At 40.4% G+C, this 71774-nt stretch overlaps 4 protein-coding genes across 4 annotated transcripts; 2 read left to right on the forward strand and 2 right to left on the reverse strand.

Annotated features, from left to right (window-relative positions):
- Positions 1–3514: 3514 nt before the first annotated feature.
- LOC103716328 (phosphatidylglycerophosphate phosphatase PTPMT1) lies at positions 3515–31290 on the reverse strand. The gene is made up of 6 exons (XM_008804285.4): positions 30669–31290; positions 28817–28939; positions 26821–26914; positions 25181–25263; positions 25009–25098; positions 3515–4161 (listed from the first exon to the last, which is right to left on the reverse strand). Exons 1-6 carry the CDS (start codon positions 30915–30917, stop codon positions 3757–3759), a joined length of 1044 nt encoding a protein of 347 aa, XP_008802507.2. The 5' UTR covers positions 30918–31290; the 3' UTR covers positions 3515–3756.
- A 1909-nt stretch (positions 31291–33199) lies between these two features.
- Positions 33200–35260, reverse strand: LOC103716329. Its single transcript, XM_039116028.1, has 3 exons — positions 34564–35260; positions 34319–34517; positions 33200–33971 (listed from the first exon to the last, which is right to left on the reverse strand). The coding sequence occupies exons 1-3, from the start codon at positions 35059–35061 to the stop codon at positions 33532–33534; spliced, it is 1137 nt and encodes a 378-aa protein (XP_038971956.1). The 5' UTR covers positions 35062–35260; the 3' UTR covers positions 33200–33531.
- A 10204-nt stretch (positions 35261–45464) lies between these two features.
- LOC103717290 (actin-related protein 2/3 complex subunit 5A) lies at positions 45465–50137 on the forward strand. Its single transcript, XM_008805613.4, has 4 exons — positions 45465–45702; positions 45770–45842; positions 45935–46035; positions 49822–50137. The coding sequence occupies exons 1-4, from the start codon at positions 45608–45610 to the stop codon at positions 49955–49957; spliced, it is 405 nt and encodes a 134-aa protein (XP_008803835.1). The 5' UTR covers positions 45465–45607; the 3' UTR covers positions 49958–50137.
- A 2288-nt stretch (positions 50138–52425) lies between these two features.
- Positions 52426–64428, forward strand: LOC103717289 (uncharacterized Rho GTPase-activating protein At5g61530). Its single transcript, XM_008805611.3, has 10 exons — positions 52426–52558; positions 52920–53011; positions 53117–53400; positions 55598–55660; positions 55745–55763; positions 58444–58542; positions 58624–58701; positions 58781–59025; positions 63107–63266; positions 63959–64428. Exons 2-10 carry the CDS (start codon positions 52951–52953, stop codon positions 64105–64107), a joined length of 1158 nt encoding a protein of 385 aa, XP_008803833.2. The 5' UTR covers positions 52426–52558; positions 52920–52950; the 3' UTR covers positions 64108–64428.
- The last annotated feature ends 7346 nt before the right edge of the window (positions 64429–71774 follow it).

Genomic DNA, 71774 nt, shown 5'->3' on the forward strand with positions numbered 1-71774 from the left:
AGATGTCATTAAATAATGAAACTTTATAAATTCACTAAATAATAAAATTTTACTTTTTACCTTGAGACCGAGTATCAATTTGGAGACTCCTTTTTTGTTTAATGACATGACATATCTCTTGGTGCATTAGAGTGATCACAACGGCGCAGAAAATCTCAAAAAACTAGCCCTGTTAACTTAGTTTTATAATGGGAATAAAGCTTCCATGGGACCGAAACCATGGCTCGCGGGAAATGAAGAAGTGTGTGCATTAGTAGAACCGCCGAAAATACTGCAATGAAAAGAGTCTACATCAAGGCATCATGTGCACTTTCGCATGCTCATGGCTAATGGGTTGCACACGAGGAGCAAGCTTGATCACGGAGGAAAGTATGGTTAATACAAAAACGAACAAAGCTTCTTATTTGGTTGGAGTTTTCAAAAAAAAAATGATGAAAAAATAGCATTCCTATGAAAATAAAATTTCTATATTTCATGAAAAAAAATTTATGACGGATATGAAAAAGCTACTTTCTCACTGGTTGAGAATTGGATTTTTTTTTTTTTCTAAACATACCCATAAGTTATTAAAATCCATAGATAAGATCTTCCACTTTATTAAGAATATAATATATATTTCGCAAAAATTTTTCAAAAAATTAAATTTCCACCAAACATAAACCACTCTAAAATAATCTCTTTTTATGGTCAATCAAACATGCAAAATCATTTTTTCAGACATCATATTTTTAAGAATTAACTTTTTAAAAAAATACATTTTGCTAATCCAAAAATTCTTCTTGTGAACTAAACGAGCCCAAAGAATAACATTTATGCACTAATTTCTTGGTAATATAGTAACTTTGTGGCTTTTTTTTAATTAGTAGATTTTAACATTATTCTCATTTACCACTTCAAGGTCTAATAGAGCAATGTGTGGGCATTGTTTTGGCCGAGATAAAATCGGTGTTAAGAAGGTATAAGGAGCTACAATTGCTGGCTCCTATTATCAGTAGCTCCCTTTCCTGACCAGACATGAACCCAAATTGGCCCCACTAAAATACTCAGGTCGTAGGATGCTTGCCATCACTGGAATTCTTCTTTTTGGACCAACCTGAGCCTGCCGAGTACATGGTCAGTCCTGGGCCCACATGTATTTGGCTGGGTCAGATCGTCCTGGACCTCTGAGACAAACTATTTGCACCCATATATTTGGCTGAGTTCGCAGGAAGGGCTCATCATATTATATATCACCAATCGCTCTCATATCATTCCACGGAAGCTTTTAGAAACGGTGACAACATAAGCATGTCGCATGCGCACACGGTAAAGTATAATAATGTTAATTATTTTTGGTTGTTAATTAATGAAGTTTGTTGAGAAGGAAAATCTAAGAAAGAAATCATACTTGGAGATCCATGAAAGGAATCCAAAAGGATTGGTCTGAACTAGGGCAACCACAATTGTGGAGAAATTGCTCTCTCATAAAGTGGTTGCCGGAGTAAATACCTTAGGAGAGTCTGAAGTGGAAATTAAGGAGCATTCTATATTCACTAGCCCACAGGCTTTGGAGGTAGGGTTTTGCATGTAACCACACATAGCTTGGTTACCAAGTTCGAGGCACCTATTTATTGGTAACATATACTATTGTTAGGGGTGATTTTTTTTTTGCTACCGTTTGTTATTTTTACCTTTCTTATGTAAAAAAAAATAAAATAAATATTTTAGATTCTTATGTATTTTTTTAATTTTATTAATTTTATTATTTTCTGTCTGAATTCTTTCCAAACTCTTAATGAATTTTTCGAATTTCCAATTATTATATCCAGCCGAATTGATTTCAAACACCAAATTTGTAACTATGGCACGTAAAAATTGGACACGTTAGATGGGTCTTGTTTTTCCAATTAGTGAAATAACAGATCTTGGATAGACTATAAAAGTGAGATTGAGCAAAGCCCTTCACCAGCTTTCTGCAATTATATTCTCCGAGTCTTTGCACTATAATTCAATGGAAAACTTTCCCTTTGAGATTCTGGCAACATGAGCATTATTTCTTATCCACCACGCGTACATACTCTATGTAATCTAATATTAAATGTAAACTAAGGACATTATTGCTGCCGATCATAAGAGATTGTTAGTTGAGGAGTCCCAAGGGTTGAGAAGAAAACAAAATATTGCAAGAGGATGTTGAGAAAGGACTCAAGAACGGCGGGTCAGTTTTTATATATATATATATATATATATATATATATAACCTTTCGTTCTCAAGCCAATTAAATTGTGCTGGATAAAGCTGGCTGATTTCATAGAGTTATCAAGGCCGTGCTCCTAAACGTTACTAAATAACACATTGATGTTTTTTTAAGGAGGTGGATGTCTAATTGGCTACCCAATATCTGACTCCATAACCATGGAATATAGTTGACATCAAGGAGAAGGCATGCTTTATTTACTCTATACCGGCACGAGGGTGAATTGGATCCTGATACGAGTCCATGCCTACCTATAGATTGACGAGTGAAAAAATTAATCAATGCAATCTACATTCAAGAAGAGCCATCTGCGGTCTGCTATAATTCGGACCCTGTTTGGCAGAAGTGTTGGCAGCAGAGTTTTCGGAAGGAAAGCTTTTTAAAATAGAGCTTTTATAAAAAGCTATTTGCTGTTTGGAAACTACATTTCTAAGATGCTGTGAGACTTTAATATGTTTTTGATAAACAAACTAAGAAAATATTTTTGGTATGACAAAATGACCATAAAAGACATTGCATAGTATTATACAACGGAGCATAATAAAATATAATATATATATATTAATACATAAATATATAATATAATATAATATTAATGTAATATAATATAATATTATTATAATATAATAATATAATATACAACACTATAGCAAAATAATATAACATAATTTGATATTATATTATATTATATTTATAATATAATACAATAATACATATATAAAATATTATTATTATATATTAATAATATCAATTTTTTGTAATTATTATATTTTATCATAAATATTTTAGTCTGAAAAGAAAAAATTTATAACTCAAAATAATTTTCCGACGGAGCCCAAAAGTACTATTTCGAAAAAGTTCCAAAATGAAGTCGCTTCCAAAAATCTATTTTAGCTTCCTAATAAAATTAAAATAGCTTTTTGATTTTTTTACTAAATACCTTTATTTCATCTAAAAATGCTTTTTGACTCTCCATAAGCTTTCCTAAACACAGTAAGTCTTGCAGATAGAACTTCCATGGCTCAAAATGGAAGTTGGTGTCCTGCTTACATAATTTGCTTATCCAGCACATCTCCTTTCTTACCATCCAAACCAGATATTCTATCCATCGTCAGAATTTTAAAATTCTGGTGTTCATTCCTCAAGATAGTGGTCATGAACTGATGCAGATTCTGCTGCTGAACCTCCATCAGGTCGGTTCGAACCCATCTACAACAAAGTCATTCAGACAATTTAGAAGTTCAAAGGGTGCATTATAAATGCCTGAAACAAAATGCTATGACAAACCAAGTACTAGATCTTTCGTTTATACGCAAGGAGAAAGGATGCAGTACATACGATGTCATTCGTTATCTCATTACATAATGTTGTACAATTTATTTCACATACATACAAGTTGTACTCATGCATGCAACCCCGACCTGAGTCCTTTTGCTTTCCCAGCTATGCTAAAACATGCCAAAAGGGACTGAAGATTCGGATACATGAAGGAAAACCAAAAAGATTGATAACAACATAATTACAATTTCACCACCATTCCTTGCAATAAACAGGGATGTCCACTTCCCAGCTGATCGGCCTCCAAAGAGCAGCTCTCCCTCCCAACCTTATCAGTCAACAGTATCTCCTGATTAGCTTCACACCCAAGCCAGAAACATGAGAGCCTTGCAATAGCTGCTTGGCTAGCAAACTGCACCCTGTATGCTAGGCTCAGCTCTGCCCATATGCTACTGCCTACATTGCTTGGTCCAACATCCCCATCATACCCATCAAGGTCAGATTCTGATACTACCACAAAGGAGCTGTCCTCGAAAGCCACCAGGTTTCGAGTGGTGACCAGTGCTGGTGACTTTACAATTGGACTGTCCAGACAGCTAGATCTTCCAGAGTTCTTCACCTTTAGCCGGTAGTACTCTTGGACAGCCTGCAAACCATACGGCAAAAGCAAATTTGTCAAGGATAACTAATGCTCGCAATGCTGGTCATCTTGGTGCAAACAAAAAGTAGAGATTTCATCGAACAATGTCACAAACAAGATTACAAAGGATCAACACTTTTTCCTGAAAAAAATTTACATTACAAAACCAATTCTAACACTTCAATATTAAGTTTCTTCTAATAAGTTAGCACCTCTACAAAGTATTACAAGAATGAATACATTCACATAGCAACTTGTTATTGCCTTTTCCTACTAGGATTGAAAATTCTGTATTTTTACATATCCACATGATGAAATCAGGTTTCCAAAATAGTATAATCTAAAAAGAAGTGCTTGGAATCATTGCCATTACTCGGACCTGTCACCTGACTTTATATTATGAATCTATGCATCTTTTTTATATTATAGTACTTTTTTATTTTTATTTTATAGAGTACAGAGATAATGTAATGATCTAGGACCTCCTTCAAAAATGCTAGCCAAGAAGGTATTCTTTGGGTTCCTTGGCCCCCTATATAAGTATCCAAGATCTTCCTAGCAAATAACTAGGGCTGTCAATGGGCCGAGCTGCTCGGGCCCGGCTCGGTAAAAGCCCGGCTCGAGCTCGGCTCGTTAGTCAAACAAGCCCGAGCCCGAGCAGCTCGCGAGCCCAAACGAGCCCAAAAGAGGGCTCAGTTCAATTAACAATTTAATTGGGTCCCAATTAAATTTGGACTCAACCTAATTAAATTTTATTTGGCTTAATCAATTTAAATCCCAATCTGATTGAACCCAATTGGATTTAAATCAGACCCAAACCGAGCTAACCCAAATCCATTTAATTTCTTTAAATCGAATTGGATTGGTTTAGGTTCGAACTCAGCCCGTTAACCCAAACCCAATCCGTTAACCCTTCCCTCCACCTCCTCTTTCTTTTTTTTTTCTTCCCCTTTCTTCTCATTTTCTCCAGAAGCTTCCCGCACCGGCGCACCGGGTGTCCCTCCCCTCCCCTCTCGCCTTCCTCCTCTGCCGCCGATGCCTCGCCGCCTCCTTCTGCTGCTGGGAAAGAAATCACACCCGAGGCCCCTCCCCCTCTTTCTTCTCCATTTCTCCCCCTCCCTTTTCCTCTCTTTGCCGACTCCTCCACGGCTCCACCGGCGAGACTGCATCTACGATAGATCACAGAGGAGGGGAGTCCCTCGCACAGGAGGGTCGGGCCATGGCCGGCGGAGCCCGCGGCTGGGCCCGCGGCGTCCTCGGCAGTGCCTGCGGCTGACGCCCGTGCCGGCGATGCTCGTGGCCGAAGCCAGCGGCCGCCGCACGCAACGAGATGAGTCCATTCTTCTCTCTTTTTTCTTTCTTCCTTTCTTTCCTTCTTTCTTCTTCTTTTCTTTCTTTCCTTCATTCTTCTCTCCGACGACGAACCGTCGGAACCGAGCTCGGCTGCTCGTTCTTCTCTCCGACAGAGATGGAGACGGGGATGGGGATGAGGATGGGGCGGGCTCGGGCTCGGGCAAACGAGCTTTACGAGCCCAAGCTCGAGCCGGGCTGTGCCGCCCGAGCCCGATACAAGGCTCGGTACCGAGCCTGAGCCCGAGCTCGAGCCGGGGAATCTGTGAAACGAGCCGAGCCAAGCCTACGGAGGCTCGGGCTCGGCTCGTTAAGAGCCCTACAAATAACTGATGTGAAACTAAACACACGCCCATATTGGTCCTCATATACTCTTTTTTTGTTTTAAGGCCTAGCATCTTCACCAGGCTAAGGGTCCAAATCCAGTTAAATACAATCAAAGTACCATAATCGATCCATGGTTAGGGCTGTTAACGAGCCGAGCCGAGCTCGAGCCTCCACAGGCTCAACTCGGCTCGTTTCACAAATTCCCTGGCCCGGGCTTGGTACCGAGCCCTGTATCGGGCTCAGGCTCGTAAAGCTCGTTTGCCTGAGCCTGAGCCCGAGCGGCGAGCCCGAGCCCGCCCCATCTCCGTCGGAGAGAAGAACGAGCAGCCGAGCTCAGTTCCGACGGTTCGTTGTCGGAGAGTGATGAGAGTACAAAAGTGAAATTTTCATATTATCTTAATTAGTATTATAGCTAATCTTTATTAATAAAATTAATAAATTAATGTTTTATTTGTGTCTGAGTGCAAGTAATTCAAGAGATTCAATAACGCTAGGTTTCAGCCCAATGCCTGGCAGCCCGAGCTCAATAAATTCTCCAGTGTCCGTGATGTGGCGACTTAATAGTTCCTAACCTAAAATTCCCATGTATCCACGTCAACGGGCTGAAGCAAGTGATTTCCCAACCGTCGCAACATTCCATCCGTTCGAGCCAGCGGCTGTGAGGAGCTTCCCAGTTTTCCCAACCGACCGTGGACCTCCATGCACATGCAAACGGGCTCTTCAATTCCAAGCACCGTGGCATCTCATCCGCCAAGGAAACACGAAACCAAACCGTCCGCAAGCCATCTGCCCGTGTCGCTTCCACATTCAACGCTCCCCATCTCAGCGCGTGGCTTCTATCAGCGACGTTCGTGACCACTCCGCTTCCCAGCCAAGATCGTCTGACCAAATTGCCCAACTCTTCAACGATCCAACATCCAGAAACCGTCCGCATGGCATCTCACGTCGTCCCCAAGCCGCGTCTCATCCGTTTCCAAGCACATTTGCAACGTTCAACCTCCCAACGGCAGTATTTCAGCAGCGCAAAAAGTCTTCAAGCCGCTTGGTTTCCAGTCTCCCAAACCGGCTCTTTCTTTCATCCATGAAGCAACACCCCAACGGCCATCCACGTGTTCCAGCGGAACCATCCCAGCAGCAAAAGCATCCCAGTAACTAGATCATTCCCAAGCCGAGTCCTCCACTTCATTTCCAGCAAATAAATCCCAACTTGTTCCATGAGTCTTCTCAACTTCCCAACGTCAATATCTTCCCAGCTTCCCATCTCAAGCAACCGCAGCATTTAGAATTTGGAGCACTCGTGGCGTCCGCAATTCTCTCTAATCCCTGCATTCAGTAACAGCAAAGAGGATCATTATTGTCCTTTTTTTGAAATGGGGACGAGAGAGAGAAAGGGGCAGCCTATAAAAGGGCCCAGGCGAGAGGAGGAAAAGGGGGGGGGGCCTTCCATTCTTTTTCCAACCAACTACATTCCCCTGGGAGATGCCACGAAGGAAGGAACCATTCGGGAGGAAAGGGAGGAAGCCATTCGGAAAGAAAATAGAGCACTCTATTTTCTGAATAGGAAGGAAAAAAGGATTTATGTTTTATTTTAAGTTATTCTTTGCTTATCCTTTTTATAAAAATGCTTCCATCTCATATGAGTAGCTAAACCTTTTTTAGCTAAGGCTAGAGAAAAGCCTAGCATCTTCTTTATGTATTTTCTTTAATCATCAATGGGATTTCAATGTTAGTGATTTGATTTATGGTGCAGTAAATTTATAGAAATCATTTCAAACTTATATATTTTTTTTTTGATTTGTTATTTCCCCCGGGTATAACAGATACTTAGAAATCCCTGTAGTTTAAAATAGAATTACTGCAGTGCTGCCCATAAAATTAAATCTATTTAATTATGATTAATAGATGATTTTAAGAAAAGCATGATTAAGTGCTAGGCTGAATCCTAATGCCTTAGTTATATTTTTGTCAATCTGAATATTATTTAGTCTTTAGTTTTTGTTCATTGTCAAATCCCTGTGGATTCGATCTCGGACTCACCGAGTATATTACTTTGCTACACCCTATACTTGGGGTATTCTACATTTAATTTTCCTTTTTAAAAGAGTAAGATTAAAATCGTAGCAAGTTTTTGGCGCCGTTGCCGGGGATTTGCAACGTGCGAACGAGAACAAGGCTGCAAAATTTCAATTTTTACTTTCTGTTTCTTCAATTTTTCTTTATTTCTAATACAGCTGAAATTTCAAATTTTTTCAGATTCAAGGACGATACAAAGCAGGACCAGTAACGAGGAAGATCAAGATCACATTTTTGGATTCCCGGAGTGAACGAACTCCGACCGTGAGTATTTAAATTAATTTTTCTGTTTTGTTCATACTAGTCCTATTTTTCCTAGATTAGAATTTTACTCTTGTTTAAAAAAAATTAAAAAAATTATTAATTAAAATAATAAAATAATAAAAAAATAAATAAATAAAAAGAAAAAAATTTTAGCTAGTTTGCTTGATCAACTATTCAAATGCAATTTAATGTCATGACATAAAATGTTAAAAATCTTCTTGATTGTTGCATATAGTATAAAGCATTTGCATAAAATAATCTAAGGGCTGAACCCATTAAAAAGATAAGGTCGGAATTTCATCACTCGTCCTTAGCCAAAAAATCATCCCAGTGCATAAATATCCTAAGCCTAATTAAAATCAACTAGACGTTGGCCCCTAAGGATATTCGAGCTCAATAGGACGAAGACCACTGAAAGTTGCACCAATTTCGCTCTATGACCCCGGTCGATGTCTAGGCAAGCTTTGTCCCTCTAAGTGATTGAAGGGAGACAGTTTCTGTTCGAGGAAAGTGGGTTTTAAGTGGGACCTTTGCTATACGCATCGTGACCCCTCCACTTACCTGGGAGCTTACCTGGTCGACTAGGTTATTAGACCGGATTGGAGGCTTAAGTGTACTCTTCAAACCAGTTAGGAGCTGTCTAGAAATTTTTAGGAAAACATTAGAAATAAAGGTGCTATGCTTTGATACTGTTTGATTGTGAATAATTTTAGTAGCAGGGTGTCAATATTCATAGCTTTAGGTAATATTCATACTCATCCAAAACTCTAAAATATATATATATATACAAAATAAATAAATAAATAATTAATAATAATAATAATTAAAAAAAAAGTCGACTGGTTAATTAGTCAGTATATGCGGTTGTGGCAAAGGGATAAAACGAAAAGATTATTCCGAGTTGAATCTAGGGATAAAAGTTCAAATAATCAAATGGAAGATAATGGTAGTAATCAGGGAGATAATGAATTTCAAGATGACTTACCTATTAGAACGCTTCGTGATTATCTACAACCTACTAGGACCAGTACTCCATCTTGCATGGTTATTCCTACTGCTGCGGGAGCCTTTGACATGAAACCAGGAATAATCCAATTACTCCCAAAGTTTCATGGACTTGACTCCGAAAGTCCCTACTTGCACCTAAAAGAATTTGATGAAGCGTGTTCAACACTTCAATTTAATAATATCAATGAAGAGATAGTGAAGCTTAAGTTATTTTCTTTTTCTTTAAAGGAAAAAGCTAAGTCATGGTTACATTCTTTAAGACCTAGGACCATAGCTACCTGGCAAGAGATGACAAGGAAATTTTTAAAGAAATTCTTTCCAACACATAAAACGAACACACTTAGAAGAAATATCATGAACTTCGCTCAAAAAGATGGAGAAACATTTTTCCAGTGTTGGGAAAGATTTAAGGACCTTCTGCTTGCTTGCCCACATCATGGATACGAAATTTGGAGAATCATCAGTTTCTTTTATGATGGTTTGACCTCCAATATGAGACAATTCGTGGAAATGATGTGTAATGGTGAATTTATGAATAAGGAACCAGAGGAAGCCTGGGACTATTTTGATCTGTTGGCAGAAAATGCACAAGCTTGGGATACAACAGATAAAAATGAAAAATCTAAAATAGCACCTAATGCAAAAGGAGGAATATATCTTATTAAAGATGATAATGATGTCAATGTAAAAATTGCTAATCTGACTAGGAAGGTTGAAGCCATGGAATTAAGCAAAGCCAATATAGGAAAAGCACAAACTATTGTTGAAAGTATATGTGGAATTTGCGAGAGTAATGCACATGTGACCAAGGATTGTCCTACAATCCCTGCTTTCCAAGAAGTGTTGCATGATCAAGCAAATTTCACAAATGCTTATAAGAGACCATTTCCTGAAACATATAATCCTAACTGGCGAAACCATCCTAACTTTAGTTGGAGACATGGACCCACTGCCAATGAATCTCAAGGGAATTCCATACCCTATGTGCCACCCCATAGGAGATCTCTTGAGGATACTTTGCAGGCATTCATGCAAGGGCAGACCCAGATAAATCAGAATACCATGCAGTCACTTCAAGAACTTAAAAATTCTGTAGGTAGAATTGAGGCTCAACTCAATGTTAGGGAAAAAGGGACATTTCCAGCCCAACCTCAATCTAACCCAAAGGGTCAACATGAGGTCCATGAAGCAAGTTCATCCCAACCTAAATTTGAACAAGTTAAGTCTGTTACGACCCTTCGTAGCGGAAAAATAATTAACAAAGAAATTCCAACGAAGGATGACAGACCTGAAAAATCCATTGAGAAAAGGGATGAAAATAATACTGAACAAGATGATCCAATACCTCATCATAAAATAGTTGCTCCATTCCCTCAGCGCTTACTTGCGGCTAAAAAAAGAGTACCTGATCAAGAAATTTTGGATATCTTTAAACAAGTAAAGATTAACATTCCTCTATTAGATGCCATTAAGCAGATTCCATCTTATGCCAAATTTTTAAAAGATCTTTGTACCATAAAGCGAAAGCTTTATGTACAAAAGAAAGCTTTTCTAACTGAACATGTGAGTGCTATTCTCAAACACAACACCCCACCTAAGTATAAAGATCCTGGTTGTCCTACCATATCTTGCATCATAGGAAACTTCAGGATACAACGAGCCCTTCTTGATTTAGGTGCAAGTGTTAACTTACTACCCTATTCAGTTTATGAACAGTTAGGACTTGGTGAACTAAAACCCACTAAGGTTACTCTCCAACTTGCTGATCGATCTATAAAGATACCAAGAGGAGTAGTCGAGGATGTACTTATCCAAATTGATAAATTCTATTTTCCAGTCGACTTCATAGTATTAGATACCCAACCTGTCATGAATTGTACCACTCCAATACCTGTTATCTTAGGCCGCCCATTTCTAGCTACTTCCAATGCTTTGATCAACTGTCGAAATGGAATAATGAAAATGTCATTCGGGAATATGATTATAGATTTTAATATATTTAACATATGCAAACAACCCGATAACGACAATGAAAATGATGAAATTCATGGAGTTAATTTGATCGACTCCATTGTAGAAGATGCTCTTGTCCCATCTCTTTCTTCTGATCCTTTAGAAACATGCCTAACTCATTTTGGACATACAGAGACAAACCAAAACTTTAGAGAAATCAGTGCTATATTAGATTCAGCTCCTTTGTTGGATACAGATAGGTGGAAATCTCGTTTTGAAGAATTACCTCCATACAACAATAGTCCTCTACCATCTAGTGTTCAAGCACCTAAACTTGAGCTAAAGCCTTTGCCATCTGAGCTCAAGTACGCATACCTTGGTCAAGAAGAGACTTTTCCTGTGATCATATCATCCCAACTCGAACAAAGTCAAGAATTAAAATTGTTAGAAATTCTCAAGGAACATAAGGGAGCAATAGGGTGGACAATTGCTGATATCAAGAGAATTAGTCCCTCAATTTGCACTCATAGAATCCACCTAGAAGTTGATGCCAAACCTTCTTGTCAACCTCAACGTCGATTGAACCCAAACATGAAGGATGTGGTTAGGGCAGAAGTTCTGAAACTTCTGGATGCGGGTATGATCTACCCAATTTCAAATAGTAAATGGGTAAGTCCAACCCAAGTGGTCCCGAAAAAATCTGGTATTACTGTAGTCAAAAATGCCAACAATGAATTAGTTCCAACTAGGGTCCCCACTAGTTGGCGTGTATGCATTGACTATAGAAAACTTAATTCTGTCACTAGGAAGGATCATTTTTCTCTACCTTTTATTGATCAAATCTTAGAAAGGTTGGCAGGCCACATTTTATTGCTTCCTAGATGGCTATTCAGGATGCAACTAAATTGCAATTGATCCTGAAGATCAAGAAAAGACCACGTTTACATGTCCTTTTGGCACTTTTGCTTACAAGAGAATGCCATTTGGATTATGTAATGCTCCTGCAACCTTCCAAAGATGCATGCTCAGTATTTTTTCTGACATGGTTGAGCGCTTTTTGGAAGTAATCATGGATGATTTCTCTATTTTCGGCTCCTCTTTTGAAAACTGTGTGAACCATTTAAGGCTAGTCTTAATTCGGTGTGAGGAGAAGAATCTAATCTTAAACTGGGAAAAGTGCCATTTCATGGTAACTAGGGGAATTGTTCTCGGGCATGTCATTTCATCTGAAGGAATTGAAGTAGACAAGGCTAAAATTGACTTAATTGCTAATTTACCCAACCCAAAAACTATTAAAGATATACGCTCATTTTTGGGTCATGCAGGATTTTATAGGAGATTCATTAAAGATTTTAGCTCAATATCTAAATCCTTATGTAATCTCCTTCAAAAGGAAACCCAATTTGTGTGGTCTAAAGAATGTCAAAGAGCTTTTGATAAACTTAAAAGCTTGCTGACCTCTGCTCCCATCATGCAACCACCTGACTGGTCGCTTCCTTTTGAAATTATGTGTGATGCTAGTGAATATGCAGTTGGGGTAGTTCTAGGACAAAGAAAAGAAAGAAAGCCTTATGTTATCTACTATGCAAGTAAGACTTTAAATAGTGCACAAAAGAATTACACCACTACGGAAAAGGAACTACTCGCCGTAGTATTTGCACTAGACAAATTTAGGTCTTACTTGATTGGATCCAAAATCATTATCTACACTGACCACGCTGCCCTTAAGTACCTTCTTTCAAAAAAGGATGCTAAGGCGCGTTTGCTTAGGTGGATCCTTCTGCTCCAAGAATTTTTTCTAGAAATAAGAGATAAAAAGGGGGTAGAGAACGTAGTAGCTGATCACTTGTCCCGTCTCACTCTTCCAGATTCCATAGACAATTCACCCATAAGAGACACTTTCCCTGATGAGCAACTCTTTGAGATCCAGTCGTCACCCTGGTTTGCAGACATTGCAAATTTTCTTGTCACGGGTGAACTCCCGATTCATTGGAATAAACAGGACAAAAGAAAATTTGACCGAAATAAAAAATTTCTTCTGGAATGATCCTTATCTTTTCAAATACTGCCCAGACCAAATTATTAGGAGATGTGCACCTAATGACGAATTTATTAGTGTCATTTTCTTTTGTCATTCTGAAGCTTGCGGTGGTCATTTCTCTGCTAAGAAAACGACTGCAAAAATTTTACAGTGCGGTTTCTATTGGCCCACCTTGTTCAAAGATTCCCATAACTTTTGCAAAGCTTGTGAGCGTTGTCAAAAGTTAGGTGGGATAACTCGTAGGAATATGATGCCCCTCAACCCAATTTTAATTATCGAAATATTTGACTGTTGGGGAATAGATTTTATGGGTCCATTTCCTCCTTCATTCGGAAATTTATACATCTTAGTAGCTGTAGATTATGTCTCCAAATGGATAGAGGCAATTCCTTGCAAGAATAATGACCATAAAACTGTGTTAAAATTTTTAAAAGAAAACATTCTTTCTAGATTTGGAACGCCTCAAGCCATCATCAGTGATGGGGGTTCACACTTCTGTAATAAGCCTTTTGAGGCTTTAATGCGAAAATATGGAATCACCCATAAAATCGCCACCCCTTATCATCCACAAACAAGTGGACAAGTTGAAGTATCCAATCGATCAATTAAGAATATTCTAGAAAAAACGGTTAATCCAAATCGCAAAGACTGGTCTTTGCGTTTAACTGATGCACTTTGGGCTTATCGTACTGCTTTTAAAGGCCCGATTGGTATGTCTCCGTACCGTCTTATTTTTGGTAAACCGTGTCACTTGCCTGTGGAATTGGAGCATAAAGCCTACTGGGCTATTAAGAGATTTAATTTTGATATAGATAAGGCTAGTTCACTACACAAACTTCAACTTAATGAACTAGAGGAAATCAGGAATGAAGCATATGAGAATGCTCGAATTTATAAGAACAAAATGAAAGTCTTTCATGATAGAAATATTATGAGAAAAACATTTGAGCCTTCCCAGAAAGTTCTATTGTATAATTCAAGACTTCATTTATTTCCAGGAAAATTGAGATCTAGGTGGACTGGACCGTTTATAGTTAAAACTGTTTATCCGTATGGAACTGTTGAGATAGAGAATCCAAACACCGGTAATATTTTTAAAGTAAATGGCCAACGTTTGAAGTTATTTTTAGACAACTTTACCCCAGAGGTTGAATCGACCAATCTGGAAGATCCTGTTTATCAGGATTGATCTCTATATCTGCTAGAGATCCTCTGTTTGTATCATAATTTGTCTTCCTTTCATTTTCTGTTATAATGACAATTGGAGAGCAACAACAGTATGCAGTCATTCTATCAGGTAAATTCTCACCTTCAGCCTTATTATCCTTCATACAATCATTAATGCCCTATTTTGTGCATTCATGTTGCAACATTGGGGACAATGTTGAAATTAAGTTGGGAGGGAGAGATTACTGTATTTTTCTATATATCATATCAATTGTCATATCTTTCAAAAAAAAAAAATAAATAAATAAATATATAGATATAATAATAATAATAGTAATAATAATAACAAACATATATTTTGTTGCATTTAATTACCACTCTAATTTTTCTAAGCAAATAAACATATGCAGCTATTAAGGCAAGGAGCGCATTATGACTTATCAGAGACCTATTACTAGATCCCCACACAAGTATTCAATGACAATAAGAAAACCTCAGGAGTTCACTTGTGTTATCTATTTGTTTGTTGACCTTATTCGCAAGAGAAGTACGAGTGTCCTTGTCCTAAAGTTCATGATTTGGTTTTCACATAAAGATAGAGTTTGAAATTTCCGGCTAGATCACCTGGGTGCCTTATGTTCTGACCTTGGTTGACCTATAGTCACAATACAGTCACGTTACATAAAAAAAAAAGAGAAATAATACAGTTTGTCTTCACTAAGCAACCGGGCCTCTTGCCTACAAAGCAGCGAGTGTTCGCGTAAAAAGATGAAAATAACTGAAATAAGTGATTAGTCTGGCCTCGTGGCATAGTCTGGTTCGAGTAATTAAGTCCGAGGGGTGTTTCACCTAATGCCTTGAGCCAACTGGATCGAGAGTCATTGACCCAAAGCTCGTTACATGGACCTTACTACAGCCTAATGGAGTTGGACTGTTGTAGTCACTGTAAAAGAAAAAAAAATATAATAATTAAAAATAATAATAATAATAAAAAAATGAGTGGGTTAGTTAAACTAAAACTAAGTGACATGTGGATGACTGGTTTGACTCCATTATTTTAGAACTCTGTGTACCCGGGATATCTAGTTGGGATTGATAGCTTCATTTTTATATGCGAACCATTCTGGACAAATAACTTGTGATATTCGGAAAATTTAGTGGGTCGGGAGCTAACAAATGGTAGTTAACACTTGTGAATTTGAGTAGTGCACCTAGAACTCAAGGGGTACCCAATTGTGGTGGAGGTATAGGTATTCTGAGACGTCACATTTACATTTGCCTTAAGGGTTGCTATGTTTTAAAGTATCTTCTAACTTAAAAACGATGTTTGTGGGTAACATCACTGCAAACCCTCACGAGACAACACTCGTCCACTAGGATAACCTAGGGGTTTAACGGCTTGTTGCACGTGCTAAGTGTAATCGTAATGCTCTACGAAAGTGAGTATTTATTTTAATTCATGCATATTGATATATATTAATAAAATAAACAATACTTTTGCACCCTCATTTTATCATTTTCACACTAAATTGCTAGAGACTAGCAATAAGCTAGTTGGGGGGTGTGATGAGAGTACAAAAGTAAAATTTTCATATTATCTTAATTAGTATTATAGCTAATCTTTATTAATAAAATTAATAAATTAATGTTTTATTTGTGTCTGAGTGCAAGTAATTCAAGAGATTCAATAACGCTAGGTTTCAGCCCAATGCCTGGCAGCCCGAGCTCAATAAATTCTCCAGTGTCCGTGATGTGGCGACTCAACAGTTCCTAACCTAAAATTCCCATGTATCCACGTCAACGGGCTGAAGCAAGGGATTTCCCAACCGTCACAACATTCCATCCGTTCGAGCCAGCGGCTGTGAGGAGCTTCCCAGTTTTCCCAACCGACCGTGGACCTCCATGCACATGCAAACGGGCTCTTCAATTCCAAGCACCGTGGCATCTCATCCGCCAAGGAAACACGAAACCAAACCGTCCGCAAGCCATCTGCCCGTGTCGCTTCCACATTCAACGCTCCCCATCTCAGCGCGTGGCTTCTATCAGCGACGTTCGTGACCACTCCGCTTCCCAGCCAAGATCGTCTGACCAAACTGCCCAACTCTTCAACGATCCAACATCCAGAAACCGTCCGCATGGCATCTCACGTCGTCCCCAAGCCGCGTCTCATCCGTTTCCAAGCACATTTGCAACGTTCAACCTCCCAACGGCAGTATTTCAGCAGCGCAAAAGGTCTTCAAGCCGCTTGGTTTCCAGTCTCCCAAACCGGCTCTTTCTTTCATCCATGAAGCAACACCCCAACGGCCATCCACGTGTTCCAGCGGAACCATCCCAGCAGCAAAAGCATCCCAGTAACCGGATCATTCCCAAGCCGAGTCCTCCACTTCATTTCCAGCAAATAAATCCCAACTTGTTCCATGAGTCTTCTCAACTTCCCAACGTCAATATCTTCCCAGCTTCCCATCTCAAGCAACCGCAGCATTTAGAATTTGGAGCACTCGTGGCGTCCGCAATTCTCTCTAATCCCTGCATTCAGTAACAGCAAAGAGGATCATTATTGTCCTTTTTTTGAAATGGGGACGAGAGAGAGAAAGGGGCAGCCTATAAAAGGGCCCAGGCGAGAGGAGGAAAAGGGGGGGGGGGCTTTCATTCTTTTTCCAACCAACTACATTCCCCTGGGAGATGCCACGAAGGAAGGAACCATTCGGGAGGAAAGGGAGGAAGCCATTCGGAAAGAAAACAGAGCACTCTGTTTTCTGAATAGGAAGGAAAAAAGGATTTATGTTTTATTTTAAGTTATTCTTTGCTAATCCTTTTTATAAAAATGCTTCCATCTCATATGAGTAGCTAAACCTTTTTTAGCTAAGGCTAGGGAAAAGCCTAGCATCTTCTTTATGTATTTTCTTTAATCATCAATGGGATTTCAATGTTAGTGATTTGATTTATGGTGCAGTAAATTTATAGAAATCATTTCAAACTTATATATTTTTTTTTGATTTGTTATTTTCCCTGGGTATAACAGATACTTAGAAATTCCTGTAGTTTAAAATAGAATTACTGCAGTGCTGCCCATAAAATTAAATCTATTTAATTATGATTAATAGATGATTTTAAGAAAAGCATGATTAAGTGCTTGGCTGAATCCTAATGCCTTAATTATATTTTTGTCAATCTGAATATTATTTAGCCTTTAGTTTTTGTTTACTGTCAAATCCCTGTGGATTCGATCTCGGACTCACCGAGTATATCACTTTGCTACACACTATACTTGGGGTATTCTACATTTAATTTCCCTTTTTAAAAGAGCAAGATTAAAATCGTAGCAGAGAGAAGAATGAAGGAAAGAAAGAAAAGAAGAGAAGGAAAGAAAGAAAAAAAAAGAGAAGAATGGTCTCAACTCGTCGCGTGAGGCGGCCGCCGGTTTCGGCTACGAGCACCGCTGGCACGGGTGTCAACCGCAGGCACCGCCGCGGGCGCCGTCGGCCGTGGCCTGACCCTCCCGTGCGAGGGACTCGTCGGCTCCTCCCCTGATTCGCCGGTGGAGGGCTTCTCCTCCCGTGCAAGGGACTCCTTGGCTCCTCCCCTGATTCGCTGGTGGAGGAGGGCTTCTCCTCCCCTCCTCTGTCGCAGTCTCGCCGGTGGAGGAGTCGGCAAAGAGAGGAAAAGGGAGGGGGAGAAACGGAGAAGAAAGAGGGAGAGGAGCCTCGGGTGTGATTTCTTTCCCAGGCAGCGGAAGGAGGCAGTGAGGCATCGGCGGCGGAGGAGGAAGGCGAGAGGGGAGGGGAGGGACACCCGGTGCGCCGGTGCGAGAAGCTTCTGGAGAAACCGAGAAGAAAGGAGAAGAAAAAAAAGAAAGAGGAGATAGAGGGAATGGGTTAACGGGTTGGGTTCGGGTTAACGGGTTGGGTCCGAACCCAAACCAATCCAATTCGATTTAAAAAAATTAAATGGATTTGGGTTAGCTCAGGTTGGGTCTGATCTAAATCCAACTAGGTTCAATCAGATTAGGAATTAAATTGATTAAGCCAAATAAAATTTAATTGGGTTGAGTCCAAGTTTAATTGGAACTCAATTAAATTGTTACTTGGACTGAGTCCTCATTTGGGCTCGTGAGCTGCTCGGGCTCGAGCTCGGATTTAAACGGGCCTCATTTTGGGCTTGGGCTCGGGCTCGTTTGACTAACGAGCCGAGCTCAAGCCGGGCTTTTACCGAGCCGGGCTCGAGCCGAGCCCGAGCAGCTCGGCCCGTTGACAGCCCTATCCATGGTAGCCCCAAAAGAGCCCGTGCTGCACCTTCCCTAGTCCACATACATCATGGACTGAGTTTGCTCCGATACAATTTATAACAACCTAATATCTCACCCAAAAAGGCTAGCAAAGAAGGTGTTGTTTGGGTCCTTGGCCCTACATAATTACCCAAAATCTCCCCAACGTGGGTCCTCACAAATAAAGTATAGCAAAACCAAGACAAAGCAACAGATTTAGTCGGTGCAAAAGAATGCTATTTCTACACTATATATCAAAATAGAATTGAAATAAAGAAATGCAAGCACAGCAATTCTGATTCACTCATGTAATAGTGATGCATCAAGCAATAATATCATGAATTCATACAACAAAGATTTGTCAACTAATTTATCTAAAAACCTAAAGAACATATGAGATGCAGATAAACAAGGCATCGAAATTCAAATATACAAAACATTATGCAGTATTTCACCATATGGTAAATTTTAATCCTCAATGGTCCACATCAAGTTTGTGAATAGTGAGCAAGCTCCACATGCTTGATGCCGAGCTTCAAGGTAGGTCGGCAGTTCCTTTGAGCTACTTTTGGTAGAATTTAGTTTTGGAAAATGCTGAATTTGGAAAACCATGTACATGCTACTATGCATGTAATGGAAATAGGAAAACTCCAGTAGAAAGTGTCTAACAGGTATGAACATGGCACCGAAAATTGCAAAATCAATTTACCCTGCTGTACTCTAGAAGTGATTCCCCCAAAAATCCACCTGACTCAAATGTGAAATAGTGTCTCAAAATGCATGCAGAAAATGTGCAAAATAAGATAACCTTTATGGAAGATGATAAAAGTCCAACTTTTTGCAACTTTTACTACATACTTAAGTCCAATAATTTAAGGGACCCAAATAACATAATTACTAGCCACAATCTGCAGCAACAAGCTCAGCTAGCCCATTGTGCACTATTAGGCTCCAAGTCTCCTATAAGAAAACTAACAAGGCACTTAATCAACCACCTCATAATGCTAGTGCACAACTTTGACAAAAACAAGCATCGGGAATAGTCTTTGAAACACTATTAAGTCTTCCCCTTTCAGAGTTGTTTCTCACTATTTCAAACCCTACATATTGTGCTGTTACTAAAATTGTGCATTTCCAACTCAACAATATGGTCAGCCTAACAAGTACTTGAAACCAATCACTGTGCACCTCGTGAAGCCTCCAATGGCAATGATGACAAAACTACTTCCACAAACAACTTGAACACAAAAACACTAAAACTGCAAACTGTACGCTTCCGTTTTGGTTTAACTAATATGCAAACTCTTTTTCTTCTATTCATGTCTATAGTTACACTCAATTTGGTCCCTTGATATTTTAAAAGCTTGTCCTACAAACAATCTGTTTATGATTCAAATTTAGCATTTACCTCTTCACTAAAAACACCATAACAACTTGCAAATAATCCAAGGCAAGGGCCTCATGAGTAAACAATTCAAAACCCACATCAGAAGCTATATCATAAATAAGGGCCTACGCCTCCAGAGTAGAGCACCTTATAATGGCAACATTTGTATGCATACCATGAAGATCCATGCAGATTGTCAGAAGCAGTAGCAATACAAGTGAATCGGCTAGAATTTGATATCAGATTTTGACTTTTAAATAAACTGAAAACAATAGCAAAAGCTATCCCCCTTGGCCCTTGGTGAAATTTATGCTGCTCAACTATGATTTGATTTGATCCACTACAATCCACAAGCAGCGTCACTTTTGGAGTTTCACAAAACTTGTTTATGGGTCAAACCAATTGCATATATGGGTAATTAATACTGATCATTTTAATTTCTTTGAATTCCAAGTATTTTCCCAGATTAAGATTGAACTTTGCAAGTTTAGCAGTATATTTGAAAATAGTGTGACTTGAATTCCGAAAAAAATTATAGTAGTAAATTTTTTGAGATAGGATTTGCTATTTAAAATTTAAAACAAATAATGGTTTAGCTTATATACACTACATTATCATCAAATAATAAAATGATACATCACACTCTAAAACAATGTAAAGTATGAAATGATTTTAGTTTTAAAGAAAAAGAGGTGGCATACATGCGTGCTTGCATTCAATACATTATATGTTTCAACATGACACCAACAAAACAACATATTCAATAGTTGCAATCAATATAATATTTTTAAAATGAAGAGTGATTTGATTTATTATTTAACATTCTCCTTTTTTATATATTTTTCAATATTTTTGGGCCAAAACTACCAAATCTCGAGTCGATACTACTAAAAAGTGAAACCCACATGACCTGTCCAATGTCAAAATGAAATGAAGTTTTCAAAATCATGATTTAATGGTTCAGAATAAGCCAGTGAATGGACTAAATTTCTTGGCTTGAGTTGCTCATCTATACAACTAAATTAAAGGGGAGTTCAGCTCTCTCAATGCATGACATGTGTTGAAAATGTGATAGCCGAGTCCTGACCTAGATTCCTTAAGCAGGCCATATCTGCTCTCCATATGAGAAGTTGGGGCAAAGGTCAACACCTCCATGCTCCATTAACCCCTCGCTGCCCCCCATACCCACCTCATTCCCCCGTATGGGGCGGGCACCCTGCAGCATGGCTGCCCATCCGGAGCATCATTCTGATAGGGGAGGGACATGGCCTACCCTTCTATTTCTCATGTGTGCGTGTCCTCCCTCACCGTCGGAAACCACCACCACCGACGTTGTCCTCTTCCTCTCTTTCTCTCGCTCTGCCCCATCCCCACCTCTCTCCTCCCCCAAAGCAACGGTCGATTGTTGCTAGCCACCAGATTCGGCAGCCAAAAAGGTCCCCTTTTCCCCTCGGTTTCGTGGCCAGCCTTCATCTCCGCCATTGCCTTCGGTAAGCAGGCTTGGCTCCCAGCTCAATCTCTCTCTCTCCCTCCCTCCCTCCCTCTCGAATTCCATCAAGGACAGCGCAAGGGCCATCCTCTGCTCCCGCCTCGCCCGCTCCGCAAGAAAAAGTCCTTTTCAACTGCCAATAAAATATTTGTTTCAGATAAATCTGTTCCCCAATAGATTTCACAATTTCACCACCCGTTCCGTTTCTCACTTAGCTCTTAATTAGCCTGTAGTCGGTCCACCTCATCTCTTCCTCCTTTTCTTTCACTTCACAAGTAAGTGGCTGGAGTTTGAAAGGAGTGTCCCATTGCATTCTTTTTTATTTGTTTTGTTTTTTTAAGGTTTCTCACATGTTTTGAGGGGTGGGTTGGGAGAGGTAGAAGAGAGAGATTGGAACGGCATGGCATTGGAGCCAGTATTTGGTAAAGGGGGTGAAGAAGAGAGTTGGATGCATTAGTGGCATGCTCCACTACTTCGACTTCCACCACCTTCTCTTCATTGTTAGCAGTCGAACCATGCCAACGGAGTCATCACCTAGAGTCCATCACCCCACTTCTCAGCTCAATGCATTCTTTTTCTTTTGTTTTATTTTTTTAAGGTTCCTCACACATTTTGAGGGGTGGGCTGGCAGAGATTGGAAGGGAATGGCATTGGGGCTGGTATTTGGTAAAAGGGGTGAAGGAGAGACTCGGATGTATGAGTAGCATGTTCGACTTCCACCACCTTCTCTTCATTGCCAGCAGTTGAACCGTGCCACCGGAGTCATCACCTAGAGTCCACCACCCACTTATCAACTCAGGTAAATAAAGAAAGGTGGTTCAAAATTTTACTCATGTTTTCTTTTCGTCATGTTTTTTTTCTTCATATTTTCACTTAGACCAGATAGAATCTATGAAATTTAAGCTATTTGTCTAGATAACACAAGGTCTTGTCTACTGTAAACTTTTTGCTTAGACCAAGAACTATGGCCCAATGCAAGGAATATCAGTTGATGTTCTGGTTTGAATGAGTTTGGAGGTTTCAAGGGAATCGGACTGGCATAGGGCATAAAATGAAGCTTACTGATGATTGACAATGGTTTATAGGGACTTGCAAAATATCTAACATGATGCAACCATGCAAGGAAAATGATAATGGAGAGAATATGGATCGAGATAAATGATCCAATCATGTAGAATTCTATAGATGATAGATATGGTGGAGTCAACTGTAAGATGGATAGAAGTCTTTGACTTTAGACAACATTTCAGCATGAAAGGTTAATCCAATATGTCACAATGTATTGCCTCCTAATTTCTATAGAAGTTGCTGAACAAATAAACTAGATGTTGACTGGTAGGTTTCTAAGAGGAAAAGAAGATCTTTCTAAAACAAGGTTTGATTCTCATTGTTTGAACAACGTTTTGGTTGATATGCACATTATTACAAGAGAACAGGCTGTGACTCAGAGCTTTAAAATTATGATCACATCAGTCACCTTGAATATAGTCTCATATCTTTCATCAAGTTTGTGGGTGGAAATGTCATCATCCAGCATCTTTACTCATTACTTGGTGGATTTTACCTGGATTTGCACGAAGTGTCTATAAAAGAGATCATTCTTTCATAACACCAGAAAGCCATGTATTCAGCTCTCTGCCAAATTGGTTTTTCCATTTTATTTCTTCAACAAAGTTCTATCTGATAATCAAATCTAAACTGAAGTAACCATCCTGAATTTTCTCACTCATTTCATAGGATTAATACGTTGGGAGCATTTTATTGATCAGTCCAGCAATGGGTGCACATTTTACAATGTACCTGGCAAAGATGCAAGGTATGTTACATTTAATAACTTTTCTTTCTTTTTTTTTGAGGAAAATGCTACATCACAAAATTTGAAATACAGAAGATGCATTTCACAAATATTGAAATCACAAGTTAGTATGACCGCTACATGATTACTACGAAGTGCCTGGGAAGAAGTTTAAATTTGTATCCACATTCAACCAAATGGAATTGGCTGAATGTCCTGCTACAATTGATTTTGCAGTGCCTCTTCTATATGAAATTAGCTTTTTTTTTTTTTTAAAGTGTGAGCTTCCAATTGAGCATACCAGCAAATTGCAACATTCTGATTGACCAAATATCCTGTTACAATTTGTAAATAGTTGACTGAATAAGCCATTAGTATTTTTGTGGCACTCATATGTGTATTTTTGCTAAATGCTCAAATATCTTTGCATCTGAGGTTTAGTGATATCTGAAGCTTTTTTCATTCTTGATGTTAGAGATTTCTCTCTGATCAACAACGGAAACTTATGGTCACTCATCATACTTTAAAACTAATACCTTTCTAATTGATGCTATTTTCTAATGCAGAGAATTCAAAGTCAGGATTACCTCTAAAAGATGCTGAAAGGTGTACTTTCTTTTATCTATGTGCCGCTATAAAATAGTTATTTCCACTACCTGTTATAGTATCCAACATCTTGCTTTGTGTAACGTCTACATGAAGAGTTGTAAATATCTTCATTGTCTTGCATTTATCAGCAAAAGCCAATAATATATTGTAATTGTAGATTTAAGTGTAATAAAAGGGAGAAGGGAAATGATAAAAATGGATTATAGAGAAAAATGGTAATCAGTAACAGCCAATAATATATTGGAAGTTTGGAACAGTAGTTTTAAGTGTAATAAATGGAGAAGGGGTAATGCTAAACATAGATAAGAGAGCAAAAAAAATCTCAAACGGAGGAACGGCAAAATCGAGTTATAGAACGTTTTTCAAGGATCTTTACCATTTTGCTATTCATAAACAAAAACAGTCAATCAAATATGTTGCCTTCACATGCTTAGGACGATAGTTTCTCAGTGGCCAAGAGCTTCGGTTGCCCTATCCTTCTCTCCCCCTCCCCCCTCCCTCTCTCTCTCTCTCCCCTCCCCCCCTGTGGTCTGCCGAACACCACCACCACCAAACCCTGCTATTTTTTTTCTGTTATTCAATTTATCCTGCCACACGTAGCGCGGGTTATTTTCTAGTAACAAATTAAATAGAAGCTTGTTTTGCAGCAGTTCTGCAGGGGAAAAAAAGAAACAGATTATAAAGTGCTGATAAGCTTAAAATTATTCATTATCAATACCACCACCCTTCTCCAAAAGAAAGAAGGGAGGGAAAAAAACATCATGACGAAATACATACTGATAAACCTAATGTCAGTTCTAAGCAGCCAGCATGTCAACATGTATCTAACTATCAAATAAGTGATTTGTGCAATTAGAATTATTTTGAAAACCTGCCGAAATGCCAATCAATACAGACATAGGAGACAACAATCTGATTTGTTTAATCTGCATACTTATTTATCAAATAAGGCTCAATCCAATAATTAAATAGAAAAAAAAAATCAATAAAGATAGCCTACAAGATTCATCTTCATAATAGAGAAAAGAGAGATGAGAGAAGAGTAGACCGAAAAATAAACTGATGATGATAAAGATGACAGAACAATAATGCTTATCAAGAGCCTGCAGAGGCTGTTATGAGTTACCTGCCACTGTGAAGAAGCTAAAAGAACTCTTGGCCTGCTTAATCTGACATATTGATATGCTGCCCTAGGTGTCATATGCCTATGTTGCACCTAAAAGATAAAATTCTATTACAAAAGATATTGCAAATGGACATCACTATTTCCTTAAAGAAAGGCTAATCATGCAACAAACCAGGTAACAGAGAACAATGGTTGTGCTGCGGCCTCGACCTGCTTTACAGTGAACATATGTAGTCTTCCCACTGGATGCATTCTCTTCATAGAGTCCACAAAAAAGAAAAGATCAACATTAAAAAAATAAAGAAAAATCAACCAAAAAGACATGCATAATCTTTTTTCACAACTCAATCCCAAAGAACAGAGGTCCAACTTCGCTAGTGAGCATGGGAAAATATGAAAGTTAAAAAAAGGGTTTCAATGGCACCATGGTAAAAAACAAGCATTATCATGTCATCTATATTATAGAGAGTGCATTGGAGCTTTGAGCCTGTAAATTTTCCTTCCAAATTTCCCATAGGTTTCGAGAACTGATCTATACCAGGGTTTGTTTTGTATAGGAGTGGGTGGAGTGGTAAGATACCAGTATAGAGCCTGACTTCGAGACTTAACATTGGCTGTAATGCCATGTATCAGCAGTAATCATGAAAGAGGTGCCCTTTTATCCAACATAAATGACAAATTACACAAAAAGATCTCTCCATAAAGAAAGAGAGAATACTGATTATGTCTCTTTTCTCACTGATAACTAAGTGCTCAAAACTAGTGTTTAAACATTCCTGAGATATCTAGCAAGAACTCTCTAAGGGAAGAAATTAAACCACTTAGGTCTATCCTTTCTAGGAATTTGTGGCTCGAGAATCCATGAGATAGGCCAATTAATTAAAGAAGCTGCAGCCTTCCAAACATGTGATATAATCTTATAATAACCCCCCCCCCCCCCCCCTTCTCTCTTCTCCCCCCCCCCAACGCCACCCCCTCGCACAACACACACACACACACACAAATACAGACATGCACACACCCACTAACCTCATGCTCCATCCCCCCCCCCCCCCCCCACACACACACAAAAAAACACCAATGCCCACTCCCACCTCCACCGCACTTTCTCTCGTGATTCTCAACAAGGTCCCTTCAACAAATGTCTCCACACATTTCATGCTTAATTAGGAGTATGAAAGAATCAGTGAGGAACATGGCCATGTGTTCTTGCTATTTTTCACATTATGTATCATACATATATTTTTGACCTTTTCTGTTTGTGATATACCACACAACTGGAGTACTGAGTGACAGGGTCCACAAGGAGGTTTGCCACCCTTCAAAATCAAACCCCTGCCCCTTAAGTGGCGAAGGGTAGAACCATCTGAACTAAAGTTTGGTGGTGCATGAAAGTTTCCTTAAATAGAAAAATAATATATAATGATTTGTAAGCAAGGAGAAGGTTATGAAAAAGGGCATCAGATTATATAACTGAGAAAGTTAGACAATATCGCAATATCGCTACCAATAATTTGTATATGTCAGGAATAACAAAATTAGGATTGTGTATTGTAACTTCTTCAATAAGTTGGTCAAAAGAAATCTCAAATAGTGTTTGCATACAAAAATATCGTTTTTTTTTTTGAAATTCTAACAGATTTTGTTACTTACTAAATGTTGGTGAATCAGTGAACTAGACCTCACACAATCAGGTCTAATTCCGATAATGCAACTACACTAAATAAATATTGCATCATAATTAAGGCTCCGCACCATAGAAGATAAATTTATCTGATAAGCATGCTAAAGTCAAAGAAGGCAAATGCCTACCATGGATGAAATCTACAGCTCGACAAATATCTCCAATCAATGGGGCAAAGAGGTAATCTCTTGTAGGTATCACCAAATGTTCAATCCCATGATCCTACAATAATAATTAAAAAGAAAATGTATATAAAGAGTTGTCTCATTTAAATTCATATAGAACAATGAATAAAAAGAACTGCCTTTTATGTACTTGAGAAGAAAAACGTCCAAATTACTTTAGTCATCAAAAAACAGTCATAACCACTGAGGGTGAAAATAGCACTGCCCAGAAATATGATGAAATACCAATAAACTGGTAGCAAATTTCAAGAATATAAAAGTAAGGAAGGATTTGCAGTTCAAGTATTGCAGTCACTTGCTTTTACATAATTCTCTCAATACTTTTTACCAAGGTCCGCCGTACCGGTACCGGTCGGCGTACCGGTGGCCGGCCGGACCGGTACGGTACCGGTCCGGTCCGGTACGTACCGGCTGGTACCGGTCCCGTACCGGCCGGTACACGGTGGTTTCAAAAACCACAGCGCGCGGCGCTGTGGTTCTAAAAAAAAAAAAAAATCGTACTGGTGCGAACCGGGGGCTCCGAACCGGCCGGTACGGGCTCCGAACCGGCCGGTACGGGCTCCGAACCGGCCGGTACGGGCCCGAACCGGCCGGTACGGGCCCGAACCGGCCGGTACGGGCCCGAACCGGCCGGTACGGGCCCGTACCGGCCGGTTCGGATAAAAAACCGGAAAATACCGGTTTTTTATCCGTTCCGGTACCGGTCCACGGCCGGACCGGTATGTACCGGCCCGTACCGGCCGGTACGGACCGGTACGGCATTCCATGCTTTTTACCATATAATCAAATGCAAGAATTTGCTGAAGGCAAGAATCTATGCACAAGAAGGCAAATGGGAGTAAGTACCTGTCGTGCAAGTTAGTAGCCAAAGTTTGCATTGTTAGAAATCTCTATAAAGGCAAGGATGCCTTGCATGAATTATGCCATTAAAATAGAAACCTCAGAGGACAACATAAACAACAGAATTGCTAAACAAATAGTGGTGGCAGCACTTTATGGCAGAGGCCTTAAAGTGAAACTGATCAAATTCAATCTGAATTGTACTGGCTTTGGACATAAATTTTGAAATTAAAGTATGAACAAAAGTCTACAAAACACGACATAAACAAAAAGCAAAAAAAATATAAATGAGAAAACATTAAAAGTAGACATTTATGTTCCTATCTATGAACTAATGTATTAGAAATTTTTTAACAATAACAAGATATAAGAATATATGTAGCAGGACATTGCCTGTATTAGGAAAATTCTAAAAAAAAAGCTGTCATGAACACAAATTAAAAAAAAAAAAGAAGAAACATTAACAGTAGATTGTTTATATTCCTATCCATTCTATCTATTAACTAATGTATTAAAAAAATTTAACAATAACAAGATATGAGAATATATGTAGCAGGACATTGCCTGATTTCCCTTCACAAAGCAATATTCGATCTTTTGCAGATTTGAAAGGAATAAAGCAGATTTATTTCTACCAGTTCACAATCCATTCATATAACTTATCCATGGTCTGAGATGGCTGGACAAAACAAATACAGGTTACATTTGAAATTTATGGAAATCTAATATTATCTTTGTAAAAAAACATAATATGTTATGCGGGCATGGTAGTTGCTTTTGTCAAAGATAGTGCATCAGATATCACATTAAGTTAAGATTATATAACTTCAAATTATGATTCAAGATTAGTTAAGCTCAAACTATCAAATCCACTTGAGGGCTGTGATTCCTCTATGCATTGCTCATTTCAAGGGCCTGTAGGTACATGCAGAACCAATTTAATCAAATCATCTTTATTCCATTGCATTACCTTTCTCAACTATGTACAATTTACTCTGTCACATTACAAAAAATTACACGAGATGAGGAGAACAAGATGCCTGCGAATATATCTATGTCATGCACATAAAATAAGGCCAACAGAAAATAAAGTACTTACAAGATATAGTGATGTAGGGACCAGGGTCTCATATGGTTCATTTAACGTGACAACTCCACAAACACCAAGTTGCTTCAGGCGAGGAACATCACTAGGGAATGGAACAGCACCTAGCAGTAAAAACTGATGGCAATAAGTTAGTCTCTATAAAACACATCATATAAGAAAAGTAGCATGGAAATCAAAATTATGCAAGAGAAAATGATCTGTCAATGTGACCACTTTTTAATATACATGTATATAACAGGGATAATAATATACAATATCTTAATGCATGCAGTATCTACATATCATAATTGTTACAGACACCTGCCTGGGCACCTAGTTGCCTACCTAGACTGAGAGCTCCTAGGCGAGGCCCACCGCATGGGCAGTCACAGGTCACCCTACTTTCAGGGCACCTACCTAGGTGATCGGGCCTCACCAAGACTGCCCAATTTCTTTGGATTATCACACAGCACAGCTCAAATGAACCAAGCCTGACTTGATTTGGTCAAGATTGATTGGAATTTGGCATGCTCCAAGCTTGATCCATATTTGAATCAGGTCAATTTTGAATCAAAGCCCAATCCACTGACTTTCTGGTAGGTTGGGTCAAATTTAAAATTTATTTTTACCGACCAATTGGTTTTTTTTTTTTTGGGGGGGGGGGGGGGAGGGGGTGAATCAGGTTTTCCTTTTAAAAAAAACACAAATAATAAGAAAAATGCATTTATGAAAAAGAAATCAACAACCAAAACAACATGGATGCATTACCAAAAAAACCATTTCACAAAAGATTAATAAACAAGCACAATAATCAACATCAATAACACAAATCCATGAATAACTGTATAAAATTATAAATAACAGGACATAGCTTCTTAAATCCATATCACATGCACATTTGAAATGAGCCAAAAGTAAATAAGCCTGATTCAGAACTCTTCAGTTTGGATTGAATAAGGTCATGCTCCAGTTGCTTCCACATCATTCGCTTGCAGCCCCAAACATAACACTGATATCTTTTGACTCAGTTTTCACATGATTTTCTTCCTCTTGCTATTCATTTATATATAAAGATGAATTCATGAAGCTTTTGCCTCACATTCAAAGGTTTACCAATCAGACTCTTTTTTTCATCTTTGTTTACTTTTGATATTAGAGGAAAATTAAAATTATATGTAATGGCTGACTCTTGCTGCCAATCAACTTTGTGTTGATTTTTTAAATGAAACCAAACTGTTCCAAAATTTAACACAATATCCAAAATCTGGCTACAGACCAGAACAGTAATCAACTATTTATGACTGGATTGAATAATTTTCATTTTTTTTTTTGTTTTATTCTAACATCTTGCTTGCTGACTTCTAGCCAGCACCCATTGCTAGATATACATTAAGGCTGAAATCCATGTTCATCCTATATTTAAAAGATTTATAATAGAGTCTATGTTTTTTACTCCTACAGCTATTTGAACTCTCTCGCCCTAGCCAATGAATTTGGTAAACAATAGTGTGCCACTCAATTCACCCAGCATCGCACCTGCCTCTCGTCAATCTAAACCTCATAAACTACAATCGTAACAACTGAACCTTCAAATCCGTCCCTCTATAGTTTTATTTTTATTTTTGTGCTAATAAGTATGAATTTACCACCACCATAATTCCACATCATTCTTCAATTTTATGTAGTGCCAACAAAATATAGTCTATCACTTCTTGATAGGAAAACAAGAACTGATCATATCTTATGGCAATCAACAGTCATCCAAAGTTGGAGGGCAAAAATTTCATAAAATGAAATAAACAAAATCTCAAAAGGCAAAAATAAAACTGCAGAATGAGGAGCAAAATGACAGAATCGCACAAACCTGATCGACCTCATCCCACCAACGAAACTCGGACTGGATTTTATTGCGAAGAACATTATACAAAAGAGTCGGGTAGAAGAGAACCCGAGCCCCAACCCCAACCACCGCCCTCTTCGCATCCAATAACTCAACCTTCCTGTCATTAACCCCAGCAATCGATGATTCACCTTCCCCTCCTCGTCCTCGTCCTCCTCCTTCTCCTCCTCCACCTCCTCCCGAATCACCCTCGGTCAATTCCTCAATATACATTCCTCAAATTCCCCAATTTCCCCCAATTCAATCTCAAATCCCAACCCACGAACACAAAATCCCCAATTCCAACAGACGAATTCTTCACATCTCACAGAATCCGGAGGGTTCTATCGCAACCGATTGAAACGACCAAAGAGGGAAAAGAAACCATAGGTTTCCGATCCAAGAGGGATCGCATCAAAAGGCAACGATGGGGGAGATAGATGGGAAATAGGAGATAGCGAGAGTGTGTGTGGAATCCACGGCCGCAAGCTATTCTCCTTTTCTTGATCTCAAATCGAAGAAGCCATCTATCTCTCTTCCAGATTTTTTTCTAAAATTTTACGCCTCCTCGTTTCATCTTTCCCTCCCTCAAAACGGAAAGAGCGGTCACCCCTCGGAAACTACCAGCTGTCCTCCCTACCCCACCGAATAACTTAGAAGGCCAGTCTTCGAGAAAGACGGTTTACGTCGCTACCATATGCGTTCGCAGCTTCGTCGATGGAGGCCTCATGTCGGTTTGGTTATAGATCTAACGGCCTCCGCTTCCGCAATCGCCGGCGAGTTTAACAGAATGGGTGAATTAATTTGACCGTCGCATGCAATTGGGATCGGCGGGCCGTTGGATGTAGTAACGGATGAGTGAAACGGACGGCTGACAGTCACAGAGGGTGGGCGCCGCACGTCCAGGTGATAGGATGTGTGTGTCTCAGTCGGGCCTTCGTACTTGGCTGTCTACGGTCTCGACGCGTGGCTCTACCGATCACGTGCTGTACACGTGATATACAACATCTATGGTCCCCTTTGCAGCAACACCTAGGTTTTGCATTTCATCTATTCTTTTTTCTCTTTCATGTTTCCAGAGAGACCAATAGAACCGTAAATTAGGTGGCTTTATATGTGATAAATCACCGTGGAGATGTCCTATAAGTTGAAAAGGGAGAGCTGCCTAAAGGATTCTAAAATATATTGTTTTTCGATTTTTTTGGATGTATCCTTACTAAAATTATCTAAATCATCTATTTTAGTAAAAACAATTATTTTTTTATCCTCCTACAAAGCCTTTAGGGGAGCAGTGCCGACCAACCTAGCTAATAGTTGTCAGGTTTTGCTACCGTACCCCAGTGGGAGTATGCAATCTCGATCATCTCTTTTCATATAAACGGTTGGGAATAGATAACCAGTTGACCGGTAGTGTCAGTTAAATAATTATTTTTTTTGTAATTAGTGGACATGTGTCAACTACTCTTTGAAGATTCTTCCTGCAATTCCTAAATGAGAATTTTGGCAATGAAAAAGAAAAAAAATCAAAATATGATAAAACACAGTGCTCTCAATTTTTTTTAGGAAAAAAAAAATTTGAGTAATATACTAGTCTTGAAGCTCTAATGCTGTCGACCATAATAATAAGGTTACCATAGAAATTACTAAATATTCCAGTTAAAATGATCTCAGAAAGATAAATCCAAAAAATTAAACGCCTGACGAACTAGAAAATTCAATTGAATTAATTCATTCCAATGATAAAATTAATCTTCTAGGTAGGATCAAAGTTCCTTTTTTATATGTTTACACTTAGGTAGCCGCATGCTATACTCGAAAATTTGGTAATCCACTGCAGAGCCTTGGTTATCTAGTCTTCCATAGTTTGAAGATACGTTGCTCTTGTATGGCAGATGATTTACTTGAAAGTCAGATCAGCTTTTGCGATATGGGAATTTTGGATCTATTTCTTATTTAACCCTTAAGGTACTTGAACCTTATTCCAACAGGGACCACCGTTAGTAAAGCCCTAATCATTCTTATGATTCTCTGAGTAAGCCCTATGACTACTTGATGTATGTAACACCTAAGTTATTGTGTCATCCCTCTTATGATGGATTTCAATTCATAAGGTGTGATTGTTAATAGTGGAATCCGATCATCAAATGGACTGCCTTTTCCATGACCTAAATCTCATAATGTCAATGTCCTCATATTGGACCCTCTTCCTCTCCATTTTCCGAAATAACATGGCAATATGCATCTACTTTTCTCTTATGTCCCTTAACTTTTTTAATTGCTTGGTGAAATTGCCCCATCGATCCAATGCCAATGACACAGAATCAATTTTAGTATAAATGTTCATTATGTACTTGATTACCATACATCAAGTCTGAAAGTTAATGATTTAATCACCTTTACCTATATAAAATTAGGCAAATGGCCACAACATCCAACCACCTTGAATATTTGGATGTGGTTGTAATTGAAGGTTCTCTGATAGCAAGGAGCAATCAACAGCACTCGCAAGAATGAAATATAGAGATAACTACTGATGCATTTACTGTGCCAATTGATTACAAAATGCCTTGCTTACTAATCTTTGGATTTCCAAGATCAGTGTTCGGTACAAGAGTTGAATAGTGATCGAGGAAATCACATGCTCCAATAATCTAATTTCAAGTACATTGCCAAGGCAGAACGATTGCCATGAAAGAGAATGAAGAACAAGATTAACAAATTTTGAATCTTCATTCAACTAGACTGGTGTTTGGAACTCTTTAAACTTCAGGAAAAGAAGAAAAAGACAGCATCATAGAGAATAAAATGTAGTAAATATCATCGGTTTCTAAGGCACCGAAATATGAGACTACTTTGGGTTTCTAAGGCCTCGCTGCCCGGTGGATCTCTTGATTGATTCAATTCTCTGAAGCCTAATCTGTTCCCTGAACTTGGCTATGAACTCATCGGCCTTCTTATCAACTTCGTTCGCCTCCGGGGCTGCTTCTGCCGCAGGGTTTGAAACTAGCACATGATCAGAGGCCTCGCTAGCGGCGTCATCGGCATCAGACTCATCCGAGGAAACAATCACCTTCTCCATGATGAATTCATTCTCCTTTTCAGCTTGATATTTTGGGATCGGAGGAGGCTGGTGTGGTTCATAGCCGAATGATTGCTCGGCGCCGCCGATCTTTGTTGCTCGATCTGGCATTGTGCTTGGGACGTCCTTCGCTCTGACCGTTCTGACCGACCTTCCAACCGAATAGATTTCTGCTTCATTTCTTCGTTTGATGATGAGATCAAGGGATCAAAGCCTTCCCTTCCCCTTCTGCTCAAACGTTCCAATTCATCCTTGAAACTTTTCGATACGGGCTTTTTGTCGGAGACGGGGGAATAGCCATGACCAAGAAATGGAGGTGGGGGTGGCGGTGCCGGGGGTGGAGTAGACTTGTAGAAGCTCTTCTTCCTCCCCAAATCCTCGCTGCTTTTGGACCTCACTTCTGGGGAAAGAGAGGGGGAGGGAGAGAGCCTGTTCGTCGGAGGAGTGGAGGAGGGGGTACGGGTCGCCGGAGAACGGAATGATGGAGTCCTGGAAGGCCCGAAATCGGCTTCCAAGACGGAAGGTGGCGGAGAAGAAGAAGGTGGAGGGGCCATACCTGTACCCGAAGCTGATTCGTCCTTCACCTCCATCCTTCCTGATCTCGATCTCCATGGAATAGGAGATGGAAGGACGGCTCTCCCCTCTGGTACATTCTTGGAATTCAGAGCATCAAAATTTCTGGACTCTTCAATTCCATTAACCGAGCCAGAATGTCCATCAATGAATTCATTACAAGAATCCAGCAACCCCGAGTCCTGGGCACATGATTTCAAGCTTCGGACAGGCAGATACAGAGGCTTATTGGTTGCATGGCCGGCATCGGTTCCATCCTTTTTTAACCACAACCACAGGATTATTTGGGTAGTACTGTGAGCTCCAAGTCTGGATCTTGCTCTCATCAAGAGGCCCATGCGGGCTATCAACCTCGTCGTCGTCCAAGTCTGAAGAGACATGAAGGATTTGGGAGATGTAAGATTGGGGGCTATCGACCTTCCAAGCAGCCTCCTTTTCGGGCTCGGGTTCGGTGTTGCGGCGGCTGAAAAGGCCGTAGGATATGGCAATCCCGACGATGAGAAGGTGGAGGAGTTCCCAGCTTCTGGTGAAGATGGATTGGTTTACAGACTCTGGGGCTTGGGAGGGAAAAAGAGGGAGGAGGGCGATGAAGACGGTGACGAAGATGACTTTGTACAGGAAACTGGAGAGGAATCTAGCTGAGGATTGTTGGGCTGGTGGGTTTGGAGTTCTATATTTTGGAGTTGGTAATTTGGAGGGGTGGAGAGGAGGATTTGGCTCTGCCATTGGAGTTGGAGGTTGCGATGCTCTTCTTCTTCTACTCTTTTCTTGCTCCTCCTTTCTTCTCTTTTGATCTCCCTGTTTTTCTGGAGATGAAGAGAGGCAGGAGGAAGAGGTGGAGAAGGAGAGGAGGGCAGAGGAGGAGGCTTCGTGACGAAGGGAAAGCGGAGGGAAGCAAAAGGCTGAGGAGAGGTGATGAGGCTGCCGTTTATAAAAAGGCGTGGGACGCCGCTTTGTTACCGTTGGTGGAAAATGCAAATATGCCCTCAACTATGCTTAAATTTTCCGACTATGCCCCACTCCACTAAGGGTGCATAACTATCTATCCATGTATACTTGGCTATGGGAGCTTCTGCAGTGCGCCTAAACCATACTACTGAGAAAATTATTGGTGATAATCATTGAAAGGTTTCATAAAAAAGAAGCAAAATGGGATCTGGATCCAATAATATGTATTTGCATATTGAATACACTATTAACATGCGATAGATTAAAAGGATGTACAACCATCATTACTTAGTTTTGATTTTCTGTTTAAGTCCTGATGTCCTCATCGGATTAAGGGTTCAAATCCATATGAATTTAATCATAAGCACTATGATCGTCCTGTGGTCAGCCCCAATGGATTCGTATTGCAGTGTCCCCTAATCTATAAAGGTTATGGGTTAGGTTTGCTCTGATACTATTTGTAACAATTCAGGACCTCACTCAAAATGGCTAGCTAGAAGGTATTATTTAGATTTATTGATTCTATATAAATACTCAAGATCTATCCAGTGAATAACCGATGTAGGACCTAACACACGCCTCTACGGATCCTCACACATCTTCTAATATAATTTGCTAACTCATGGGCTCCTCTGTAATCATCTTCATCGGCAGATTCATTTTATGTGCCTTCCTTTCAATGCTAAAAGCAACTCCATATATCTAATCAACATAAAATGCTCGAAAATAAGATGTTAACATTGTGGGCTTGGGAGATTGGCCGAAGTACTGATGAGGTATCAGCTTAGAGTATCATGCTCAAATTTTGCTGGCATGATGAGTTTCAATTTGCAAAAGAAGGGGATTTTGGTCATTTGCAAAAGAGATTGGGCAGGGCACAGCTGAACCTCTAGAATTCCCCAAGGCAGTAGAGAAACAGAAGAATACAAGAAGCAAATGGAGGCAGTTCTGCAGGGAAGGCCAGGGATCCTTGGGGAGAGGACCAGGGTATCATCGTCGTAATGGGCAAGACAGAGTCGAAAGAAGAGGGCGGATGTGGCGGTGGATTCTTCTTTTGGGTGCATACGCTAGCTTTGGCTTGGGAGAATGTGGGTCTGAGGTGGTTTACCTTTAATTCCCCTCCCCTTGTCCCACTTTTGCTTCCCTCCTAGTTATTCATTGCATGTCTAATGGTCCAAAGGAAGAATATGAGATGCTCTTCGATTCTCACGCAGTCTTCAGTTTTTTTAACGAGTTTGAATTTATGCTATTCTTTACCAAATGGAGTGGGTCCACCATGGGTGTTGCAGATATCTGCTTCAAGAAAATGGTTTCTTTCCATTGTTAAGATGTAGTAAACTAAGAAATCCCACACCAAACAAAAAAGTTTATATTATTTTATAGCAAAAAAAAATCATACATATACTCTTTTTTTTAATCATAAAGGAGGCTGGTAAAGCAGCCACCCATATTGAAGAGAAGAAATAATTGCAAAAGAAGAAAGAAAGAGTTACAAACAGCTAATCGAGATTGACCTATAGCAAAAAAGTTCATACAAATACTAAAAATCGTGCTCCTTCTTACCACTGATGCCTAAAAGATTCCTGTCCTATTGACCTATTTGTTGATTAGCAAGTGGAAGAGGTTGGTGTTAGAAGCAGACCTGTTGAGAAATTTTCTTACAAAATAGGCATTCTTGGTTTCAAATTATTTAAGAATGGGAAACCGAGATAGTTTTGTAAGAATCTAGGACCTTATTGAAAACGGTTAGTCGAAAATTATTATTTGGATTTTTTGATCCTATATAAGTACCTAAAATTTATCCAGCGAATAACCGACGTAGGACTAAATACAAGCTCGCATAGATCATCACATATTTTTCCCGGCACAGGTCCTCATAGTTTTCATCACCTTTTTTTTTTCAAGGACAGGATACGAATGTTTGTGAGAAGTTGGTGATGCAAATTTTAGGTTGGACGATTGGATAGTATCTATATACTATTTGGTTAGCTTTCTACTTAGCCTTCAAATGTCAGAAATACCTGCATGGAACTTGTGGGACATAAATGATCTCGCAATTATCGGTTGTGATAATCTATTACAGTTAGATGCTTATGCGAGGGATTCTTGGTGTTGTTGGAGTCTCCTTCAAGATAAGAGAACTTTGTTTGCATTCAGCTTAATAAAATAAGGGAACAGAGCAGGGTAACCATGTTCTGAGCCCTTCCAATTTAAACCAAAAGATTCCAACACTGCGGATTTGCTTTGTTCCACTTGGTGAATTCAATATACTCCTGCAGAATGGCGTTGGACCCACGCAAACAAACCATTTGGTGGACCAAGGCATGACATATTCCCCACGCATGTAGACAAATGTGCGTTTCTCGCTCGCATTCCTGGGCGGCCTTTTGGTTGTGGGTGTGACTTGGATGACTTTTACCATCCAAAAGGGTTAGGGACCATTTTGGTTCCACAATAGTTTCCAAAGGTGTTCCATCTAGCAATTTTATCATTTAGAATTTTGAAATCTTACATATACAAAAGTTCCGCCGAAAGCTAAGTAAAAGAAAACCCCATTGTCCGACGGACAACAAGTGTCATTCGTGTTGCTGCTTGCAAATAAGTGAGTGCATCATGCGTGCGCCACGGATATCATCGGTAGTTACTGGGGAGACCATTCGGACAAGTATTTAGTTCTATATCGGTTATTCGCTTGGTAGATCTTGAATACTTATGTAAGATCAAAGAGCCCAAATAATACCTTCTAGCTAGCTTTTTTGGATAAGGTTTTCAGTTGTGATAAGTTGTATCAGAGCAGATCCGGTTTGTAACCTATGTGGATTAGAAAATACTGCAGCACAGATCCATTCGAACTGGCCACGGATCGAACATTCAAAGATTTGTGTTTGGGCCTAATATTCACGATGGCGGGTGTCGCCATCCGCGCCACTGCAGAAAGTTCCATTCCTCGACAAACATGCAGTCAAGAAATATGGACAATCTTCATCAACCAAAGCTAAGAGTGACGAGGCATGCATACTTTCTTACTCAGCTGCTTCTTTAAGTAGTAGAAAGTGCAGGAGATAGCTTAGAATTCTATAGAACTGATTCTAAAGGTTTGGTCTGATAAGTTAACATGCGTCTCATCTGAATCAACTCCCATCTCAGCACATGCTGATGGGATGAGATTCCATGTGCCATCCACTTAAAAAGATCATATATATTCTCCGATTCCATCCCATAGGGAGAAGGTCAGTTGCTCGCTTGATTGTGGCTTTATGCTAATAAGGTTTAATTAGATGATCAAAGGGAAGCTTCTTGAGCCTCGTAGATGCTTAATGGGCTATATGCGTACTTTATAAGCACGGTGATGCTTCTGAATTTCTCTAGTCCTTTCTATAATTTAAAGGAAAAAAAAAATCCATGAGGGTAAATGTATCCATCAAATATCTCAGACCTTAATTGGATTGCATGAGTCTTCTGGTTGGTCAAAAAAAAAAAAGAAAATGGTCTCAGGCCTGCGCAGAGAACAGCTGATGAAAATTAAATGGAAGTGTACCACTTTCATTAGCTTTCTTATTTCATCAAAATAAAAAAGCTTTCTTATGATCATGTCCACTGCTGCAGAGTTTTATAAAGAGAATGCACACTTCTATGGTTTTGAATTTTGAACTCACAATATGATTTCTATTCATACTCTGTATAATTATACAATCAGAGAAGCATAATTTTAGACGTACAAAATATGTAACTGAAAGGAAAATTTACAACATAATAAATGATAATATTTACAAAAATAAAAAACTGATCCTAGAATCATGGGAGGCACAAAAATCTGGTAGTGTTTATTGCGGTAGCCGGACTTGAGTTGTCACTTGCTTGACTGATCCTAGAATCATGGGAGGCACAAAAAATCTGGCAGTGTTTATTGCGGTAGCTGGACTTGAGTTGTTACTTGCTTGTTTTCTTCATTTTCCTTGATACGCCCCCGCAAGAACGGGCTACCATCGGATAGGCCGATCTTGTCTCTTAGATAGCCTGTCCTTTGTCTTGAAAGCGGCTTGGTGAATAAATCTGCGAGCTGGTCATTGGTGTGCACATGCCGAACATTAATAATTTTTTTCTCAACCAAATCTCGCACAAAATGAATGTCTATTTGGATATGTTTCATCCTTGAATGTTGGACAGGATTAAAACTTAGCTGTATTGCTCCTAAATTATCACACAAGAGTATAGGTGGTTGTGATAATGAGAACTTCAGTTCTTGGAATAGAGATAGCAGCCACATGGATTCTGCTGTTGTCGTTGCTAAGGCCCTATACTCAGCTTCCGTTGATGATCGTCCGATGGCACGTTGCTTTTTGGAGCTCCATGAAATGGGTGTGTTACCAAGGAAGATGAGATAGGCTGAAGTTGATTTTCTATCATCCAAACTGCCGGCCCAATCAGCATCCGAGAAACACGTTAGTGCTGGGTTTGATGTTTTTGTGATATTGATGCCGTGAAAAATAGTGTTCTTCAAGTAACACAGCAGTCTTTTAGTGGCCGTCCAGTGAGTTTGTGTGGGACAATGCATAAATTGTGAGAGTTTATTCACTGCGAAGCTTATATCAGGTCTTGTTAATGACAAGTATTGCAATGCTCCAATCACTCTTCGGTATTGTGTTGAATCAGCTGATGAGGAACCATCTGCCAGCTTTAGAGGTATTGTGGTAGATAGAGGAGTTGTGACATCCTTAGCTCCATCCATACTCGTTTTATCAAGTATATCTCGGATATACTTATGCTGAGTTAGAAACAAGCCTTCTTTGGTAGGGATGACCTCAATGCCAAGGAAAAAATGTAATGATCACAAGTCTTTGATGGAGAATTTTTTTCCAAGTTGATCAATAATGCTTGCAACGAATGTCGAATTATTTCCGGTGAGAATCAAATCATCAATATACACCAAGCAATAGGCAAGTATAGAACCATCATGAAACACAAATAGAGAAGAATCAGATTTAGCATTGAGGAAACCAAATTCTAACAGTGCTTGTTTGAGGGTAGAGTACCAAGCACGAGGTGCTTGTTTTAGCCCATATATTGCCTTTGTAAGACAGCAAACATGATTTGGTTTTTCCAGATTCCTAAAACCTGGTGGTTGCTTCATATATACTTTTTCAGTGAGATGCCCATGAAGAAAGGCATTATTAACGTCTAATTGCCTGAGAGACCAACCTTGCATAACAGCAAGGGTTAACATAGTGCGTATGGTGACTGGTTTTACTACAGGACTGAATGTCTTTTTGTAATCCAGTCCTGGTTTCTGATTCAACCCTTTTGCCGTGAGTCTGGCCTTGAATCGATCAACAGATCCATCAGCATGCCTCTTAATTCGAAACACCCACTTACAACCAACAATATTACAATCACTCGGTGGTGGAACTAGTTGCCATATATTGTGACGCATTAAAGCAGTCAATTCAGAGGACATGGCATCACGCCATCGTGAATCAGTGAGTGCTCCAGTAACACTCATGGGTTCCAAGGAAGGTGGAAGAGGATGCTTAGCGACTACAAATGATTTTTTTGGCTTATAAATATTGTTCATAGAACGGGTAGTCATGCGATGAGTGCGCACTTCATTGTTTTCAGAAACATTAGATTCATGCACTTCTAATGGAGAAATTTGATTGGAAATCAAGGTAAAGGAAGAGGGGTTACTTACCTGGTGAGGAGGCGGTTCTGGAGGTGACCCAGTCACACACGATGGCGAGACTTCAGCACCCAATACCGGAGATTCTGGAGCTTGAAGCGGAGCGAATGTGACTTTTGGCAACGAGATCACGACTGAGGGATTTTCTTGGCTTGATGTAGGTGAGGTGGTCACGGAAGTTTTAGGGCTTGTGTTTTGAAAAGGAAAAGTCCCTTCGTGGAAGATGACATGCCGAGAGTGAATGAGCTTTCGTGTAATGGGCTCAAGGCATAGATATGCGTTTTGGGAGAGTGAGTAACCCACGAATGTACATGGTTGGGCCTTGGGCTCAAGTTTATGTTTGTTATATGGCCTAGTTAAGGGATAACATAGGCAGCCAAATTGCTTGAGCTTGATGTAATTTGGGATTTGTTTGAACAATTTTTCAAATGGAGATTGATTGTTCAATGTTGAGGTGGGCATGTGATTTATAAGATACGCAACGTTTTGAAATGCGTATGGCCAATATGAAAGAGGCATGTGAGCGTCTGTGAGTAAGGTGAGACCAGTCTCAACAAGATGGCGATGTCATCTTTCAGACATACCATTTTGTTGTGGAGTGTGGGGAGCGGTTGTGTAATGACTAATCCCATGGACGGAAAGGTAAGATTTGAGGCCAATATATTCCCCACCATTATCGGAGTAAAGACTCTTTATTTTTGTATTAAACTTATTTTCCACAAGATTTCGGAATTGCGGAAAAATTGTTTGAACATTGGACTTATGAGTCATAGGATAGAGCCAGATATATTTGGTATAGTGGTCAACAAAAATAACGTAGTAATTTGAACCATCAATACCAATTTCATGAGATGGACCCCAAACATCTGTGTAAATTAATTCTAGGGGAGTAGTGCTAGTGAGGCCATAAGAATTAAACGGTTGACGATGAGCTTTATTTTGAGAACATGAAGTGCAAAGAGATAGATGTCCATGCTTATTGATGGGTAAAGAAAAAGCATTAATTAAATGATGAACAATTTTTGAAGAGGGATGACCAAGTCTTTTTGTGCCATCCATCGGTGGTAGTATGTTCATGAACATAGGCAACGACATTTTTGGAGTTTATTACTAGAGTCTCCGAAAATGGGTACACTCCATCTTCACATTCGTCTTTGAGAAGTGTCGCCCCCGTGATTCGATCCTTCATAAAAAAATAAGGAGGATGAAATTCAAGGTAGACATCGTTATGCTTGGTAAAGTGGTGAACAGAAATAAGATTTTTTTGAATTGTGGGAACACAAAGGGTATCATGTAAATGAAAAACACGATTAGACGATGCAAGAGATAATGAACCAACATGAGATACATGCAAACCTGATCCATCACCGATTACCACCTCATCAGTACCATCATATTCAGTGTTTATTGACAGATTAGAGAGGTCGGTGGTCATATTGTGAGATGCCGCCGAGTCAACTAGCCATTTTAAATTTTTTTCCTTGAGAGGATCCTACACAGTTTGCTGTGAATTGAGCTGAAGGCATTTTTGGGCAGCTTTTGGCCGTATGGCCAATTTGATCACACCATTGAAACTTGGGCTTATATTTTCTGTAGCCCGAATTGGAGGAAGACTGCTGCGAGGGCCCATTTTTGTTGTGTCCGTTGTTCTCGCGGGGCTTGTTGGAGGAATACTTAGGGCTTTGTTTGAGGAATACTTAGGACTGCCAGGAGCTCCTCCTTGCCGATGAGAGTAATTGGTTGTCGGAACAAAGCTTGCTACTGATTGATTCTCCAACCGTCGAAGGTAACTCTCATGACCTACAAGAAGATCATGTATTTCTTCAAATTTTAGGGAGGTCTCACGAGCACGAATGGGTGCCGCAATTTCTCTAAATTCGGAACCCAATCCATTGAGGATGTAGAGAGTTATCATCCGAAACGGGATGATCAATGACTGCGAGTTCGTCGGCAATCACTTTGATTGCTTGAAGGAACTCAGTGACTGTGCGATTTCCACGAGTGATGAAGGTCAAATCCTCCTTGAGTTGCATCGCACGCGTTCGTGATTTTCCTGCATATAAACGGGTAAGTGCTATCCAAGCCTCATGAGATGTTTTGTATGCAGCAAGGAGTGGGATAATAGTGGTGGAGGTGGAGGCAAGAATTGCGTGGAGGATGAGTTTATCTTGGCGAACCTAATAGGAGTTCGTGGCTTTGGAGGCAGCGTAGTTCGTTTCATCAATGGCAGGATATTTTTTGTCACCAGTGACAAAGTCAATGCGATCATAACCAATCAGCAATATTCAAATTGAGCCCTCCACTGAGGGAAGGTAGAAGGGGTGAGTTTTTCGTTAATGGTGGTTGCAGCATTGATGGTGATAATTGAGGAATCAGTGGTAGATGTAGGAATGACAACCATGTCGCAGGAAGCAAGTAGGGATAGACACTCGTTAGAGATTTGTGGCTCTGATACCATAAAGAAAATGCACACTACTATGGTTTTTAATTTTGAACTCACAACATGATTTCTATTCATACTCTGTATATTTATACAATCAGAGAAGTATAATTTTAGGCGTATAAAATATGTAACTGAAAGGAAAATTTACAACACAATAAATGGTAATATTTACAAAAATAAAAACTGATCCTAGAATCATGGGAGGTACAAAAAATCTGGCAGTGTTTATTGTGGATCCTAGAATCATGGGAGGCACAAAAATCTGGCAGTGTTTATTGTGGTAGCCGGACTTGAGTTATCACTTGCTTGACTGATCCTAGAATCATGGGAGGCACAAAAAATCTGGCAGTGTTTATTGCGGTAGCTGGACTTGAGTTGTCACTTGCTTGTTTTCTTCATTTTCCTTAATATTTTATAGATATTTATTATGACCTCTGTTTCAGTGCTGATCTCCCAAGAATCCATCACAAGTAGCTAGCAGTCACGCTGAGGTTTTAGTAATCATAAGAAAAAGAGCATGAGCTGAAAAAAGTCATCCATGCGAGCTTTAAACTGATACTGGTAGCCAAAGTAGCATGATTTGAAGGGAGAAGCATTCCAACTGGAGAGAAATCTAAAAATATCATCTATATTTCTCATCCCTTTAGGGCTCGGGTTGCACGTGCTATGCACGTGGGAAAAAAATAAAAGGCTAGAGAGAGAGAGCAAAGATAACTATGCAAAAATGATATGATAATTCAGAACCACACCCAAAATTACTCACTAAAAGGTATTATTTGAGTTTCTTGATCCTACATAAGTATTCAAAATCTATCCAACGAATAACTAATGTAAGACTAAATACACGCTCACACGGATCCTCATATACTCTCTTCATTTAAGCCCTAATATCCTCGTCAGGCTGAAGGTTCAAATCTATTCAAATCTAATTATAAGTACTACGATCGGCTTGTAGTTAGCCCCAATAGATCGGTGCTGCAATGTCTTTTAGTTCACATAGGTTATGGGCCGGGTTCGCTCCGATACTATTTGTAACAACTCAGGACCTCATCCAAAATTGTTGGCTAGAATGTATTATTTGGATTTCTTGATCCTATATAAGTACTTGAGATCTATCCAGCAAATAACTGATGTGATACTAAATATACGCCTGCACGAGTTCTTACAGATGAAGTCAAAAGGAGGTGGAGTCCTACTCTCAAGAGTTTCTAATGATGATGGTGGTAGAGACAAATAGATCCTAGAACTCTTAGTCTGATTTCTTATTACATATGTTGCTTCGTGAGCCGCACCCATATGGGTAATTTTAAAATGCATGGTTGTGATTCCATATGATGGTAGGGTTGACAATGATTTAAAGTGTCAAGTAATTGGAGTTGTCCAGCTTTAGTTGAAGTTTGAACTAAATCTAAATGAGTTAAATTTGATCTTGGCTCCTAAACTTTCTTTGAAATAAATAGTAGCTTCTAAACTCAACATTAATTTCTAACCAAGCTTTAGCAAATTTTTGTTTTCTAAATGAGGTTGGAAAGTATGTCGAGAGCCTGATAAGCATTGGTCAAGCATTACAACAATCTATAGAAAACTAATTTATTGGCTGACTGGACTCTTTGCATACAACCATAAGTACCAATATATATGTAATCACACCCAACCAATTTGAGCATTATAATATATTACAATCCTAAATTATGGGGCTGGTCGTATTTTTTCTACTTATAAATTATTAGTTGAATCAGATCCACTAGTTCAATAGTTGGATTGGTTCACTGCTCAACTGATAAATTTGAATCAACTAATAGTTTCTTATATCCACTGAAATGAACTTGTATGAGTTGTTCTCACTTTATTAAGCAGTTGCTCGAATGGATGACTGTGTCCAAATCAATGTAACGTTACCAATGATGTTTAAAACTTGTTTTGGAACTTAAGATCGTGGTATCGTGACGTCATGGAAACCTTGCCCAACGTCGCCCCAACCGTCTTATTAACTTCCCCTTCTCCTTGCCGTTTCCCGTTAACGTTCTGTTAACCGAATCCCGGTTCCAGAGCGGAGAGGATCAGGTAGTGACCGCTCTGCACGAAACAAATGGTAGTGGGCTTCTCACCGATCGCCACGTGAGAGAAGAACCCGTAAAACTGCTGGTGGGCGGAGCGCTTGGACTTGAGGGAGGAGAGGACGGAGTAAGGCAGCGGCGGCGGCAATGGCGGCGGAGGGGTTTCTGGAGGTCGAGAACCTGGAAGCCATCATCACAAGGATCGAGCAGAAGTCCCGCAAGATCGAGAGCTTGCTCAAACAGTGAGTCACGATCGAAACCCTAGCTCCTCAGAGATCCAAAAAATCCAACCTTGTAAATTTTCAACAGATCGAAGCCCGTGGAGGCTCTGAAGACGGCACTCGAGGGATCCCCTCTCAAGACCAGAGATGAGAGGTGCAAGGTTGGTCGGAATCTATTGCAGTCTTCTCTTTCGCTTGATTACTAGGGCTTATTTAAAATCGGATTCTTTGATTGGTTTCTTTTCGTCTGCAGTCGGCGAATTGGATAGTGGTGCATCGAGCGATAATGGCCATAAAGGATGTAGATGGCATGCTCGCTTCTTTGGATCCCGAGTACTACGATATTCTGATGAAGTGAGATCTCTATCCTCGACATGCTTTGTTAATCTTAGATTTTAATTTATAATTTTATTTTTAGATTCAATGTCGGTCTTGATTATTATTATTATTATTTTTGGCCAATTACAGTTCTTTGCTGTTTCACTGACAGTTGTATGAACATATTCTGGTAACTATATGATATTTTCTCATAGGTTAAACACTTCTTTTAGTTTTATAGATTATTCTGTTATTGTTGTTCTTCTTCTTGTTGGTGTTGTTTTAATTTATTATAATTGGTAGTTTGGTACTTTTATTAAGAGCTGGATGTAAAATGTGGATGTAAGAATTGAGTGCTGGCCAAAATCTAATTGGGAGCTAGATGGCTGTCCTGTTTTTGATGCAATGGTTGATATTATTGCAACAAACAACTGTGCTAAAAGTGAATTTTGGGGTGTTGGAGTATAATTGAATTTTCAAAGTTGTTAAAAAAGCGCTAATATCAAAAGATTTGGTCGATCCTGCAATGCTTGTATGTGCTTGTGTATGTAAATAGACCGAAAGCTTGCTATAAGCTTTTTATGACTCTAAAATCAAGGAGCATGTCGAAAGAATTACATTAGTGTAAGACTTCTTCATGAAATTGTGATATAGATGTTGTGTCTAGTTCTGTTTTATCTGTGCACCCATAGCCAATGCACTCATTGCTCTTGCAGTTAAAACGACTTGCTGGCTTGATTATGATGTGGTTGGCAAGTATCAGAAAGGTCATTTTCTGCTTTATTATGATTTTTGGGTCCCTCGATTAACATTTACGGGTCAACATTTCAATTATTTGGCATTATCTACAGCTTGTTATGCCTTTTGTATTGTACATGATTGGAGGATTGGTGAATGTCATCGTGTTGGAGAAATGGCTGATCTGGCTAATCTAAAATTTGCACGGTCACATAGTATCGAATTGAAATTCTGTTTCTTTAAGCAATGAATGAAGATATTTTAATAGAGTTCAACATGAATTAGGGTTTTCCTTCTAATATGTAGCTACTAAGTAGGAGTGACAGTACCTCAAGGTTTCTGCATGAAGCAGAAAGTGTCTGTAACTGAATTATAGGAGTGTTGTCAGAAGAGAAGCACATTGGCAGACTGTTCTTATAAGATAAATTGAAAATCGACATTCTTTGCTAAAGAGATGGGAATACTTTTATTGTAAACTTCATGAATTAAGGTTGCTTAAATACATGAATGATTGATCATGTGCTGCATATAAGATGCCAATGACTTTTATTTTATACTGATCCAGTGAGCCACACTGTATAGAAAAAGGACAGTTTCATTAAAATATTTTTTTTTTGAAATTTGACGTTCATTTTAAATGCTTTAACCATTGCATGTTTCAATGTTTGAGGTCCTGTAAATTGTTTTCAAGATAGAGTTGGGAATATTCTTTTTTTCAAAAGATTCCATTTCTTCATGTGGGCTAAAGAACAACCTATAGTTGTTGCTGGAATATCAAGGGAAAGTATATGCATGCATGATAATAATTATTTGCTGTTTAAGCTGAGAAAACGCTTATTTGCTCATCTTAATTGAATAGGCTTTCTAATTATGACACCCATATATATAATTTATAGCAAAGTTGGCTTGGAACTTTCCAGTTTGCTCATCCTTATTTTGTCTCTCCTTAGAAATGATATTTTCTCGAATATTTTTCATATGTCTATTTGTGTATCATATTACAGTTTACTTGTGAATGTATTTTATTTTTAATTTCTTCTCTGTTTAATTGCATCGTAAGTAAGTGCATGTCTATTGCAAATTATATGACATTCTTAGTATATTGACATGTTTTTACAACCACAAAAAAATTATGTTTGAATGAGAGTAAAATGGATGGGGCCCTGGATTGAAATCTGGAATGCTGGCCCAATATCATCTACAGAGTTTGAGGGAATGAAGAATGGAATTGGCACTGAACTTCAAGTATAGGATACTTTGAAAAGCTTTTGGTGCATACCGCGTGATAATTAAGTTCCTTTCTTGTTTCAATTTACTAGTGCTGAAATTGTTTTACTAGTATATAGTGCTCTTTTGTCTTGTTGTCAATTTGATGTATCTGTTATGGTTGTTGTTTAGTATATGTTGAACTCCCTTGTTTAGTAGTCCTCAAAAGGAAACATTGTACTCGAACTCATTAGATCTATAAAATCTAGAAAAGTTGAGGAAGGAATATGGAAGAAGAGAACATGGTACAGCAAACGTGGAATGTTGAGCATAGGACGTGGACCTAAAAAGATGGTGAAGTTAAGATGATGTTAGGAGTGCAGTTTTATTAATAATCTTCCTGGTTGATGTTCCTAAGTTACTGCATATACACATAGCGGTAGTTTAAAAAAAGCTAAGGAGAAATCTAACAAATTATATATGATCCAGCATGTGGAATATGATATAACATATAAGATGTAGTAAGTCAATACAAAATGCTTGGCAACATTCAATTCCAATCTGTTAGCTCGTTTCATCCTCCATGCTCAGACACAGTGCAACATACTAAGTTGGAAACCTGGGCAGCCGGGGCACTTATCTTTTTAAATATGCCCTTCAAAGAATAATGTGGGGCTGAATTATAAGTTGAAGATAGAGGATCTGAAGTGTAGGTTATCTGGAAGTTGTCCATTGAGCAGCTTTTGTGGCTGGATGTGATTTTGATGAGCCTTGTCGAGGATTTTGTTATGAGATTAGCAATTAAAAAAGAAAAAGAATCATGAGCTGGGTTAAAGGTGATAGCAATGGAAGGTACCAGAGCCTTCTTAGTGTGTGGAAAACGAGGGGCTGATCATCTGTATTTTAGCTGGGTGAAAGGTATAAGTTTAAAGGAAGATTGCTCGGTGTTGGTCATTTTCATTCCAAGAATCCTTGTAAATGTGGTGGTTAGTCTAGGAGCTTAGGTATGGAGTTGCTTAAACTTATTTGATACCTCATAATTGGGCTGCTTATCCAGTGATGCTGTTGATAGAATAATTATCTTCCTTCATATTAGTTCTGAAAGGACTGGAAGCAAAGCCGTTGAGAGCTAGAGTCTGCTGCTGTTTGGTATAATGGAAGGCTTTTCATCTGAGACTTATTTCTTTGTCAAGGGAATTCATTATGTTTTTTCCCTTGATCGGCAATAGAGGGCTTTTTCTTCTAAGAGTAGAATTTGCTATTGATTGAAAGAATTCTGCATTTTTCTTGTTGGTGGGATCCCCCCCCCCCTCCCTTTCTTTATTTCAGAAACACGTGATTGTTATCCTCCCTTCCTCTCCAGTCTTGGACCTTTAACATAGGAATTTGACACATGATCTTCTGAGCAAGCTTCACTTTGTTGTTTTAAGCTGTTCATCGCTTTCCCTTTTAACAATTGAATTCAACAACCTTTTCAAAGAGACAATGATCCCTTGCACCTTGTATCACTTCTAGTGGAACAAGAGCAGCCTCTACACTTTTCCCTTTCATGCAGGTATCGGTCACCACTGCCAAGTGTATATATACATAATGCTTACAACCTTAGTTGCTAAATTTCCAGAACTAAATATGAAGAGTTGGATCTGATTGGTGGGTGCACTTCTAATGTTTTTCGCTTTCAGATTGTGAATTATCATGGAAGGAAGTGGAAAAGTGCCTCTAGTTCTCTCTACTAACCAGCCAGCTTCTGAAATTGCACTATTGTTAGTTTGTGACAAGGACCTCTAGCTAGTTTCTGCATTTCTGCTGGGAATCACTTCTCTCATTGCTCGCCATCTGCTGCATTTGTATTCATACTTTTGTCATAAAACAATGCAGGTATTTGTATAGGGGCTTGGCAACTGGAGACCGGCCAACTTGTGACCAATGCCTGAGGATTCATGAAAAGCTTACAGAGCGAGCAGGGTTGGGCTGCATACTGCGCTCCCTCGCTGACACTGTAAATACTGTGTAAGCTTCGTTGCCTGTCGGTGTAGTATTATTTTTCTCTATATGTATTCACAGGCCTGTTTGTGTCATACAATTTCAGAACTTTTTGCGATTTGAGATCATTAAATAACATTTGTACTGGAGTTCTATATGGGGAAAAATGTGCAAGTTCAGAATTGCATCTCATTGGATTAACTGCAGTAAAGGGCTGACTTATGAGCATTGGCGCGTAATTGAGCTAAGCTTGAGCGATCCAGTCCATGCTCAATCTTAGTCTGAACTTTCTTGAGCCAATCCAGAGCTCAGCACAATTATTTGTTTTTTTGTAACTCATACTTCCTGTTTGAGAAATTGGCGAGAGCCTGGCATCTATTTTTCGTTTATGTCTTGGAGCTCATCCAGTTTTTATACTGACAGAAATCTTATCTATAACTGTAAATAATAGCGCCTATTAGAAGGCAATTCGCTGCAGACTCCATCTTTTTGGTTTGTTTCTATCTCTGACTTTGCTGGAACCTCTTTAGCTGTATACAAAGCGTACGTCCTTGCACCAAAAAAAACTGCCTTCCTTTTCTCTTCTCTTTCTGCTCCTTTCTTCTTCTTAGTATATCCTGTTTCTTCTTCATGGGCCGTCACAAGATCCCCATCAAGATGAGAGCTAGATCTACTTCGTGAAGCGACGGAAGAGCCTCTTCTCGAAGGCGATTGGTAATGTATTTACTATCAGCCACCCTAGCAGAGAAGCTGTTGCCGATCGCTTTCTCAGCCTAGAAAACATCAAAGGCAGATAATCTGAAGATGATAGATTTTATGATAACATCGACATCATGGCTCGAGGTCGGAAGCTGCAAGTGAAAATCTTAAGAAAAGGTGAATCATCAACTGAAGAGTATCATTTAGATAGACTGCCCAAAGATTATCCACCCTGTCCAAAGATTATCCAACCATGAAGAAGATAGACTGGACAGTGAGAGCAGCGCAGAGGCTGAAGGATCGAGTGCGCAAGAGGAACATGCAGCGATGCATGATGGATAACATGAGGAAGTTTATTGTGATGATGAAGGGTATAAGAAGAATGAGAAGAAGATGATAGAAGAGACGGCTACATTAATAGGAGAGAGTTCGACCTAGGAGACACTGTATAGCAGTCAATTTTGATGGAACAAGTGAATTGATAATCTTGAGTTAAAATATTTTATCTAAGAATGAATCATGGCATTTGAGTTTGATTGATAGAGACGTTCAACTAAGTTGAATAGATTAAACTAGGATCAACTATCAATTTAGATTAACAATGACTAAGACTACAAAGATGTTATAGGAAATATGGTTAGTGACAGTTTAGATTATAGAATAGGTTTAGTGGAGCGAAACTAGTTGTATTAAGGTATCAGGTTATGAATAATGAAAAATCAGGCTTAAAGTTAATCATGTTGGTTTATCATTTGAACAAGATATCTACAACCAAGGCCTCAAAAAAATAGAAAATTAATTTGCATTCCTGAATCATTCCATTGCCTTAGATCAATTATATATAAAATAATGAAGATGTGAATGAAACTATATTGAATAGAATTGGAGCTAGTTGTGTGAAGTTGTGATGTGCCTTAAGATACTATATGATTGTTATATCCAACGAACTATAGACTAATTTTCTGGAAAAAAAAACCTACAAACCAAATTCATTCCTAGGAAAATAAAAAATTATAAATGAATAATAAATTCGTAATATTATGTGATCCAAAATTTTGACCGATAAAGTGTAAGAAGAAAGTTCAAGCAAAAAAAAAGAGCACCAAAAAGATAGAAAAAATGCAGTTTATTCATGATAAACCAAAAATGAGAAGATAATATTCGGCACATAGACATTACACTAATTGAAGACAAAGTGATAAAAAAAATAATTAGAATCACAATGCCTATATAAATGGAGGTATAAAGAGGCTCTAAAAAGGAAAGCTACTCCTCCCATAGTTCTTAAGAAGTTATGATAAAAAATTTCAAAAAGAAATTGTTGCAACATAAAGATAATCTTAATTATTAAAAATTATTTATTTTATATAGTATATTAAACTATAAATGAAAGAAAAATTTATATGTTTATAGTGAAGTGAATAGAGCGGCTGAATTATGTAGATCATTTTATAAACTTCTACTTTGTAGTTCCTACTCGATTTTTAAATATTTTATATATTGATTTTTTTAGAATAATATAATAAATCCAGATTCACACACACACAAAAAAAAAAAAATAATAATCTGTGGAGCACTTTTTTTAGAGGATTTTTTTTTTTTTTTTTTTTGGAGACTACCCGATATGCACTAGGTGCCACAAATAACCGTTACGGTTGACTACTCTCTAGTCTCCATCGCAGCCAACAGAACCCGCAGCACGGAAACCTTGGGATCCACACACGTGGCAGCGGTTTATTGCCCATCGCCCAAGTGAGCCGTCACATCGTGCGGAGCCCGTAGGATTCCAAGTCCGCGCCGGCTCTATCTCTAATCTCTCTCTTTGCCTGCCGAGAGAAAGAACGATCATCTCACCCTCTCGATCCATTGAACTTTCCAGCCCTCCTCCGCTCTCTGCTTCAAGGCAGAAGGAAAGAAGAAAGAAAAATCGAAGGTAATTCGACATTTTCTTGGATTTTAGGGTTTCGAATCTTTCTTCTCTCTGATTGAATTTGCTGAAAATACCCCGCTCTGCTTTTCCATCGGTTCAATAGGAAAAAAAAAAACAATAACCTACGAGATTTCAGGATGGCATGGTTTTTTTCCCCTAATCTGATGGATTTCGTCTAGGTTCGAATGTGATACTTTTGATTTACCACTTCAGTTTCTTGGTTGGATTGAAGTTTTGCATATAAATTACGCCGTATATGGATATAGGGCTCGATTGGTGATTCTTTGAAATATTTATCGATTATTCGATCGTTTTGAGGCTCGTGTCTTTTCTTTCTTGGAAGATAAAACCTGTTCTATTTCAGGTTTTCTTCATTCGTTTGATCGCACTTCGCCATGCCTTCCGAGGACTCGCCTCGCTGGCGTGAAAAGGCCACTGAATTCTTCTCTTCCTCTGGTAATCTACATCTAGTTATTCTTGATTTCTTTTTAATTAGGCGGTTTTGTTTTTGTTTCTTTTTTTACTCTCTTGTGATGCTTAGTGTGAGAGGCTTCGATTCAGGGGTGAGGCTTAAGCAAGCTGGGCAATCAGCCGGGGCTTTTGTGGGAGATGTAGCTAAGGATGCAGGCGAAAACGTATCTGATATGGCTGGGAAGGTCGGGTCGGTGGTCAAGGGCCGGTGGGTCCTCATTCAGCAAGCCAGGCAAAACAGGCCGGCAGCACCGCCAGGAGAGAGCATGCAAGAACGCCTTCTTTCTGCTGCCGCTTCCACTGGATTGCTCCTGAGGAAGGGCTTATCAGAAACAAAGGAGAAGGTTACCGTGGGAAAGTTGAAGGTCGAAGAGGTACAATTCCAATAGCTTTTGAAGTAGATACCGATTTCTTGGTTTTTATTTCCTGAACTTTATGTACTTATGTTGATGTGATGCATTAGTTGATCTCGGCCACTGCACCTGTCCTGTAGCCAGATTAGAGAAACTTGTTCTCATCGACAGTGAGCCACTAAAGAAAAAATAAAAAAAAGCAGGATTGCTTGATTAACTTTGACAACATGTAGCTATTCATTTACAGGAAATCATCTTGAAGATATAATAAGCCCATGAAAGTATTTATTTTGTCAGGATGTGTTGCCTATGTGGTGAAGCGATGTGCCACTCTTACAAGGATTCAAGTGCCAAGGATGCAGCTTTTGTTCTAAAAATTAGTTACCCTGTGGAATTCTAACATAGTTTTCTGTTGAGGTCTATCCTGTAGAGGCACTCTGATTGGATAGGATGACATGGACACACACACAAAAAGAAAGAAAGAAACATTGGCGGAATTTAATAAGCTGCACCTATGTAAACAACATGCAGGGCATATAACTGCTCGATCTTAAATCAGTTTTGACTTTCTTGGAAAAAAGAAGGTAGGAATAATACATGTAGTGGAATTGGCCATTGTAGCTACCTCCAATTCATCGGGCACCTACTATTGTTCCTCAATCAGACAACATGTTCAGGATTTTATTTTGTTACATACACATAGATAGATGAGGAGTGAGAGGCTTATCTGACTTATCCATCATTATTTTGTGATTCGCTTTCAATAGCTATTATTGTGTGGAACATTTGGGCAACTACCTAATGCTAAGTAGGTTGCAGACAACATGTAATGCAACCACGTCATGACAGAACCTATACCAAAGAAAATCATCAGATCAGGTTTTTATCAGGAGTTCTCGATCATATAACTCAGAGTATCTTATCCATTTTTGCAAAATGGAGGTGCATGCCATGAATGCATGTTAAAAATATTTATAAATTACTGGAGATCAAAAGCGTAAGCTATCATGGAAGGGTTCAATAATGTATACCAGCCTTAACATCCTCCAACCCCCCCCCTCCACCCCCCCCCCCCCCCCCCCCTCCCCTCCCCTCCCCAACCCCAACCAAAAAAAAACATGAAGGCATAAACGAGTCAAGAATGACTCAATAGGTAACAAGGCAAAGGGAAGAAAAGACTCGAGAATAAATGGGTAAACTTGGCCCAACTGGAGATTTGAAGCCATGATCTTAGACTTTGAAGCCATGTTATCTAACCACTAATCCATAAAAGCTGAAGTTGTTAGGGAAGAGGTCAACAATGTATATCAAGCCTTAACAAAAAATTGAGAAGAATGGTTCTAAAGAAGTGTCTCGGATTAATTAAAAGGCCAATAAGTCCTACTGATGCTCAGGCTAATGTATTCGACACATTACTGTTCTTAACACTATCAAGCCTGGGCTTTCTTTTTCTTTTTCTTTTTCATTTTCTTTTTCCCTTTTCTTTTTGGGGGAGGGATGAGGTGTTGGGGTCAAGATTTAGTCCAATAAACTTTTGATATATCATTCAGTGGTTTCTTTGTCCTAATTTTTGCTTGTCATGTCAATGTTCTATTTTTTTTCTACTTTGCCACATTTTCATTTTTTGTGATACCAAAAAAGAAAAAAATCTTAAATCCTAAAAGAAATTCTTTTTAGGCGTTTCTCTTTGTTCTTATGAGGTGCACCAAAAAAACCTGAATTTAAAGCCACACTCTTGCTCTTCCTTCTATGTATCATCCCTTGTAATTTGAAGGATAATGCATGTTCTTTGCCTGTACTGCTTTCAGGCTTCCTTTTCTGGCATAGTTGCTAAAAGCAGCCAGTAAACCTCATGAAATTGAAGTCTTATGCTAAAAAAGGAAAAAAACAATGCATGCTATCATCACTTAGCAGCAGTTGGATATTGGTTATCCTGCAAACCTACTAAACTCTGCGGTTGACTTGGATGCTTTTAGAGATTATTGCTCGTGTTTTGCAACTTTGTTTAATATAATGTCATGGAAACATACTAATCTTAACTAAATATACTTTTGTCTTTTCTCTCCTTCATAATATAGTACAACTTAACTATCTTCTTCTTCTTCTTCTTCTACCTTTATTTTTCTTCTCTTTCTTTCTCAGAATTCAATTTCATGTTCTGCTGCATCATTTTAGTCTTCACCAAATATCACTACATTTTTTTCCTTAATAATTCCAGGCAGCAAAGAAGACAGCAGATAAAAGTAAGGGCATTTTAAATAATATTGAGCATTGGCAAAAGGTACATCATTTATCATAATACAGAAAACTTGTTCTCCATTCAGCTGCATTCCTGCATGTTCTTACATGTTTTTGCATTTTGCAGGGAGTGGCAAGCAATGATGGTAAGTTTACATTCTTTCCTTGTGGTCGTGTTTTGGATATTTGTTTATCCTTGTTATCTGAAAATTGTAAGAGGATGGATTACAGCTAATATCCTCAACTGTTCTTTTCTGTCAATCATCTTGTAGTAGGATTCACCTGTAATTATTATAGGCCAAATTTAACCTTTAAACTTCTATAACATGATTAAAGACACCTGGTCAGCCTATCAAGGCTTGGTAAGCCTTTTCAGAAGCTCAAAGCAAAGCTTCACATTAATTGCTGTCTTGTAGCGAATCTCCAGAATTGTTTGCAACATATGGTCAGTGAAGCCAACTCAGTGCATTCTACAGAATTAAAGTTTGGTAGAATTCCAAATTTAATTCTCTTGGGGTCAAAAAATGCAGCAGATACATGATTATATCTTTGTAGCTAGGATGTTGTTATGTGGGGAAGCAAATGAAATGCATTCATAAAATTTTCTCATAGAATCGAGAATGAAGTTTTCATTCTATACACTGCATCCAATCTCCAAAAACTCTCAATTGTTTCGAACTTTCTATTTTTAGAAAGGGATTTTATGGAATCTCCATGAATAGATCAAATCTTATTCCATGATATTTCCATAAGATTCCTCTTTCTTATTCTTAAGAAAGCCCTTGAGGCTTAGTTGATCATCATTTATGTTTCATCTTTCTTTTCCTTTTTGTTTGTTTTAAGAAAGATATCGTCTGATTCTTTCTACATAAAAATATAAATATAATGTATAAATATACAAATAAATTAATATATATATATATATATACGTATTAAAAATTAAGTATAATGTATCTGATTTTATGCAGCTGAGATGATATAGCTTGATGAAGAACAGAAGCACAAATAGTGTCTAATGGAGTCTATCGATATTGATACTTAGATGAAATGTGTCAAAATCTGATTGTTACAAAACAATACAAGTGGAAGGCAGAGACAAGTAACAGGCGATTTTGAAATAGGTTCTATGAGTTAAACCAGAATCTAATGTAGCTAATCTATAAGAGAAATATATATCTCAGAACCATAATGTTATGAATCCATTTAGATCTAATTTCAAAATAAATTATGTCTCATAGCTTCACTCTTAGTGTTTCTTAAGAGGGCATATGTCTGTGTGTAGTATCTTATTTTGAAACATAAGTGAGATAAGACACTGCAAAGACAAATGGGCAGTATGGTTTATTTTTAAGATTTTGAGATTAATTCTATGAAACTGAGATCTGTTGTTGTGATTATTAAGAGCATCTTATCATTATGGATGTATTTGCATACCTGATGTTGGCAACTTTGTCAGTTGAAGAGTCCAAACAACCTGGTTTAATTAAATTATTGCGACCATTATTGAAAATAATAACATGGAAAAGGGTAGAGACAACTGCTGTATGGGACCTACCAATAAATTCCCTCTAGGAAAAGGGATAGGACTACATTTTCCTATGACATAGGCATATCCCTTATAACCTGTCAGCATAAATGATGGCAAATATAACAAGTGAACTAAAGTGGGACTCTGACAAATTTGTCATACGTCAGCTACTGAAAGACAACTGATTTCTCCTTATTTTAATAGCCCGTCCATTGAACTTGCTAGCTATTGAGAAATGGAAGACAATGGGATCTTGGTAGCATCTTCTGGACCTTACGAGAAGTGCTGGTCCTGCTGGATCTATGGATTCAGCTTCGGATGACAATTTGATCATCAACATAATGAGTATAAGATTAAACTCCTATACAGTGATGGTGATCTCTCATGAATGGTTGGTCTCCAATAGTTTGTCTATGGCGTCGGTGTTACGAGCTTGAAAATTCAATTCCTAGCTTTATAGCATGTTACTCAAAAGGGGCAAGTGCTGGACAGTAGGTATATCTACTCTTTGCAATAAACATGCTATGGAGATCAGCAGCTGAATTGCATAATTTCACAATAGAAAATGGTCCTTCACTTATAATATGAGATACAGTTTGAGTACTGATTTTTGTGCTTATACAATCATTTGTACACAATGTTTATTTTGATCATGTTGATATGACGAATGTAAACATCTGAGCGATGCGAGATTTCAGTTGTAATAAGTTGTAAGACATATTTGTCACACCTCTGGACTTCATTGTATTTGAGCTTGCTTGCTGGTAAGAAGAATCGTTAATTTAGTTTGGTGCAGGTGGATTGGTTAACTGATGCATTTGAGCTAGAAAATGCATTGAATTATATCTGAATTTTAATCAGTTCTTGGAAACACAGGCAGTGAATGGCGCAGAATAAACACTTAACTTCTAATATAAAAGTTTAAGCAGTGTTCATAAAGTATAAGCTCTCTCTGTCATGTGTATGTATTTTCTGGAATGGTACAGTATTCCTTGTACCATCTCATTCTGGTGGTTTTTAAAACTTGTGTGTGTGTGTATAAGGGCCATTACCCAGTTGTCCTGGGACGGGCGGACCAGGGACAAACCTGTGTTTGTATAAGTGTCTGCCTCAAGACTCGAACCTATGCATTGCACTTGTCAACCCAAGCCTTTCTTATCATTGTCTCTAAATTTTTTGTTTAATTTAACTTGAAATAGTAATGATTTGTAATGTTGTATGAGTAATGAACTGTTTCATATGTAACGGGAAAAATATGGGAAGTTAAGCTAAAGCATGTTGTAATGAATTTGTTGCAGTATTTGGTGTTCCAATTGAGCTTACGTTAGAACGGCAACATTCTACCAGGCCTGTTCCTCAAGTATTGGTCAGATGTGCAGATAATCTCATTATATCAGGTGGTTTCAGATAAAAAGTTGTAGGAAATGGTAGTTTATGCATGACAATTGAAAAACTGATGCTGAAATTTGCCTCACTAGGATTAAGCACTGAGTACTTGTTTAAATCTGAAGGAGACAGAAAGGTTATTCGACACTTAATTTCGCTTTATAACCAAGGTATCGCTTCCTATCAATTCTGTTCTACTCTTGGATTGGAGATAATCATGAATTTGATAGTTTTATTTGAATGTTACAGACTGGAATGCATCTTTGCCAGAGGGTGTAAGCCCAGTTGACTTGGCTACATTAATTAAATGTTATCTCGCTAGCCTACCTGAGCCACTTACTACATTTGCTCTGTATCATGAAATTAGAGATGCAAGGAGTAGCTTACATGACATGAGAAATATTTTGAAGAAGCTTCCAAATGCTAATTACATGACACTGGAATTTGTTACTGCTTTATTGCTCCGGGTGAGCCAGAAATCATCACTTAACAAGGTAGTCTGTTCTTTTCTGGTCTTTATCTATCATGGTTGTAAATTTATGCAGTTTGAAGCTACACTTCTTTTTATGTGGTTATAACATACCGTCAGTTTTTAAAACAACTAAGCATTTACATACCCTCTGACCAGACATTTTATTTGTTATGTATGTTCCTTATTTATCTACTGCATGTGTTCATTTTGTGAGGGGCTGTTAATGTGGGTGAAAAGAGTAGAATTTGAGTATTCATTAGTTGATTCTATATGATCGAAATTCATTTGCATGATTTACAGAAATTGTAACCACTGATAATATTGCACATATGCATTGATGGTGTCACTTGTTGTGTTGGTCCCTATCATTCTCGTGAACTCTCTCAACATCTCAAGATATTCTCTTTGTAACCCATCTATAAATATCCATAGCCGTTTCAAGATATGCTTGCATATGTAGGTTTTTTTATTGTAGCCAAAGCACAAAAATGCTTCAAAGATCATTTTACCTTGAAGTATTCCTGGACACAATCTAACAGAAGTTGTTCAGCACCAAACCATTCATCTGGCAAACTTATCATTGGTTGTAGTGGAAATAATGAATTATATTTCCAAAATAGAAGTTGGCAAGATCACCTTAGCCTACTTTCAACAGTCACTTATCTAGGGTTGCAAGATGGTCGAGTCAACATGGAGTTGCATACTAGTGGTATTCTATTACAAGACACATTTCTGAATAGTCAAAAAATAAATAGAACCCTATCTAAGCATCATCAAGCATATACAGGACTAATTATCTTAAGATAAATTGGACCTCATCTGTTTATCAAAAAAGAATTGAAAAGATATGGGTGACAAATGGTGTCTCAAGGTTCTAGAGGGCTCATGTAGTTGAAGAGTAACTGGTCTTCAATGATTTGTGGTCCATGTTACATTAAATTCTCTTCTATACAATATATGGAACCTTATGAAGACCACAACATGTGGACCTCTACTGAAGTAATTCTCTGCTGTTTTTCTTCAATGGGAAAAGCGCAAACATGAGATCAGCATGGTTTATTGATGTCATGCCAGATTTGCATTAGCATGGTTTGTGCCAATGCTTGGCACAGATTAGCTCTCAGCTGGGTGGCATGGCCATCTAGGTTGGCATGGTACCTGCCTGTGCATCATACAGCCAGCATTTGATGCTGAACAAATCTCACTGGCTGGAAAGAGTAGTTGGCATCACATGATTCCAGTGCTCATGGATTAATTTAAGAATGGTAGTATCCAATAATAGAGGTCAACAATGGATGAGCTAATCTTCCATGCAGCAAGACATACCACCTGTAGAGAGCCTACCATGGTACATACCATGCTTTACCACCCTGCATCGGCAAACCATAAGTTGATATGGGGTTTTGCTGTGGTACATACCAAATCCAATACATGACCTGTACACCTTCACACCATGGTATTTCGAATCTTGGTCATGACGTATCATCCCCACAATGATGCAGAAAGTCCTATTTGAAGGGCAATATTTCTTAAGAGTTGCAATATGCATAGCCCAAGGCACTGAAAACACATGCCGGGAGTATTTTATTGGTTTCTAAATGAGTAGACAATTCATGATGTGTGGTATGCAAACACATGATGCAACTATGTGCAATCCATTGTACAATGAATGTCAATAGTACATGCCATCAAATTAAACTTCTTTCTTCTTAAAATAACTGGAGAAGGTGTTTGATTATTAGCAGAAACTAAGACAATCTTTGCCATCTCCTCTTATTTGCTTATAGCAGAAATCAACCTCTGGCATCCTATTAATTCTTGAGATTATGTTATACATCTATCTGAGAAACCAATTCTAGTGTGATTTCTTTAGGCATATCTGCTTTATTATATGTTTTTCTTGCAGGAAGTTTCCTTGTTTATGTTATTCACTGTTCTATTTTGTGTTTGTGTACATGTTATGTAGTTGTACACATGGTTGTTGATGCAATATTACTTAACAATATGAACTTTGTTCAAGTTCGTACATTCAGCTTTCCTTAATAAATGTTGGAACAGAGTACTTTTTTTCTGCCATTTGCTCTGCATAGTCATCTCCTTGAAAATCCTTCTAGTTATCTGCATCTTCTTGTCATTCTAGTTGTTCTAATCTTCAGCAACATTTTTAGAATCATGAAAAAACTGCAACCTGAGGAAGGCATCCGTTGGATTAAATTAAGTTTTATAGGTTTCTGTCCCTACAAGGCATGTTTTGCATTTTGTGAGGTCACAAAAAAGAGCTTTCGAATAGATCCAAAATTGTAAGAATATTGTTTTTTCTTTTGTGGGAAAAGGAGGCAAAGGAACCATATTTATTCAAAGGAAGAGAAAGAATTTTAAAGGAGAAAAGAAAAGATTAGACAGAGTCTAATCAAGAATACAAAACAAGTAAACTGCTTGGTGACCTATGTCTATGCCAGAAATTGGAGACAGAGTAGTTACTTTTGGGTACATAGGATGGACCAATCATTGAAAAGACTGAGACGGGAATGGAGGTTTTGCTTGGGCAAGGCAGCTTTGTTCAAGAAGGTTTCTCGCATTCTGTTCTTTCCAGCAGGTCCATAAGAAGGCAGCACAGAGCTGATCAACACCAACTCCAAGGCTTTTAGTGACATTGGATCTCTCCATGTAGTCCAGAGAGATTGAACATTAGCAGGCAGATTAAGGAGGTTTAACTGAGCTAGTATTACTGACCAATGATCGTGAATGAACGAACACTTGGAAAGATGGGATCCAACATCCAAGGATTCCACGGTCTCACTACAGAAGGCATATCCACCAAGATCTGCTTCAGTTTCACTTTTTGAGATTCTCTCTGGTATTGAGCTATCTTAAGAGGAATAGGAATTTTCAATAGTTTACTTCCAAAAGGGCAGTGTGGACACCCAGTCCTGAGGAGTCCTACAAGGAAGCTGTAGAGAATTGAACTGGATTCTTACTTCGCCATAGGACCGAATATGTGCATGTGGATGGCCTGACTAAGTTCTTTGTTTTTCTTCTAATTGCAGTGGGTGGAGGACTTTGATATTCCATACAGCTCTACTGTGTTCCATTTAGAGGCAACGGTGATCCTAATCTTCCTTGAAACAGCATAGAATTGGGGAAAAGTAAACAAAGCGGGATGTCTCCCAGCCAAGTATCCTCCCAAAAATTGATGTTGTGACCATTCTCAAGCTCAGGTTTTAGTCCATTCCAGAAGGGAAGAGTGGATAGGATCCTTTTCTAAACCATAGATATTCTTTTCCTAGCCTTCCAGATAGATGCTAATTTGATTTTTCTGTGATAAGCCCATCGTATCTGAGTTCTCCAAAGTTCTGTGTCTGTTTTCAGGAATTCCCAGCCCCATTTGGCTGGGAGTGCTTGGATCTTGACTTCTAGATCTTTGATTCCCAACCCTCCTTCCCTTTTGGTTTTGCGTACCAGTCTTCCAGATAGCCAGACAAGCTAATGCAGATGCAGAAGAGAGGACCGAAGCAGTGGAAGGTCCCCAAAGCTGAATTATCTCTCAGGATACACGTCTTACAGGTGCTTTGTGACTGCTGATGTGGCTATAAAGATTGGTACATATTTCCAATTGTTTGGTGGAATGGATATTTGTCCAGCTCCTCGTAGTCGCCAATATGGGTTGGGTGATGTCTTAGAAAAGGTCTAGCTTACTACTAAGTGGAGTAAATTAATTTGGTTCCAGAGTAAGGTTCTCCTTTGTGTTGGATTCTCTGCTTCTTCAAGCAAGTTTTTATGAAAGCATTTAATAGGGCTGTATAGGATACTTTTGATGTTTTCTTCACGATTAACTGAAGTTTCTGATGCATGTTAGTCCGTAATTCTCTGTTGCAGTTGAGATTCTGGACCTCCTCTTTCTTTATTCTCCCCTGCCTGGCTTGTTTCTATCTTTTCTTTCTTCTCTCATTGGAGTATCTTCCTATCTGTTGAAATCAAAGAACATTCTTTACATTTCCAACCCTTCTTACTTTTCTATTTCAGTTATGAATGAATTTCATGTGCATATACAGGCAGATTGTTATTTTAGAATTGAATATATCATTAAAATTAATTAAATGCAGATGGACGCTCATAGCCTTGCTGTGGAATTAGCACCATTAATAATGTGGCAGAAAGGTGATTCAAGAGAAGATTTCCATGTTCATCTTAGCTATACATCAAAAGGTCCTTCGAAGACTCTGGATCTGGCATCAAATCAGCATGCCTGGGATGGCCTTTTGGGTAAGTATTTTTTTTTTTTTGTGGGGGTGGGGGTCGGGGCTTTGGAATGTGATGGATTTTTGAGTAGTTCTCTGTACTTGGACACACACACTTAAGATCTATTATGAGGTCAATGATTTAGAGTATCTTACCTTCATTTGACAAGCTATATGAGTTTTTAGGTTTCTAATATGACAATATGGAATTGCAAAAAAATTTCATGTGCATCTAAGCACAAGCCTTGGTGATAACATATTTCAGCCTAAACATTTCTGGAAATCCACAAGGCTTTGCCACATTAGGTTGGATATAAAGCAAAGAACAACCAGTTGAAAAAAAACATGCGTATAAGTCTACACAGCAAACAAAAGACTCATACTCTGACTTTTTGTTTTTTGTTCTAGTTATAGGTCAGTTATTTTGACCTTAATTTCCTGCGCTCTTTCTTCCCTTGGAAAATGCTTTTCTCAGACTTTTCTGTAACAAATTTTGACATGGATTTCCATGTTTTGCTTCACTTATTTTGAATATCCACATGGTATTGGCAAATAATAAAATCCAGCTTATAGTGTTAAAGGTTCTAAACAATCTTTTGAAATTTACTCAAGAAAGGGGGGGGGGGGGGGGGGGGGGGGGGGGGGGGATTAAGAAGTGCATCTTCGACTATATTGATAAAACTTTGATTATTATTAATAAACTTTATTTGGTGGCAGATGAAGATGATGATGATGATGATGCTTCTTCCCAGATCCCCTTGGATGATGATGCACCCCCAGATTATGGTGCCATTGAGGTAATCCAGTGCCTCATTGAACATCACAATGCCATTTTCACAGATGCAAATGAGACCATATGGAGATGATTTAGGTCTTTGCTTTCCCATTTGTGTGAGCTAAGGTGAAATTTGATGTATACACTTCTTCTGATCTGGGAAGTGCCGTTTCTCTCAGGAATGTGATTTTCTGTAGATTGCTGGAAAAATATATTTATCTAGGAGAGTCTTGAGCTTTAATATATTTGGATTCTATATGGTTTAGCTTCTTTAGGGGAGACTTAGAAAAGATTTTGTTGTTTCATCAATAACACATAATTTATAGCTTGTAGATATTGTACAGTGGAGAATTTTTTTGGTTGTATTTGAATACCAGTTTGGAGCATTAGCCTTACCAAGAACAATTTTTTATATCTTTTCCCTCTTTATCTCTTCAAAGGTACGAATATGCTCCTTAGCAGATAACGGTCATCAATTTGATTTGCATCTGGCGATGATGTAATTGCATTTATAGGAATGTGGCCACTGATGATGATATAATTTCACCTATACAACTTTGGTTGGATCCATGTTTGACAGCGTATTGGGGCCGGATCGGAGTCTAAGGCCTTGCAGTTGGGGTCATTCATAATAACTCGTGGCCTAGAATTAGAGATGGGCACTGGGCCGGGCCGCCCATGGCCCGGCACGGCCCGGCACGAAGAAGTAACGGGTCGTGCCTAGCACGGCCCATAAAAGGGGGTCGGGCTGGGTTACCAAATCCTGGCCCGCGGGCCGAGCCCAGCACGGCCCATAAGGGCCTGGGCTGGCACGACTCGTGGGCCAAGCTGCCCAAGCACGGCACGGCCTGCGAGCCAGCTCGGCACGGCCCATAAGGGCCTGGGCTGGCACGATTCGTGGGCCTGGGCCCGGCACGGCCCGCGAGTCAGCCCGGAACGGCCCATAAGGGCCTGAACCGGGCCTGGGCCGGGCCAGGCACGGCCCGTCCCCCTTAAAATAAATGAAAATAAATTTTTTTAATAAATTAATAAATATTGAAAACTAAGGATTTATTAATATAAAGCCACCTTAATGGTGGGGGGTTTGGCATAGACCGCTACCAGTTTATTAATTTAAATCAAAATAGTACATGAAGGGAGGTTTGGACCTTGGTCTGACCTTCAGAATACAATAAGAAAGGAGAAAAAATAGAGATGACTCACTTTAACAATTAAAAAAATAAAAATATACAATTATAAAAAATTAAGAAATCTTACCAATCATCAGTGATTCAGTATTCACTATTCAGTAGTGTTTGTATCATCATCATCAGAAGATGTTGTATTATGTCCACCTTTATCTTGAAGTCTCGCCTCAACATCTAACAAATTTTTGAAGCAGAGAAGCATCTCAACCGTTTCGCCAGTCATCCTACTTCTCTTCTCGTCAAGAACACACCGACCTGCACTAAAAGCGGATTCCGATGCTACTGTGGACATCGGCACAGCTGAAATATCGCGTGCAATTGCAGACATAACAGGATATTGATTTTTAACACTCTTCCACCAAGATAATACATCTAGACTCTCTATTTGATTTTCATCATATGCAGACTGAAGGTCATTTCGTAAATAAAATTATAGTTCGCTACTTAAAGATGAAGAAGATGAAGATGAACTTGAAGCATGTGTGTGTTTTCTCTGTGCAATGAATGAAAAAATAGATGACGAACGAGAACTACTAGAAGAAGAAATAGAGCTTTGTACTGAGAATTTAGATCCACAAATTTTTTCATCATATATAGCATAAATATCATAAAGAAGTTGTTTTACCTCAATTTTAGCAGGTTCAGGATCTTGAATCATATTTTCACAGTATGCATCAAGTAAAATTAACACGTCATTCAATTTAACTCTTGGATCAAATACAGCAGCTAAGTTATGCATAGGACATATCTTGTCCCAATACTCATTCCATTTAGATTCCATTTGTTCAATAATAGGCATTAAAACATCATCATATCTATGTTCTGCAAATTTTTGACTAATTATATATGCTTGTTGTAAAAATGAACATGAAGTTGGATAATAAATACCAGAAAGAACATTAGTAACATTATAAAAACTAAGCAAAAAATCTTCCAAAATTTTTTCTTTATTCCAATCAATTTCAGTCAATGTAAAGCCTAATCCACGATCATTAATATATGCACTTAATAAGTTTTTGTATGGGTATGCATCATGTATCATGCTATATGTTGAGTTCCAACGAGTAATTACATCAAGTTTAAATTTTTTAAAACGTTTACCATGATTTATACATAGTTCCTTAAATTCTTGAAGTCTTGATCTTGAAGCATGAATAAAAGAAACTGCATTTCTAATTTTTGAAATCACATCTTGAATCATGCCCATGCCAGCTTGAACATAAAGATTTAAGATATGACATACACATCTAATATGCAATAAATTTCCATTTAACATGGGATGCAATGAGTCCTTTAATAATGTAACAGCAGAATTATTATTAGATGCATTATCAAAAGTAATAGACATAATTTTATCATTAATATTATATGAACATGTAGTTTGATAAATGGCATTTGAAATTTGTTGCCCAGAATGTGAAAAATCAAAAGCACGAAAAGCAAGAATACGTTTATTTAATTGCCAATCATTATCAATATAATGAGCAGTAATGGTAATAAAACAATTACTACCTACAGATGCTGACTATATATCAGAAGTTAATGAATTTTTTACATTTAAAGTAGAGAGTGTTTCAATTAAACTTTGTCTCATTGCTAAAAAGTTAGTCATAGCTACTCTTCTAAATGTATGCCTACTAGTTCTTTTGTAAGCAGGTTGTAGGTTTAATTGAATATATTCTTCAAAATTAAAAGATTCACATAAACTAAAAGATAATTCATCCTTAACTATCCATTTTACAAGTACTTTTCTTTGATTTTCATGATTATATGCAAAATTACCTACAAGTGATCCCCTTGTATATTAAGGGTACTTTGAGTATGAGAATCATGCATCCTATGACTCTCTTGATGTCTTTTTAAATGGCTTGTTCCCCCACTACTACTACAACTATAAAGTTTGGCACATTTTTTACATTTTGCTTTTCAGACTCCATCAACCATAATTCTATCAAATTCATTCCATACAGCATTAGTCCTCTTACGAGAAGAGGCTTGATCTTCACTCGGTTCACTAGTTCTAGAGGAACTAGGAACATGGGGTTGGGGATTAGTTTCTTCTCCCTCAGAAACAGGAGGAATGCCAAAATGACTTTCCTCAAAAGATGACATATCTAAATTGGTGAATGCAAAAAATAAAAACTAACCACAAGGAGGAATTGAGTAGAGGACCAGAGGGCAGAGGTAGAGCCGAGATTTCTGAGCTCCCTCTTGTGCTCTCAATAAGGAGTGACCTTCTCTTCTCAACAAGAACCTCCTCTTGTGTAGCACTTGAACACTTGCTAAATGCAAACTAAAAATTAAATTGCTAGAAGAGCACTTTAGAAGAGAAAAATAATAGTAGTAGAGAAGGAGAGAATAGTTGGTTCGGTGTGGTGAGAATGAGGGAGGAAATGGGTATTTATAGGACTCTAAATATTTTTTTCCAAAAATACCCCTCAAATTAACCGTTTTTGGACTGTTGGGAGGGGTATTTTGGGAAAAAACCAAAAAATAGCCGTTTCCAAACGGCTATTTTTTTCCCCCTGCCAGACGGGCCGTGCTTGGCACGGCCCATTTTGCGGCCCGTGATGGGCCGTGCCAGGCACGGCCCATCTCGTGCCAGGGCCCAGCACGGCCCGCCACCCCACGTGTCACACCTCTGGCTTTGGCGCGCATGGGGCGTGCGCAGGCTCTGCCATGCGCAGGCCGTGGCACTGGGCGCACGGCCGGGCAGAGCGAGGAAGTGTGCGGCGGAGCACACATGAGTGGCCAAAGGCCGGCGCTGGCCTGTGCACGGGCTGTGCGAAGGAGGAGCACAGCCGGGCCAGGCGCCGGGGCGTGCGCGGGTGTACGCACGCAGGATGGCCACGGGCGCGCAGATGGCGTGCCGAGCACTTGGCCGTGGCCAGGCCTTGTGCGCACTGCACAGTGCGCAGATTACAGCGCAAATGGCAGTGACCCTGTGCAGCGGAGACAGGCCGGATCCAGCCTGTGCACAGGGGCGCACGCAGCGGAGACGTGCGCGGACGCTGGCCCATGCGCAAAGGCGCGCGTGGATGGGTCAAGCGTGGAGGTCAAGAGAGCGCGCGGAGCGCGTAGGCGTCGGCCCACCTGCAGGCCGTGCGCGGGGCACAGAAGGGCGGACGCTGCGGCGTGCGAAGGAGGCGCACGCACCAGGCCTTGGGACGGCATGCGTAGAAGACGCGTGCCCAGACTTGGCCGTGAGCAGGCCGTGCGCAGGAGCGCGCGCGGCCAGGCCGAGCGGAGAAGTGCGCGCGCGGCGCGCGCACACAGTCGGCGGACCGTGCGCGGGCGTGCGCACGGCAGAGCGGCATTGACGCGCGTGGGGCGCGCGCAGAGGAGCTGGACCGCGCGCAGGTGCGCGCGCGGCCAAGTGAGCCAGGGCCGGCCTTGCGCTAGGGCAGTGCGCGGGGCGCACGGCAGGAAGGACGCGAGGGCCGCGCGAGGGGCGCGTGGCCGAGGCCAGACCTTGACCAGCGTGCGCGCGGGGCGTGCACGCGCAGAGACGGCGAGCCGGGCGTGGGCGCTCGGTGGATCAGCAGGGCCACGCGCTGGTGCGCGCGCGGCCGAGCGACCAAGGCCAGAGCAGTGGCCGGGCGGGCCACTGCAGCGCGCAGGCAGGCGCGCGCAAGAAGCCGCGGGCGCAGGAGCGCGCCCGCCCTGTCTGGCGCAGGGCAAAGGCCGCGCGCAGGCACGCGCGCGGCCGGGCCCGGGCGCGCGCGCGCCGGGCGAACCAGGGCGCCGGGCGGCCCTGGGCGGCGGGGCAGACAGCCGCACGTGGGCTGTTTCCCCTGCGGGCTACAGGCGGCGGCGGGCTGGAAGCTGGGCAGGAGGCGGTTTCTGCCCAGGCGCTGCCATTGGCTGATGCCTCTGTCCAAGGACACTTGGCGGCCTGCTGTGCATTGGGCGGTGGCTGGGCAGGCTGCTGGGCAGCTGGGCAGGAGGAAGCACATTCCTCAACCGCCAAGGAAGCACAAATCCGGGTGAAGGTCTTGTTGGCCAATGGGAGGCGAGAAAGGCATGGCACACGGATTGTGGCTGCAACCAGATGGCTTTGGGTTGGCTATAAAAGGGCCCTAGCCGGATGCATGGAGAGGATTTTGGCTGAAGTCTTGTGGTAGGATTCTAGCCAAAGGAAAAGAGAGCTTAGAGGCTTGGGCGGGGCTGCTTTTGGGGCTGTTTTGAGGGTCGCCAAAGGAGCGCCGGGCCACTAGGCCCTTGGCCAAAAAGGAGCTTGGCCAAGGCACGCTTGGCAGAGGCCAAGGCATGATTGGCAGAGGCCAAAGAGAAGGCTTCCTTGCGGAAGACTTGTGAGCCAAGGGAGGGTTCCTTGGCCGACCACTTTGGGGTTCCTTGGTGGCTTCGGGAGGAAAGCCTAGGCCTAAGTGTGGGCTGAAGGGGAGTTCGAAAGAGGTGAGCTATCCTTGTACATGCGTCCACCAAATGGAGTTTTGTGAGGGTCTATTTGGGCTTGGGGGCCAAGGTTGGCTGGGGGTTTTTAGAGGGGCCAATGTAGTGGCTATCTCCTCGGCTTGTGAGGAGGGATTTGTGTTGGTATGAGCAATACAAGCCTTCTTTCCCCTAAAGACTTGTGCCTATGTGTGTGCTTGGTAGGATAGGGTCTTGGCAAGGGTTTCAGCCGAGCCAAGACGCATGCGGGGCTTGATCCGGCCTTGGCGCATGCAAGAGGCTGACTAGTGGTGGGTAGCCAACTCCACACTAGTGCCGCACACCGAAAAGAGGGAGAACTCAAGGAAAAAATTTGGTTACTCCATTCCGACCTTTTCAAGGGTGTGATAGTTGGTATCAGAGCTGCGTCGGGAGCGGTTCTTGGAGGATTCTTGGCGGGCAGCTCATGGCACAGTGCGCAGGAGGCGCACAGCAGCCTTGACGGCAGGACGGCGGCACCACAGGCCTTGGCGGGTGGCCAAGGCAGGGCAGAACCTGGGCGCAGCCCTTGGCAGGCGGCCAAGGCAGTGCCCAGGCCACTGTGCAGCCAGGCCGTGCGCAGGTGCACGTACGGCGCGCCCAGGCCAGACCGTGGACGGCGCGCGGGGCGCGCGCATGGGTTCTTGGCCACAACAGTAGGCCGAGGCGCGCAGGGGGCTGCCGGGCGTGGTGCAGGCCCGTCGGCCAGCAGGCTGGCCAGGCCCAACGTGCGCCCAGGGCGTGCGAGCGGGCAGGCTGCGCGTGTGTCGCGCGGCAGAGCGGAGGAGCCGGCCATGAGGAGGAGTCCTCGACGGTGGACTTGGACGATCTTCCGGGTATGGGACCGGGAGAAAGGTCCAAGGCCGCGGGCTTGACCCCACTTTCGGGTATGGGACCGAAGGTGTGGGCAAAGGCCGTGGACGGGCGAGGCAACGTAAGGCGAAGGTCCACCATCCGGGTTGCCTTGAGGGGAGCCGTCGACGAGGGCGTCGACTTCTTCCGCCGGGGGAGGATTGTCACACCTCTGGCTTTGGCGCGCACGGGGCGTGCGCAGGCTCTGCCATGCGCAGGCCGTGGCACTGGGCGCACGGCCGGGCAGAGCGAGGAAGTGTGCGGCGGAGCACACATGAGTGGCCAAAGGCCGGCACTGGCCTGTGCACGGGCTGTGCGAAGGAGGAGCACAGCCGGGCCAGGCGCCGGGGCGTGCGCGGGTGTACGCACGCAGGATGGCCACGGGCGCGCAGATGGCGTGCCGAGCACTTGGCCGTGGCCAGGCCTTGTGCGCACTGCACAGTGCGCAGATTACAGCGCAAATGGCAGTGACCCTGTGCAGCGGAGACAGGCCGGATCCAGCCTGTGCACAGGGGCGCACGCAGCGGAGACGTGCGCGGACGCTGGCCCATGCGCAAAGGCGCGCGTGGATGGGTCAAGCGTGGAGGCCAAGAGAGCGCGCGGAGCGCGTAGGCGTCGGCCCACCTGCAGGCCGTGCGCGGGGCACGGAAGGGCGGACGTTGCGGCGTGCGAACGAGGCGCACGCACCAGGCCTTGGGACGGCATGCGCAGAAGACGCGTGCCCAGACTTGGCCGTGAGCAGGCCGTGCGCAGGAGCGCGCGCGGCCAGGCCGAGCGGAGAAGTGCGCGCGCCGCCGCGCGCGCGCACACAGTCGGCGGACCGTGCGCACGGCAGAGCGGCATTGACGCGCGCGGGGCGCACGCGGGGCGCGCGCAGGTGCGCGCGCGGCCAAGTGAGCCAGGGCCGGCCTTGCACTAGGGCAGTGCGCGGGGCGCACAGCAGGAAGGACGCGAGGGCCGCGCGAGGGGTGCGTGGCCGAGGCCAGACCTTGACCAGCGTGCGTGCGGGGCGTGCACGCGCAGAGACGGCGAGCCGGGCGTGGGCGCTCGGTGGATCAGCAGGGCCACGCGCTGGTGCGCGCGCGGCCGAGCGACCAAGGCCAGAGCAGTGGCCGGGCGGGCCACTGCAGCGCGCAGGCAGGCGCGCGCAAGAAGCCGCGGGCGCAGGAGCGCGCCCGCCCTGTCTGGCGCAGGGCAATGGCCGCTCGCAGGCGCGCGCGCGGCCGGGCCTGGGCGCGCGCGCGCGGGCGAACCAGGGCGCCGGGCGGCCCTGGGCGGCGGGGCAGAC

The sequence above is a fragment of the Phoenix dactylifera genome, chromosome 2, assembly GCF_009389715.1.
Source record: "Phoenix dactylifera cultivar Barhee BC4 chromosome 2, palm_55x_up_171113_PBpolish2nd_filt_p, whole genome shotgun sequence".
Lineage (NCBI taxonomy): Eukaryota > Viridiplantae > Streptophyta > Magnoliopsida > Arecales > Arecaceae > Phoenix > Phoenix dactylifera.

Bases quoted from the DNA above. Each gene is read 5' to 3' on its own strand.
- LOC103716329 (XM_039116028.1), bottom strand. From the start codon at position 35,061: ATGGCAGAGCCAAATCCTCCTCTCCACCCCTCCAAATTACCAACTCCA. The intron at 34,518-34,563 runs TAAGCCTCTGTA...TCATGTGCCCAG, and splicing joins GATGCCGGCCATGCAACCAA to GACTCGGGGTTGCTGGATTC. The intron at 33,972-34,318 runs GTATGGCCCCTC...AGGGAAGGCTTT, and splicing joins CGAATCAGCTTCGGGTACAG to GATCCCTTGATCTCATCATC.
- LOC103716328 (XM_008804285.4), bottom strand. From the start codon at position 30,917: ATGTATATTGAGGAATTGACCGAGGGTGATTCGGGAGGAGGTGGAGGA. The intron at 28,940-30,668 runs GTTTGTGCGATT...TATTGCCATCAG, and splicing joins GGTGGGATGAGGTCGATCAG to TTTTTACTGCTAGGTGCTGT. The intron at 26,915-28,816 runs GTAAGTACTTTA...TTATTATTGTAG, and splicing joins TCCCTACATCACTATATCTT to GATCATGGGATTGAACATTT.
- LOC103717289 (XM_008805611.3), top strand. From the start codon at position 52,951: ATGCCTTCCGAGGACTCGCCTCGCTGGCGTGAAAAGGCCACTGAATTC. The intron at 58,543-58,623 runs GTGGTTTCAGAT...TTGCCTCACTAG, and splicing joins AGATAATCTCATTATATCAG to GATTAAGCACTGAGTACTTG. The intron at 63,267-63,958 runs GTAAGTATTTTT...ATTTGGTGGCAG, and splicing joins TGCCTGGGATGGCCTTTTGG to ATGAAGATGATGATGATGAT.
- LOC103717290 (XM_008805613.4), top strand. From the start codon at position 45,608: ATGGCGGCGGAGGGGTTTCTGGAGGTCGAGAACCTGGAAGCCATCATC. The intron at 45,703-45,769 runs GTGAGTCACGAT...AATTTTCAACAG, and splicing joins ATCGAGAGCTTGCTCAAACA to ATCGAAGCCCGTGGAGGCTC. The intron at 46,036-49,821 runs GTGAGATCTCTA...AAAACAATGCAG, and splicing joins TACTACGATATTCTGATGAA to GTATTTGTATAGGGGCTTGG.